The sequence below is a fragment of the Dipteris shenzhenensis genome, chromosome 11 (assembly GCF_047967505.1).
Source record: "Dipteris shenzhenensis isolate YYH24624 ecotype China chromosome 11, Dip_SZ_1.0, whole genome shotgun sequence".
NCBI classification, from domain to species: domain Eukaryota; kingdom Viridiplantae; phylum Streptophyta; class Polypodiopsida; order Gleicheniales; family Dipteridaceae; genus Dipteris; species Dipteris shenzhenensis.
In genome coordinates, this window is record NC_141606.1 from 39,521,930 (window position 1) to 39,594,018 (window position 72,089).

Sequence of the window (72,089 nt, forward strand, 5' to 3'; positions counted from 1 at the left end):
GGAGGGAGAGAGAGAGAGAGAGAGAGAGAGAGAGAGAGATTATTTCGAATTGCTATGTTGTTTTCTATTTGAGGGGATGAGTGAGGGAGAGACAGACATAAAATAGTCATGTTTTTCTTCAATAGTATAGGAGGGATAGATATAGGAAGGGAAAGATAGATAGATAGATAGATAGATAGATAGAGAGAGAGAGAGAGAGAGAGAGAGAGAGAGAGAGAGAGAGAGAGAGAGAGAGAGAGAGAGAGAGAGAGAGAGAGAGAGAGAGATTATATTTGAAACTGCTATGTTTTTTTATCTGTTTGAGGGGATGAGTGAGGGAGAGAGATAGAAAATAGTCGTTTTTTTCTTTGCTAGTATAGGAGGGGTAGATAGAGGAAGGAAAGAGAGAGAGAGAGAGAGAGAGAGAGAGAGAGAGAGAGAGAGAGAGAGAGAGAGAGAGAGAGAGAGAGAGAGATTATATTTCAATCTGCTATGTTTTCTTCTATTGAGGGGATGATTGAGGGAGAGAGACAAAGACTGTATTTCAAACTGCTAGGTTTTAGAAGTATTTGAGAAAGAAGGAAGAAAAAGAGATCCTAATCAAAGAGTTTTGGGAGGGAAAGAGAAAGTGATATGATATTGATAATCCTTTCTTTGTTTGTGGAGAAACAGAGTAGGAAGAGAGCATATCGTAAACTAAGTATTTCAAAAAAAATTGATGTTTGTTTGTGTGAGTACCTTGGAAGACAGATTGAGAGAGAGAGAAGTATTCTATGTTTTTTGTAATAATATTTTGTTTGTTTTTATGAGAGGTTTAGTTAAAGGAGAGAGAGAGAGAGAGAGAGAGAGAGAGAGAGAGAGAGAGAGAGAGAGAGAGAGAGAGACTTAGAAAGAAAGAGAAAGAGAGGGATAGAGAAAGAGAGAATAGAAGACATAAATTTGGAGGATCTTTGGAAGTAGAAAGAGCTAATTTTAATCATATGGTACAAGGGCAGAAACTATGGAAGTAGAAAATGATAGATATAGAAGTAGTTTTTAGTTTGTTGTATTGAAGAATGTTAAGGATGAGCATGGGGAATGGATTCCTAAGCTCTATAGGAAATATTCTTGGATCACAATGCAACCCACTAATCATGGATGCTACAAAGTGGGTCGGAAGGATGCAATGGACATCTCCAAACATTGGAAGGGAAGGATCTTAGATTTTGAAATTTATCCTGGCAGTAACACAATGACATAGGTATACATTCAGCATGTCTTTACCCATGCAAACATATATCTGTATCTATATGTAGGACTTCCATATCGTAGGCCCAATTGTAAGTTTTTCAAAGTGTATTAGTACTTCATTTGCTTTTTAGAGTATTTGCATTTATTTGGGGACTTTGACACAACTGTTTTATGCCTTGTATTTGTTTTACAGACTTATATCCATCTACTTACAAAGAGTGGGCTGCCTGTAGCATGTGTAACTGGGGTGTTGCATGTCCTCCATGTTGAGATCGGGAGTCTTTAGTATGAAGGTCGCACACCATCAGAATTAAAAAAGGATGGGATCTTCTTCTATGACTCAATGTTCATTGTGTCAAATGAAGAAGGACAGTATGGTAGATTAGAATCTCTTCCCTTGCCCTCTTTTGATAGTCTAGAATGGTCGCTTCCAAGCATGGAGATAAGTGAATCATATAGAAATAGAATGTTTAATGATGTGAGAAATGCTATGAAGCCAACTACTGGTGGAAGAAATGCTAGATGAGCTGGTTTCTTCCATTTCCATGCTTTGTTGATGCAAGTTGTAGGCAATTAAGGAAGACAAAGATTACTTACACTTGCAAGAGCTTAGAAATGGACTGGCTGTTTGAGCTATTTAAAAATGGATGGACAACAAGAACATGTCATGCTGAAGATCTAGTACAATGTCGATTGAACACTTCAGATGTGACATTTCGATGAACAAATCTTACAATTCTTGTTTGTATAAAAAATGATCAGGATACTATGTATTAACAGATCCCAAATTTTGCAGGTATTTCATTGGAAGGCAAAATCTCTGCATGACTTTCACATATAGAAGGTTTAGATGGAAGAACCTTCAATGGGAAGCAAGGGATGATGATCTGCACGATGGGACTCACAGTCCTGTTGTCGAGGTATCAATTTATCGGCAAGGACATCCTGATCTAATGTTGGAATTGGAAGAGGAGTGGACCATGCGATTTATAATGGAGGTGGGGGTGGGGGTGGGGGTGGAGGTGGGGGTGGAGGTGGGATATAGAGGTAGAGCTGGAGGTGGATCAGTGGTGGCAGCGTGAGCTCGAGCTCTAGAGGCTCTCTTGTGCTCACGAGCCTTCCGCTTGCGCTCCTCGTCAATGAGATTTGGGGGGGGGTTCCTACATCTTTCACGTCTACTAGCTCTATGGCTTTGAGAACCCATTCTCAATGAAAGTAGGATGGAAGGTGTGACAAAGTGATGAGGAGGCAAGAATGGCTAAGAATGGGTGAAATGAACCAAAACGTGGTGTCTTATAGAGAGCCTCAACTCATCCACTAGATTGCTCTTAGATTGCTCTTCATTATTATTGGTGGAGAGGTGCTAAGATTGAAACTAATTGGCTAAGTTTTGGTGCTAAGATTGAAACTAATTGGCTAAGTTTTGTACCTTCAAATACCTCGATCGAGGTATGCTATGCCCAGATCATATACCTCGATCAGACTATATACCTCGATCGAGGTATTCAATGCATTACGCATGTATAAACCTCGATCGAGGTATCCCTCGGTCATATACCTCGATCAAGGTATTGTATGCCTCACGCAGGTCATATACCTCGATCGAGGTATTCTATGCCTCGCACATCGTCATGTGTATACATCTGGCTGATGTGGCACCATGCATGGTCATGATGTGATAATATAGTCTCTTCCATGACATTGAAAGGTGATGTGGCATGATGAGTTGGCATTCATGAGGTGGTAGATTGACATGGCAAATTGAGGTGGAGGGATTGGTGATGTGGCAAGGTTGAGGAGGTATGCCAAGGTGGCAAGGTGTGATGACATGGCTCATGATGTGGAATGATGAGGTGGCACATGTGGCAGCACGTGTGGCAATGTAAGGTGACATGGCAAGGAGTGATGTCACATCTCCTTGATGACATGGCACCATGTGGTCTAACAACGTGGCATGGCTTTGATGACTCAGCCTTCCGCATGGGCAACATGCACACTCCAAAGGATTGCCACTAGGGTTGGTGATGCTCCTAGCCTACCTCACCAAGCCTAATACCAAGCCTACCTTGTCTTGGTATTAGGCTTGGGTGGCCCTTTTTCCCCCACAAAAGGGAGATTTCACTGTTGGAGGCCATATCGTACATTTCCCTTACTCAAATTTAACCAAAATTTTTTCCTCTCATTCATCATGCAGAGGACTAAAAATATTGACATTTTTGAAATGTTTGGTCATGTTTGAGAATTATTAGATTTATTTTTATTATTCTTTGTTGATCCTCTAAGGAGTAAAAGTAAAAATTAAACTTCAATCTTCCTAAATCTAACCGTTGGATTTGGGATTTGATGATTCAACCACACACCCTTATGTGCCTACTAACCTTCCACCGAATTGGATTTGCTTAATTATTCAAAATACTAAAAAAATGTGGTGTGCTACTAAAATGCATGTATTTTATGACTTTATTTATTATAAATAATTATTTATAATTAGATAAATCATTCAAAAAATTACCAATAAATCAAGTTAAGCTCTACATAATGAAAAGAGACCACTTACAAAGTTTCAATAACATTTAATCTAAAATGAGTGAGAAATTTAGAATTTAATATGACACTCTCTGTTCGTGACAAACGTGTGACCACCCTGGAACCATGCGGTGTGACACAAAGAAATTTTTTGTGTGTGCATCGAATTTTCGATCAGACTATACGATTGTGTGCACAATAGCAAGTGTGATGTTGTGTCAAAAGACTTCAAAGACTAGATCCATAGGGAAGTAGGTGAGATTTGCATTTTTGTGTGCTAAAAAGCTTATTTTTCCACCTCCTAAGGATTGGGGAGTGAACAAAAAGTGGACACCCTTAGCTTGCTACTTCCCCTAGGTATCCTATGGATAGGCTGAAATATGATGGATTTACAGCCATTCACTATGCCTATATGGTCAAAGTGATACAGGAACCAGAACCCACTTCTTTTGAGCAAGCCATGGGAAAAGAAAAATGGGAGAAGCCATGGATGAAGAAATGGATGCCTTGGAAGCAAATGCTACATGGGAATTGGTGCCTTTGCCTAAAGACAAGAATGCAATTGGCTATAAGTGGGTTTATAAGGTGAAGCACAATGCAGATGGTTCTGTGAACAGATACAAGGCAAGATTAGTTGTAAAGGGGTATGCACAGACATATGGCATTGATTATGAAGAAACATTCAATCCGGTTGCAAGGATGGCAACCGTAAGAGCAGTCATTGCTATGGCTGCATCAAAGGGATGGTCTTTACATTAGATGGATGTAAAGAATGCCTTCTTGCATGGTGATTTGCAAGAAGAGGTCTTTATGGAGCAGCCACCAGGTTATGTTCATGCTATTCATCCTGAGTTTGTTTGCAGGTTGAAGAAAGCCTTGTGCTCGAATGCCAAAACAAGATGAGATGGCTATAGAGGAAGTCGCTCAATTGACTCATGGAAGAAAAAACATCCTTCGAGGAGGTGCAGAGGAATAAATATAAGGAAACCAAGTGTCTTCGTACCTCGTCCACTAATCTAGATACTGCAAAGCTAGAGCTACATGCTCTCAAGCATCTACATACACTGGGACCTTATGTAAGGATAAGTTTTGTAGATGCAGACTCAATCAAAGAGTTTATCCTAACAGAAGATCAATCACAGACAGAGCAAGACAAGTCATCGATACAGTTATCCTTGCAGGACTCAGGTATGTTTTTCTTTTTAGATATCAATTTAGACAACCACTTATTTTGAACACTATTCCTCTGTTGATTTGCAGCTTACTCAAAAAAAAGTTACATGAGGAGATTCAAGGTATGGTTCATATTGTGGACCCACTTATCTCCTTCAAAATGAGGGATCCCAGGGAGCCAGTGGACCAGCTTGCAAAGTGGTTCACATATTGCAATTTTGAATTTGTGACCCTAATTATCATCCCTTACCATTCAGAGTAAGTGATTAGTAAGTACATTGCATAAGGAGCTAGATTGTTATTTTCCATCCACAAATGCTAATCTTTACTGCATTTGTCAAATGAAGTCGACATTGGAGCTTAGCTTGTATCCATCTACCATCAAAAGGATGCTTCTACTTTAATTCAGTTACAAATACTCCAGAGATCGATTTGTAAGTGAATTTTTGAATGTATAAAATAAGTATCATAATTTTTTTTAAAAACAAATTACTTATTTTGTAGAAAGTTGTTCACACTCACATATGCAACTTGCAGTGGTCTGAAGAGACTATCTTTTGCAATCGATTTTTGTGAAAAAAATTCATTTAAAGTTGGGAGCAATTGAACCGCTACATTTGGACATAAGACATAAAATCCTTTTCCCTCTCAGTACTTTTTAAAAATTATTTAGAATAATTTTATGCTTACAAGTGACTGGATGGTTCACAGACACCACAGCAGTATGATGCCCACTCTTGTGGATCAAGGGTCCTTATAAATAGCAAGTACATTTTGGAGGCTTTTTTGTCAGGAGATATAGTGGAGGCAAGTACATTATTGATGCATTTAAAATTTATACATAACATAATATAACACATAACTTGAAACTAAAGTTTTGTTTGCGTTTCTGCAGATGAAAGAACAAAGCTATGATGATCAATTTGTGTTAAACTTCAGAGCTCAGATGATCATAGATCTCCTTAAATATGCGTCCTCGTTACCACAAGAGAAAAGCATCGAGGAGGAAAGCTCTAAGAAATTAGATGAGGGATAGAGCTCAAAAGTGATGGAGGACCTCACTCCAGAGTAGGATGAGGCTCCTTTGATAGGTCTAAAGGACCATGAGGCCCAACCTCAGATGCCTCCACAATCCACTTAACTTGGACATGAGGCCCCTCATCCAGCCCCTCAAACTATTGAGCCTGGACCTAAGGATCGTGAGCCCCTTCCCCATCCATTTATTGATGTTGGACCTGAGAATCCTTTACAAACTTCAAAGCCTCCTAGTTGAGTTGAGGCAAATTGTACTCTTGCAAGTTTGTAATGCATAATGACGTTTAATGAAATTAATCTATATTCGAGACTCTAGTTTGTAATCCATAGAGCAAGAGCAAGAGCAAGAGCGCGAGAGAGAGATAGATAGAGAGAGAGAGACTTGACTCATGAATATGGATGTATGTATTACAAACTTTGAATGAAAAATTGTTACAAGAGCAAAGAAACTGATTCTCCATTGTTTTTTGTAAATAATAAAAATTATAGTTACAATGCTAATTATGGCTGTAACTTGAGAGCCAAAACTATACTAGAACTTCTCTGATTCCAACAATATGAGCCTAGAAAGGCTCAACTACTAGAGCAAAGGCGAGATCAGAACATGGAAGAGAAGGTGGTGTACAAGGAAAAGGCACAACAGAAGCTCCTTGGTCAACCTTCTTCATAGAATCATCCACTATCGCCTAAACGGCACTGATTGTCTTCGAGTCATTGCATGCACCATCACCTCAACGGCATTGATTCATCAGTTTGTTTGACAATATAATGTATAATGTTTATCCGTCGCCTCACAATTGTATACTATGAAAATAATAAATTTGTACCTGTAATCATGAATTTTGAATTATCTCAATAATTCCATCTGGGATATCTCTACACAGAATTCTCTATTCCCTTTGCTCCAATACCTATCAACATGTAGTGTAAATCAATGATTCGTTCAATAATAAATAAAAACATTGAGTCACATCAACTCTTTGTTTACCTTCTTGTTATTCAGAATGAATGAGAATCTTTCTACAACACTACCCTCTGTCTCCACCTGAATGTCTTGGCATAATTGAGCGAGTGTGTAGCATTGTCTGAGTGATATAATTCCCAATAAATTGTCATTCTCGTTAATGGTGATATCCAATGCTTCATTATCAGGACCAAAAGAGTTCAAATCTTGATCCATTGGAACCAATTGGTTCCCAATCATTCTACTGAGTTTATAGTAAAATGTTAATGAAATTTTGAGTGGCAATCATGTACTTCAGTATAATGGAGTTGGGCACAACCTCACAATATACTTGGTTGGATGTTATCATGTCCCAACCATAATCCAAGAAGTTAAGAACTCTTTCAGCACCATTTGCAGAGAAAGAGAGCATCGTCTTGCAAATCTTGATAGAAAAGTTATTGAATAGATCTACAAAGACTATTATTGGCATGCAAATAGTTATTTTATTGATTCTACTAGCAATCCCTAGTCGTAAGTATCGTTGTACTTTTGAAAACAACTTGGCTCTATATGACTCTGTTACAACACCATGAGGAATTGACCAATCAACGGCATTCGATGCTGGAAGAGCTAGTTTCTTCAATACACCATGGGTGTTGGCTTCCAATAGTTGGTAAAAATGATCATAGAAAAAACTCCTGACTGAGCTAACTATGTTGCCGATCTACCTTGATATTGCAACTCTCATATGGACCCATGTAACACATTCATGAATCCTAAAATGCATTTGGTAGGCTGCCACTGCTCATAAGATGAAGGATATATATATCTGAAAATAAAAATAAAGACATTGAGGTACAGGAAATTCTTTGATTATGAAATTAAAAATTTCAATGAAGTCACTTACAATTTGGCTTGTATTGTGGAAGATAAGTTGGATAATTCTCTCACAACACAAGCTTTCTATGCATGTACACATGTTGAACCAAGATTTTCTTTATTGATTTCATCCCCTCCTTGTTTCTAAAACCTTTCACCCTACCCTTCCAAGATGCCAATAAGATATTACTTGAACATGGCTTCTTCCTTCTCTTTGGTTGCATGAGCACCCAACTTCCTTTTGATATAGTCAGTCTTTGCCAAGAGCCATCTAGTGTAACCTTGTTGGCAACATTGATGGAAGATATAGAGGAAAGAGGTCGATGAGTGAGGGAGCTAACGTCTATAGCTTTGTCCTCAATAGTCTGATCAACATGACGTTTGGCATAAGAAGGGTTCTGATTATCGATGCATGCCATTGAGACTAGTATCCAAACTTTTACTTGAACACTTGAAACTCAATGGACATATCAAAGAGCATGCATTAGACTCTAGTCTTGAATAAGCATGATCTTCTTATTCAAAACTTAAGAATATTATCAACGAGAGAGATTGACAAAGCAATGATATCGTTCTTGTACCTTGCGCTTCAATATTATGATAAACAATGCTTCCAGAAAAACTAAGACCATGGAAAACTTTCAAAAGTTACATTCCATTATGCAACATCTTTATAAATACACTCTTGTTCACCAAAAACTGAAAGAATATTATCCAACTTAACACTTTCACAACTTAAATCTCAAAAAAGAGAGATTGAAAAAACAAAGAGCTCACTGTTGTACCTTGCTCCTCGATATTTTGATAAACAAGGCTTCTCAAAGAGTGAGGTCCTGTCAATGGTTTGTTGTACCCATGTAAAACTTGCAAAAGTTATATTCTAGTCTGCATCATTTTGATAAACACACGATTTTGCGTAGGCATAGATTAGATTCAAAGAGAGAGATTGACAAAGAAACAGGCTCGCTTTTGTACCTTGGTCCTAGAGGTACTTTGAGTTCTAGTTTGCCGTCACCACCCAAAACTCGTGGAAACAAACCCAATCCACAGGTTGAAGGAATGTATAGGGAGGGAGAGAGATAGAGGGAGGGAGAGGGAGAGAGAGAGAGAGAGAGAGAGAGAGAGAGAGAGAGAGAGAGAGAGAGAGAGAGAGAGAGAGAGAGAGAGAGAGAGAGGGAAGAGCAATTTGGGAGGGGAGAGAAGTTTGGGGGGAAAGCACAGTTCAGATAATGATGTATTTTGAATGAGACATTGTCAGGTAGTAGAATCGTGTCAGTAGCTCAACCAAAATTTTTAATTGTTTTTTATTGTTGTACATTAATAAAATATTATTTCTTGCTCTGACAATCCAGATACAACTCAAATTTTTTATAATTTTCCCACATTACATTGGCTTTATGGCCATTGGTTGAGAGCTATTTTTCATTTTGGCCAGAGGGCCCCAAAATGAGCTCCCTTTTTTCCTAATGCAACTGCATACATCCCAACCTAATCTTTGGAGCACTTGTCATTCCAGCAATGCCATCTTCCTTTTTTTTTTGGAATTCTGGGATCATATAAAACAAGTTTTTCACTGGTGTTGTGGAAATGATAGGTTTTACATTGGGTGAAGGGAACACACCATGTAAAGATCTCGTATTCTCTTCCCACCTCTTGCACTTTGCACCTAGATGCCATTGGGCCTCAGCATGTTCCATTGCACTCTTTGCAAAGGGAGCCCACGCAATAGTGAAAGGTTGCATGTCCTCAGCTCTTTGCATTGACTTGCAGTACTCCAAGGTAAAGGACTTTGCAAAAAATAGCCCAATTTTGTAATTGGGCGGCCCCTCTTGATAGACTTCATAGTGATGCCGCACAAGCTTCTCGGCAAACTCATCACGTACATGATATGACTTTATTTTCTTCTACCCAAAAGCCAATTTGGGACATGAAATAATAGACTCACAGTTTGAAGGGCTGATGTCTTTCGACCCTGTTCGTATCTCCCTTGGATCTATTCCAACCATACTGAGCCCATACTCCTTATTAAACTCCCATGTGTACGGGCAAAATTTCTTTTGTACTGGGACTTGCACTTGTGATTTCTTCTTAGATGCCTTGCGAGCTGCAATAGTAGCTGCCGTGATCTCTGCAAAGACAAAAAGACTAACAGTCAATATGATTCATTATGATTCACTGCATGATCAATAGCCAATAATATATTTAGAACGACATCTTCTATGTTCCTTCCATATACAAAACCATATTGTCTGGCATGAACCACCCTACTCAAAATATGCTTGATTCTATTGGCCAAATCCTTGGCCATAACTTTGCACACACAATTGAGCATCGATAAAGGACTGCAACGACATGGTAACCATCTATTCTGCTCCTTAGGAATGAGCTTTATCATACCCATATTAAGACTCTAAGGCATCACACCTCTTTGAAAGAACTAGTTAATTACTTCCATCATATCCTCTACAAGTTATGTTGATAGAACTCAATAGGTGTACTGCCAGGTCCAAGTGACTTACCTCTAGCCATAGAGAACACAACATATTTGATCTCAGCCGTTGATCTCAGTCAAAGAACATATTTGATCTCAGCCAAGATCTCAGTCAAAGAAGGGCCTTTGCAACAGCAAAGCCTCATAAGGCATCACCACCTATCATGCAAATGGCTTGGGAATGCATCCAGCTTTACCTTATATTTATGCTTTCAATTAGCCTAGTACCCACAATGCTAGATAAACGCTACATGAAAATATCAGCCGCATTTGGACTCCTCATACACTAGATTTCCCTCAACATACTTTTCTCTCTAACTGCTCTAAAGAAGAATGCCGACAGTGTGTCACCTTCTTGAAGCCACTTTGAACCTTAGCTGCACCTAGCCTAGCAAGCTCTATAGCTCTCAATAAAAGCTCAACTAAGGAAAGTAATGAAGGAAAAATAGGATTCAATGGATTCTCAACAATAGTCAACAATAATTACAAACTCACGCAAACCGTCGCCTTCCCTTGTCTCCTCATTCTTCCTGCTCTCTCTCTCCCAAAATCTTTAGCAATCTTAGTAACCATTTCAATAAAAGCACTCCATCTACTAAAAGGTTTTGAATGGCATACTTCCTCCTCCTTGCAAGCACGATGAGCTGCTATATCAATGCTATCAATTCAAGAAACGACGTGTTAAACTTGAATGAAATCGGGCCTTTAGTCTATGCCAACATTTGCAAGTCAAACTTCATAAGCAGTAGAAAGTGATAAGCGCTCAAACAAAGAAACAATGAAGTCACAAGGTAAAGGAAGCACGAAAAGATAGGAAAATGGGTGATATATCGAGATGGGCAAGCATTGATTCAAAGACTCTTAGTCTTAAACTGATGTTATAAAGGCCACTTTATGATAGTGTTAGAATGTAGCTATGATCCTATAATAACTCGGGAGGAGTTGGCCTTGTGCACTCCCTCGATTCTCTGGCTATCCCGATGTAGTAAGTCACTTTTTGGTGCTGGTACTTTTTTTCTGTCATGGACCCGTGAGGTCTTCTGTAGACGTTAATAGATCTCTCTCTCTCTCTCTCTCTCTCTCTCTCTCTCTCTGAGCACCTCCCAGTCTAGTTGAGCTCATGTTTCACTCTAGAATCTTCAGTGATACCTAGATTTCTTTCATGGTGGAATGCTATAGTCAATTCTTGCAAACCCTTGAAGAACTATGCTCCACCAAATACGATCACATAATTTGTTTGAATTATGTTTTCTTTGCATCGATGTAGCGTTTTGTGAGGAGATTTTCTTGTACAATCTCCTTGTAGCATGATGTAAGAAGCTATGCATTTTTAGCAATCTCCCACCCACTGAGAAAGGGCAAATAATGGTGACGCTATTCCTAAGAAAGTGAACCCAAAAGGCTACCCTCAAGTTTTTTAAGAAGATGAGGTTAAAAACTTGTGGTTTTGGTACCATGTCTAAGGGCATCTTGGAAGATGAATCAAATGTGGCACTTACGAAGTCCAACTATATGCAACAACTGAGGAAAATCAATACTTGCTTCCCATGATTGAATGCTCCAACAAAGTCCCTTTCTCTACAAACTAGCATTTATTGAGGACAACTAGTCATTTCTAGCAAGCGCAATTGTCAAAATGTGGGCTTTGACTATATTGGGTACATAACATGTGACAAACACTATGCCTTTTTCATGGAAATATGAAGAACTTGGTGCAGCCATAGCGAATTATTTGTTGTTAACAAACATGTTTATTGCCAAGGATTTGCATGAGTAAGCCTCGCAATCAATAGATTCTCTTCCTTATGCTTCTTCTCATTGTCAAACACACGTCATGTGAAGTGACTTCCATCATGCTCTCCTCAATCAATGCAACTTTCTCACGCTTCTTGGCTTTGTCAAGTAGAGTTTAGGTGAGGTGGGTTGCCATATGCATCTACTAAATTGACACAATTGGGATCTTGATGATGGCCTTTCATCACTGCCATTCAATCCATTAAAAAAGCAATTCAAATACCATTGGCTCATCTTTGGCATACCTCAGAGACTTGCATATAAATCTTACAAACAAAGGGCACTCCAAACATTAGACATTGTTTTGACATAGTTATAGAATCTCAAATTCATAAATGCAAGCTCCTCTATTTCCACTTTATGTATGCCAAAGAGATCTATGTGATGTCATGTGACCACAATCTTGCACTCTGCCTTGGTCTAGAACTTGTGAGATGACATCTAAAATTGACCCATAGCAATCCATACCATGTGAAAAAGGGCGAATCCATAGGTATTCTGCTATCTATTTAATCCATCCTTGCTTCAAAGGAGAAAATGCTCATGTAGAAGAGCACTTGGTGGAATGTGACTATGGTGGCGATGCCCATTTCAACTAAACGTATAACTACCATAGGCCATCTCTAAGTGATAGAAACCTAGTGGGCAAGCAAGAGTGGGAGGGTGTGGGCAAGGAGACATAGAAAGAGGGAGAGGAAGAGGCAAAGGGAGAGTGGAAGAGGGGAATAGATAAACAATACATATGCAAAGAAGGGTCCATATTTCAGTTTTATGAAAGCGAAGTAGCTTGAAAAGCATAACTGAATATGTGCAAAGCAGCTTTAAAGAGGGCCGGGGAGACTTGAACGCATGCATAGTTGAAATTTTATTGCAATGGAAAATCCATGGAGCAAAAATTGAACCTTAAATCGTTTTTACATCTACATTGGCCTCATTCATGAGCTCAATGCACATAACATCATAATAAAAATAGCAAGGGTAGTGTGCTTATTTTTTGCCTAAGGATTTGGAGGTCAAATGCTGGCAATTGTTGTATAACTAGACCCAAGAAATAAATTATTAAAATGTTGGAAATTGTTGTAATCCCATACCTCAAAATAAATTAAATGCAATATCGACGTTTGAATTAATACATGAATATTATCCATGGGTTGAAGGCAGTAACTGTAAATTTCATTCTATCATGAATAGTGAAGTACACGAATACCAAATGAGAGAGACGGAGACAGAGACAAAACACAATGCATGGAAAATCAAAATCACGTAAGTATATATAACACACAATACATAGTATAACCATGGGCTTCCTCCCTGTAATTTATAATGATCAAGTTTGGTCACTCCCATTGTGGTTTTTTTTAAAACATCAATTGTCACAGCTTTCATTTTACAGTTTCCATGTACCCAAGAAAGCAGGAGGGTAACAGGTTTGTGGAGAATGGTATCAGATAATTGAATGAAACAGGATGTGAACAGAGATGTATCAGACTTTCTTGAATGTGTAAGCCATAGCAGTGCTACAACTCTAGATATGACAAGGAAACCAAGGGAGGAAATCAAGGGGCAGATGAAAATTTGGGTTTTCTGTTGGGGAGGGGATTTTTTGAGTACACAGGCTCAGAATAATGACCACATGGCTGGCAAGGTTGTAAGATTGGAGGAGCACGATGGCACTCGGGAGATCTGTTGGTGGAAGGGGAGACTGTGTTCTTGCCGAATTCAATGTCTTGGACTGCTCGCAGTTCTAGCAGAATTTCGAACATCGTTGGCCTATGCACCGAGTTGGGTTCCACGCATGCCATGGCCAACTCTGCCACCCTCCACATTGCTTCCTTCTTGTAATCCCTCCCCAAAGCTTGATCAACAATGGCCTCAATCCTGCCCTCTTGCAGAATCTCCCTTGCCTGCATCCATTCAGCCAATTAAATCATCTGTCAGCAACACTGCTGCAAGATGGCTCCGTTTTACGTAGTTGAATTTGAACCTTACTAACCCAATCGCAGAGCGTCACATGCTTGCGAGTGGAATCACTCATTAACGGTTCTCTGCCTGAGATGATCTCAAGCAGCACCACTCCGAAACTATATACATCGCTCTTTTGAGTCAACAGCTGTGTTTCGTAATACCTGCAAACATGATCACAAATTCCATATGAGCTTTACAGTGTTGGAAATGATTGGGTCTGAAAGCTATATTATTGTGTTTGCTAACATCAATGAATGGTATTTGCACAAGGCTTACTCAGGATCAAGGTAACCAGAAGTGCCCTTTACAGCAGTTACCACATGTGTGTCCCCATCACCAGGTCCATGTCTTGAAAGACCAAAATCTGCTACTTTAGCTACCATCTTGTCATTAAGCAAGATGTTGCAGCTCTTTACATCGCGGTGAATAATTGAAGGGTAGCAATCTTGATGCAAATACACCAGTCCTAGCGAATTTTCAAGGAAAATCAATTTGGCAGTGGTGGACATCCTTTCATGTATCAGAAACAGTAAAAAAACTTGTCATTTGGTTGCGCACCTCTTGCTGCATCCGCAGCTATGCTTAGCCTCTTCTTCCAAGACAGAGTTGGCAACTCAGAAGAGTCAGAAGCTGCACATTAATTGTAAGCAGCTATGTGAGCATGTAACAACATAATGTGTGCATCTGACAATGCATTAGTATCTGTTATGCTGGACTATAACGTACCAAAAATATGCTCTTCCAGATTCCCGCCTCGCATGTACTCATAAATTAAGATTCGCTCCTCAGAAGAGTGATAGTATCCTATCAGTGCAACCACATTCCTATGGTGCACTCTTGAGAGGAACTCTATCTAAATTACACAGTTTAAGGATTCAACCATTGTAAATAAGAAACTATCATCAACTGACACCATCGGTAACAAAGGACCTGGGTTGGAAAAAACCTCACCTCATTGAAAAATTCTCGCTCTCCTTGCAAAGAGGTTCCTGCATGAACCTTGACTGCCACTTCTTGGCCATCTACTAGCCTCCCGTAGTACACGGACCCAAATGCTCCTTGCCCTACCTTTGTTGAGAAGTTACCAGTAGCAGCTATAATTTCTTCAAGCTCAAATGGGCGGACCAATTTCAAAAGACATGTAGTATCTTTGACTATGGTCAGAGCTGACATACTTTTGTCTGTTGAGAAAAGTGTTACATCATGTTAGTAACTCAAAGGGGACAAAAACATTTTTCTGGCACAGGATGCATGAAACAGCATGATCAAATTCACCGACATAATACATTTGTTTCTTTAAAGCTTTACACATTTGAGACCCACACTTTTTGCATTAGCAACAGGTGAAAATGGCATCATTATGGACCCTTTTTCCAAAAGTTTCCCATAGTTTACAAAACCTGGTGATTTTATTACTTTTATAGGAAGCCCTGATCACAGTGGCAATTGGAGCTGGAAGAGTTAAAATCATCTACTTTAAATTATGGGGTCTGCGGGCATACTACAAGCATTAGCAATAGTGATATCCAAATGTAGTTATTCAAAGCCATTCACGACCTGTGCCTGGAAGCCAGCACTAGTTGAATCCACCAAGGGGACGATGTACGCACTGTAGGCCAGCCAGTGTTAGGAAAACCTAAGGATTGGAGGGTGATCAAGAACAGGGGAGGTAGGCCAAGAGGATTGGAGGTAGCAGCATAGAGGACGTGCATTCGGAAACAAAAGCATGTCTGCTAAAATGGTTCAAAAAGAACACTCATTGCTGTGTCTGAACAAGATTGCATTTGGCTTACAATTTCTTCTAGGAATGACGTTGGTTTGCCTTACTGCTGCCCATACTTACAGCACATGATGATATGAGTTTTGCCAATATAAGACCAGTATTCTATCAAGTGCATTAATATGCAGGCTGGAAAAAGAAAGAACCTGATTTAAGAGGATGAAGAGTATTACCACAGATCATCAATGTTCTTCTTTTCCTCCTCCTCCACAGGATAAGGAAGATGCACACAGCAACCAGCCCTGACAAGATTGCAATTCCGGCAGCACCAATACCAGCTGAGACCCAGAAAATTTTTCCCTTCAGATCCTCAGGTAAATGTGATGGATTCTCTGAAGGCACTGGCGCAAAACATGTGTTTGATGAAGTGCACCATAAAAGATTCCCATAAAGCCTGCAAAATTTTGAAGGACTCAGTATGGGGCAACATAGGCCATCAGGCAAAGGAACAACTCTAGGAAACCAAGAAATATTGAGACCTACTATTACCTTACATCCAAATTGGTTCTATTTTCCAAACCAGGTGGAACAATACCATCCAACTGATTATTTTCCAAAAACCTGCCCAATCAAACAAACAGGGGATAATATTTTGATGCCTTCCAATTTGAATGATTGACCATGTCTCCTATGCAAATAAGCAACTGAGACCGACATAGACACGATATGCTGACAAGCGTGTGCAATTTTTTTCTCAGGTCCACTATTGCACACAAGACAGAAGGTTCAAGGGACTGCCTATGAGAGTACTCACAATTGCCGAAGGTTTGGTAGAGTAGCAAGAGATTGAGGTATGTGTCCAATGAGCTGGTTGTCTTGTAAGTATCTGCCAAAATGGCTTTTTGGTAAGAGGTTAACATAGTACTTTTCACAACCTGTTCTGTACTTTTTCACAATCTGTTTAACATAGTACTTTTCACAACACATTACAGATTGACAATGAGACAACAAAATGATTTGACACAAGCATGGACATTTTGAAGCCTCAACTGACACATAGACTAAAACAAAAATGGAAACTGTGCAAACGAAACTTAAGGTACTACACATTAATTAATATAGCTTTAAAAAAAAAGGAGGCACATGTACAACTTGTTATCAACATGGTAAACCGACATTAGGTTATAGTACCAGTTTGTTCTGGTTTTCATTACACTTGAGATTGTATGCTTAGATAACTAGGAGACAATGCATAATTGGGTGTGGCCATTTTTTGTGAAGTTCAGAGTGATGATGGAGAGCCAATATTCAGTTGCTAGTATGCTGGGCGTGTTGGTTTGCAGAGGAAGATTATCTACTGAATCCATGAGGCTACAGCTTGTTGGGGATGCTTGCAAGCGAGAGAGGGAGCTTCTTGTTGGGGAGGGGAGAAATAGCTGTAGAAGCAAAAGGGACCAATGACTATAGCCACTATGCTAGTCTGCTACTATTATGCTGGTTAATTTTCATTTGCATTTTATGAAAATTAGGGGGTGAGGGGTGGCTGATATTCAACCATTGTGCTGGTTATTAATCACTGTGTTGGTTGAGAACTGTAAGAGAAAATTGGCTTAATTAGAGGACGTGGATGCTTATAATAATGTTGGTGGAAATCAACCACTATGCTGGCACTACCATTTTCTACCAGTTAGTAAGCACATGCATGAATTTAGTTATGGCGCATGATCACAAACACCACGTGGTCTAATGTTTGCAACACATGTCAGCAAACACATACGCACACATCCACACACACACACACACACACAGACAAACAAAGGAACAGCGCATGCGTGCGTGCACGCGTGTGCAAGAGAGAGAGAGAGAGAGAGAGAGAGAGATTACAAAGCTTGAAGCTGCCCAAGTTGGCTGAAATCGGGGATTAAACCTGTCAGCTGATTGTGATCCAGCGACCTGCCATGACGAAATTGAGATACTTTACAGACTCGGTATCTAGTTCACATTGCCAATCTTCACACCATTCATTTGGTAAAAACAAAATATACTAACACAGTGATTTCACAGTAATCTCATTTATCACTTAGGGTGGAAATTCTGCACATGCTTCCTGAAATCTCTGTACTTCCTGAAATAGTATCTGAAAATGGAGACTGCCATTTTCTTTCTCTTCATAGCAGCTTGGGAAGGTAGATCATGATGGGATTCATTTCGAGCATAAAACACAGATAAAAGCAACCACTAATTGCTTACAAGTATAACAGTGCTGAAAGGTTTGCTATTGAAGGATCTATTGCGCCTCTCAAAACCATAGATGAAAGATTCCTGTTGAAATCATTAAAAACCAGTGTCCCATGCCATCAGCAAATAAAGCACAAAACCTCATATGCATGACCAGAGAAACGAAATCAAATCTTGTTTGAAAGACACAAAGCGAGTCTTGAATGAGTGCAGAAAGTAGCTTTACACTTCCATGATTCTGTATGGTATGCTTGAGCTGCACATGAGCCAGTCCCATGGGTAAGGGCGGCAAGGATCCCCTGTCCATTGCACTAGCTTAAGTGCGTTCTTGAATGATGTAATAGCATTCACTGCATATACAGTCACATCAGTTCATATCACAAAGAACACAAAACCAGCATATTCTAGTAAGAAGCATTCCATTGTCCCATGCTCATTACGCACTTAGATACTTTCAAAAGGATGTCAGGTCAAGGAGCACAAAATTTTAGATGAAATAACTGAAGAATGCATTTGCAAGCACCAGAGATGGAACAAACTTAAGATATCTATCACAATACTGCATAATGTTAATTTTTAGTTTGATAAAATGAACAATAGAACGTTCAAAAAAAAGAGAATCATGGACTGCTTAGACACCAAAGACCCCCATTAATAACTAGGAGGAAAACAGCACTGGCTTACTGATACGAATTAAGTACTTACGCAAGGAAATACCTAGCTATGGAAGGCATGTTGTATAACATTAAAATGCTACAACAGAAAATAAAAGCCACCACCTCACCATCTTGCTCAAAGGTTGTTGGTGCAACTGATGAAAAGCTGTAGAGCTCCAGTGCATTCACTATCGGGCCAAGATCTGATGATGGTGTACGTATTAAAGTGATATTTATGGCTTTTGAAACTGAATTCAACACCCCTGAATACTCAAAGGTGTTTAGAAAGCCAAATTGAGACTTCAGATTCAAGTTGGCTTTGATCACATTGTTGTTGAGGAAGACATTGAAACTCCGGGTTTTCAATGAAAAATCCTCAATTTCAGCGAAGTAAATATAAATGGTGTAATTTTGAAGCGGATCATTTAGGAACAACAACAGCTGCAAGGTGTCATTCATATTGGTAATCGCAGTTTCCATCACTGCTGTGGGTGGACTTTCTGAAACTGCCATGCTTACAGAAGAATTCGTTTGCAATTTTTGCCCAGTTTCATTCTTTTCCCAAATTTTGAAGTCTGCATCCCAAATGCGGTCATATTTGTCAAAGGGAAACCTGCCAAACAAGGTGGCTACAAACGTGATTAGCATAGACCAAATTGAATAATAATTTAATCTCAAAACCCCTCCAAAATCTTGTATTGAGATTCAAGAGTCTGATGAGACTAATATCTAGTATTACTACTTTTTAGCACATTTCCATAAAGTGAAAAACATCTTTTAGAACACGGGACTGGAGGGATGTATGTATATATATAGAGATACCGAAAGATGTAGACTGCCAATTGCTAAACTATTGATGTGCATATGGTGTGAGATTACCACTTCCATTGGTAGATCAGTACAAAGTGGAGTTTGTTAGAAGTACAGTCGAACCAAACAAAAACTTGGAGATTTTTATGCACCCAATTGTGTCTACTGTGCACCATGCTATGCTAATGCCCTTCAAACGTTGTTTAAGTGCACAGTGTGATGTGAGAATATGACACAGAATCTTACCGAATAGAGGACAGATTTAAAGCCCCAAAGTTGATCCGGTAGACCTTGCTCAAATAGTTATCTGATGTGGCAACTGTGTACATGGTGCCAGCTAAAGCCCGAAGTTCAAGAGATGACATGAAAGGCGTGTCTGTTGGGTTGGAACGAGCAACACAAACGCTCAAAGTGTCTATTACTGCAAAGACAATGATCTCATATTCGACAGGCACTGTCGTGTTGACATTGTTTATCACATTTGCCTCAACCATATATTGAAAAGTTGGAGGATTATTTTTTCCATCATAGTTTCCATAGGCAAAAGTTGTCCTCAGCAAATATCTGTTTCCTGCTTCTACATCTAATGTATAGCAGCTCTTCTTTTGGTTAGGAAAATATCTGACAGTCTGTAAACTGCGGGAGACATTTGTCAAAGTAGTACTTGCATTGTACCCTGTACGGATGTAGCTTAGGTCAGATGTCCATCTGATCCCTGTTCCAGATGCTGTATAATTTGCAGAACCACCACAATCTATGCTCATGAAACCTGCTTTGTTTGTACATGTTAAAAACATTGGATTTAGCGAAACCATAGACTTTTAACCGTTCATTTGGTTTATACAAATTACGCTGTACATGTGGCACAAAAAGAAGTTTGATTATGTTGTGTTTCAATAAAAGAACATATCATCCATATGGCCTTTATCCGGTTTTTTGAGACCATGGTTTGACTCAACCTTTCTTAATTTTACGTGAAAGCTTCTTGGAATCTCTCTATGGCAGTACTTCTTGAACGTAGTTTGGCACTGGTGGTGATACTGTGGGTGGAGAAAAATCAAGCTACTGTTCGCTTTTTCACGAAATGAAAGGAGAGTTCTGCCAGGAAGGCAATGCTAAAAATGAAAACTACAGAACAGAAGCATGCAACACTATTCAAATCCACGTCATCACCCCTCTTTATAGCATAACCTACCCTTTTTTCCAACCTCTACAACGTAAGTCTCTAAGACAATGGGCTTAATTTGAATATAAGAGCGAGGATCGGAAGCTGTAACGAGGAGAGGATTTTTCAACTTTCAAGGTGGAAAAATGGATCTTTGGAAGCCTTGAACAAATAAAAGGGGAAGTTCTGTATCATATTTATGAATCTTGCATTTCCTTTATCTAGAGAAAATACTTTCCTTGATCTTGGGAAAGAAAAGGCCACTCTTACTTTCATCATGGAGAGCGCTGAGGCACAAGAGAAATGCGATAGATCGTAGTGCACAGACAAAGAGAAAAGGAAAGTAAAAGGTGATGGAGGAGGAAAAGGAAAGTAAAAGGTGGTGGAGGAGGAAAATATCGACACACTAATGGATGTGTCACCAAATGAGGAAGGGGGAATTTCATGCTAGATCATGTAGATTATAGAATTCCATATTTTGAATTCACTAAGGTTAGGGGTTGAGCATGGTTAAAATGGCCCTAAACTTAAAATCAGCTAAGGACTGTTTTAACCACGCTCCAAAATCTAATCAGTAGCATAAAGGGTCATATATGTACAACCCAAAAGAGTATAAGGTGACTTTTTGGCCCTTTAAAAATTCTAACAAACACATGAAATAATAAAAGTGTGTTGAGATTGCTATCCTCAACATCTTCCCTCGAGATTGACATCATGAATCAGGCCTTCTCTCAAGATAATGAACCATAGAGTGAAATGGAATGAGCATTACTATATCATTACTCCCCCTTAACGTGAAGATCCTTCCTCTCTATCATATTTATGAATCTTGCATTTCCTTTATCTAGAGAAAATACTTTCCTTGTTCTTGGAAAAGAAAAGGCCACTCTTACTTTCATCATGGAGAGCGCTGAGGCACAAGAGAAATGCGGTAGATCATAGTGCACAGACAGAAAGAAAAGGAAAGGAAAAGGTGATGGAGGAGGAAAAGGAAAGTAAAAGGTGGTGGAGGAGGAAAATATCGACACACTAATGGATGTGTCACCAAATGAGGAAGGGGGAATTTCATGCTAGATCATGTAGATTATAGAATTCCATATTTTGAATTCACTAAGGTTAGGGGTTGAGCATGGTTAAAATGGCCCTAAACTTAAAATCAGCTAAGGACTGTTTTAACCACGCTCCAAAATCTAATCAATAGCATAAAGGGTCATATATGTACAACCCAAAAGAGTATAAGGTGACTTTTTGGCCCTTTAAAAATTCTAACAAACACATGAAATAATAAAAGTGTGTTGAGATTGCTATCCTCAACATCTTCCCTCGAGATTGACATCATGAATCAGGCCTTCTCTCAAGATAATGAACCATAGAGTGAAAATGGAATGAGCATTACTATATCATTATTCCCCCTTAACATGAATATCCTTCCTCTCTATCAAACCAAGAGTTTATCCATGCTTTTCAAAATGCTCTTTTTTTTTTTGGTAAGGGGGGCGGGTTTGCTTTTTGCCAAGTGGCTTTGTGAAAATATATGCAACCTTATCTTTGTGCATTTTTCGACACTAGTAAGATTCAAAATTAGTTAACAATTTTGTTGTCATGCTCGGTCTACAAAGCCAACACGTCATGGGAAAATTATTGGTATGAAAAAAGTATCATACATCGTGTCTACACCACCTTAAGTAGAGGGAAATATAAGAAGGAGAAAGAAAGAAAGAAAGAAAGTTTATTAATGTCTTGGAAAGATCGAAGGGTCTATGAGATTAAAGAAGAACGAAATATAATAAAAGGTGAGGGGTGGGGCCAGTAAAGCAGGCTTCTACACCCAAATTTGATGTTTGACACGAGAAAATTCATATAGAAATACACCACACTATCTCTGTGGGAGAGTACACAAATGCCGGTCGATCCTTATTCAGCCACCTCAAATGTTTCTATGACATCTTTTCTCCCACATACCAAGGATACCTCTCGTTCAAGAGAAACCTCCAATGCTATTGGAAAGAGGTGAAACCACCAATGTTTAATGGTGAAGAGTGAGAAAGGAATAAATATATTATCAATACATTTTTTAAAAAATGGTAGGACCTACATAGATTGAAAAATAACCCAACCCAAGGATCAAGTACTTGACGCTTGAAAGTACAGCTTGAAAGGGTTTGTGAGGCAGAAGCCAAGGCTACATGGCAGTATGATAGAAGGATGGCTAATGCAAGAGTAGATGTTTATGTTGTTGAGTTTCAATTGAATCCGTCCATTGACCTTGGGATGACACAGATGACTCCAAGGATAGAGGCAAAGGTTGCACTACAAAAAAGAACGCAAAGAAAGATGAGTATATTCTTGGATTTGAATCTCAAACTCTTTTATTTGTAGAATTATGGAGAAGTGGAAAAATGAATTGAAAGATACGAAGAGGCACAAAGACAGGCAAGAGAGCTTTTAGAACAAGCAATAAAGGAAGGTGCTCTCATGGATGCCAATAAGAGGGGGGAGATATATGATAAATACTCGATGAGTAACTCGATAGTTAGGGAAAGAGAATCTACAAGGGATTGTGATCTCAAGGTATACTAGCATACTGCCTTTGTCTGCCATTTTTCGCACCTTAATTTTTTAGCTTACTAATGTATGCCAATTGTTAATGAAGTGCTAATTTGGTTTACTCTTTAGCACCATGCATTCAGTGCAATGTGAGCACATCACAAGCACTTCTCCATAGAAAAGGTTCATGTAAAGTGCTTGATTGTGGAGCTCAGGAAAAACTTTGCACAAGAGAGATGAGATAGTGAACTTATATTCTTTTACATCTTCATTTTTTAGATTACTAATATATGTCTACCATTAATGAAGTGCCAATTTACTTTAGTCTTTAGCACTATTCATTCAATGCAATGTGATTGCATCGTTATCACTTCTACGTAGAGAAGGTTGATATAAAGTGCAACATATTTGATCATGGAGTCACAACAAACTTTCACAAGGTAGACGAGCTAGTGCGAGGGATACAAATGTCATTCCAACTGAGATGGATTATGTTGGAACCATGTGGTTATAATCTCAAGGTATACAAGCATGCCACTTTTCTTGCATTTTTTTGTATAGATCTTCAATTTTTAGATTACTCATATATGTCCATCATTAATGAAGTGCTAATTCACTTTACTCTTTAGCACCATTTACTCAATGCAATGTGATCACACTGTAGTTACTTCTACGTAGAGGAGGTTGATGCAAAGCGCAACATATTTGATCATGGAGGCATGATAAACTTTTCACAAGATGGATGAGCAAGTGTCATGGTTACAAATATCATTGCAAGTGAGATGGACTATGTTGGAACCATATAAGACATTATCCAAGTGAATTATAGAGAATTCCAAGTATTTATCTTTGTTGTCACATGGTACAAGGTGGTGTCTAGAGGTCCTTAGGCTACTTTAAGGGAGGATTAGAATTAGGGAGGATTACGGGGTGCTTAGACTACACTAAGGTGCTGTCTAAAGGTGCTTAGGCTATACTAAGAATGGTAGTTTTACCAATGTCTCATGGAAAATTTTGAAATGTTTCTAGAAGAAACACCCGAAGCATGTTTCTTCTTGAAACACCCAAATGTGTCTTATGACCATAATATATTTAAGAGGAAGAGTTCTAATGTTATCTCAATTGTAATACAAGAACCCATGATTACGCATTATGGCCATGGTTACTACAAAATGTGTTTGGAGGCATATTCAAATGTTTGGTACATATGCCAACTTTTTGGGTCGTAGGGTAGGGTTTTGTGGTGATTAGATAGCAGTCAAAAACTTTGGATTGAGGACTCTAGAGCATGAATTCTAGAGTAGTTAAAAAACTCTAGGTTTATGAAAAGCAATTATTTCTTGATGCTCAAATTTTAATAGCTATAGTCTATGTGCCTCGATCTGGAGCATGATGAAAGTTGCCATGCAGTGTTTGCTTTGTTGAATTTCTAGCTTCTAAGATTGTGGACCCTGGTTGATTACAAAAGTTTGAATTCTAAGCTTCAATATGATAAATTATGTGTATTTTAGGTAAAGCGGGGGACCTGCGAACTTAACATTGGGGGGATTGGGATACCTAGAGTGTACAACATTGATGGTCTCATCAGCCAACCTTTTTGGATGCTCTTTGTATGGAATAAAGCAATCTCTGTAGTTGTTAGCAACTACAGAGCGCATGAAGGCCATGATGTCTTTCCCCCATGCATCCATCAAGATGCCTCCTCTTTGAGTGATGTCATAGAAGATCGTACCAAGGAAGGAGCTAAATATTTGGTCCACATTTAGATGGCACCAATGCCGCCTCCAAATGTTTGCAAGCACCAAGGCTTGATTATGGTAAGGCTCGAAATCACCAAGGCTTGACAGTGTTCACAAGAGTGGCAGGTTAATAGATAGGGCTAAAATAGTGTATAGGTAATCTTAGGCCAAAGTGGACCCCAAGCTGGCTTAATTGGTCAAAGGTTTAGTATGGAGACACTTGACTTCGAGGGATTCACAAGGTTCCAACGACGTGGAGCAGCGATGGCTTAGGTGGTATAGGGCATTGCCCCTCTAAGCGACTGCCCGCATTCAAATCCTACTCGGGGATGTGTACACCCAATGTTGTTTGTGGGGCTATGCCCACACCCTTGTTGTGTGAGTATGGTGTGTGTTAGAGTTCCATTTATTGTAAATTTTTTGTAAAATGGCTCAAAGGTTTGTCCCATTAACAAAGGTTGGAGAGGCGACATGGGAGCATAGTTTAGAAACCCAAGAGTTAAATTATGCGCTTTGCGCTACACTTTGGTCTCCGTGGAGTCGTAAGACCCCAGCATCCAAGGTTTTACTTGCTAAGATCAGCAAAACTCTGGAATTTTGATGTGAAAAATCTGAAAACCTGTGTCCTGTTGTTGACACAGATACATCATCATCTTAGGCTTCCTTAGAGCACTGACCTCAATTATACCAGGCAATCTACTGACTGATCTGTTGTATACTTGTGCCTGTGAGCCTATAGCATCCGCTGAATTATACAGGACAATGCATCGATATCTGAGCCTGCATGTCCCCAAGAGTGGGCAAGGGGTGCAATAGCTGTTCCGAATGCGTACTTATGCCACTAGCAGGTGGATGTGTGTGGCAAGCACTTCCTCAAGCGGAGCAGCATTTCATTATGATGATCGCTTACAAGCTGTCCCCAGAGAAGGGAATGCGTACTTATGTCACTAGCAGGTGCAAATGTGTGCTCAAAGTAGACGCAGGATTGGAAGGCAAAATGAGTCGGGGATTGACCCACTCCCTTGGCAAGAGCGGCTTGTAATTAGCTTCCCTCCATACCCCAAATTCCGGTAGTGTACTCACCCCCGCGAATTTTAGCTCAATTTCCCCTCTAGTATACACACTCACATGCAACCTAACTTTACTTTGCAACCCATATCGATGCAGACTCAGCCGGAACACAGCTGAGATATCGAGTTTCTGGAGATTGGAAATTTGCAACTCTATAGAATCCTATGCTAAAACGGCTACAATCTAGTCAGGCGCGGTACCCCCATATTTTTTCAGGTGTAAGCTGCGCTATTGAAACGCCTGGTTCAAAATGCATTGGATTTGCTTAGGTTAAGTCATCAAAATATATATTCAGTTTCTCTTCTGTAAGTACCTTCAAACGATTCAGACTACTGTTAGTTAGTCGATTCGGAGATCACACGTTCGAAAACTTAAGGCCAAGTAGCACTGCGGAACGCTTACCTGGTTGTGAGGAGACTGTCAATGCACAGACACTGAACGACACCAGCATTAACGCATATCGCCAGGCAACAAGATCCGACATATGAAACAGTGTAACTGCCATGCATTACCACTGAGACGCTGTTTCTCTTTTCTTTTGCGCTGACAACGAAATTGCATTTGCGTAAACAGTATGGCCCTCGATTGCTTGCTGAGGAAAATGAAGTTTGTTCCCCGGCCACCATGCCTCATCGCCCAACGTCCACGAAGGTCGTCATCGCCCAGCGTACATTGGGTCAAGGAACTCCATTGTACAAGCCACCATTGCAAGGAAATCTTGACTATCGAGATGGTAACCTGGCCTCCGCAGACAGCAAGCACAGCTGGGGAGCATGGCGAAGCAGGTTTGGGCAGACGATATGGGAAGATAGAGACTCAGGAATAAAAGAAGAGGGACAAAGGGCCGGCAGTGCAGGCCCGTAAGAAGAGGAAACAGGAAGAGCTCGAGCGCCATCGCTCCAAGCTGCTACGCGAGAGTGTCACGTTCTGCTTGTCTTCATCACAAAATTGTGCGCATGCATGGGAAATGACGTACGCATGCGTATATCTTTACAGTCTTTTGGGCTCTACATTCATAAGATCAAGACCTTCATTGACTCCTTGTGTTGTGCCAAAGAACATAAGACATATCTAGAGATAAAGCTCTATCTTAGTCATTTAACCTTTTGCTTACATCATGCAAGCTCCCAAAAACACCTCCCTCTTGGAGGGCTCATTGCTCACTTCGAGGTGAGCACTTGATCAGAAAGAGCACCTTTGGTGGGTCACTCACTATATTATGAGAAAGGGCAAGGGAGTCCGTTTCCTGATGCATGGTCATACCCGAGAGCATACAACCAATTTTCTTTACTAGGGAGTTTCATAGGGTCGACTTACAGCAATTAAAAGATCCCCTGCCTGTTTCGCACACTCAATTTCCAAACCTCTCCATAGGGACAACCTTATCATAAATATAATCATTGTGCCTAAGCAGCTTCAACATGGATTTCACTTGATGAACAACATTCAAAGCATGCTTCCCGATAGCAACCTAAGTTCCTCCTACCTCACATTCACTTGAGGCTCATGTAATTAGACCTTATATGTTCTACATGGGAGCCTACTTTGTCATGACAAGAGAAATGATTATTTTGTTGGTTACTTTATTCATTAGAATATTACTACATTAGGCGCCAATTTGATTATTTGGCATATGTTTGTCTTTGTGATGAATCAAGTGTTAGGTCAAGCAGAAACAAGTACTCTCATGAGGGCATGCTTCCCCTATTTGAGGGCCCAATCATCGTTAAAATTTTGCATGCATTGCACCCATTTGCATTCTTGAAATTTTGATTCTTTACATTTGGTGTCAGAGCAGAATCAATTCATTCAAGGGATGAAAAGAGAAGATTCATCTCTCACACAAGAGACACAAAGGTGACAATAGCTTGCACAACCAGTGCCGACCAAGCAAGATGTACGGGGGGCCAGAGAGCAATGCCCGACCCTTCTAAGAGCATTTTCCCCCCAAAAAAGGGTTGGGGACATTTATCTAACTATTGAAAGGAAGGTGTGTTTCATTGAAGTCCCTCGTGTTAAATGTTTAAAACATCATCAATTAAAGGGCTAAGAACGAAATAGCCCTTTAAATTTTAATTGTCAATTCAAGCCTTAATTATACTTATAACTCTAATACAAATAAGTAATAGCTTTTTTAATGGCTGTATGTGACCTTGGAACTTAAAAAAGTTCATTATGGTCCATGAATGCTAAGTGGCTACCAACCTAGTAGCACTTGGATTCCTTAAAAATTGGTCCATGCATGCCCAATTACCTACCAAGCTAGTGCCAAAAAATGATGAAGGTCTTGAGCCATCACTAAATTGTACATAAACTATATCAAAAATATCCAATGACACAAGATTTGAATTGGAATGTGAAGAGGGCCTTCCAAACGGTAGTTGCCAACTATGGAACCTTAAATTTCCCTCCATGATTAGTGCAACTACCTCACCCTTTGGATTAGACTCTCTACTATCTAATCTGACTCTCAAGTTTGTAGCTTGCACTCTCCAATCTAGCCACATAAATCTAGTCTCACCTACACTCATCAAGCTTGTCTCATGATTCTAGCCTCTATGTGAAGAAAATTTAGTTGTTGCTTGCATCCAACAAGCCTCTATCCTCCAAGCTCTTACTGTTTAATTTCCCTAAGATTTGCTAATGAACAAGTTCCAAATATGAATTTGTAAATGGTCAAGATTTGAACTTCTCTCATGACTGAATTGTGGTGCTGAAGGAGTGCTGAATTCTCAACACTCTAGGCTCTAGATAATTATAGACTCAAGAATCAAGATGGTGAACATCCGTGCGGCTTCATTAGCTTGCAATGTTGCCTAGTGCCCAATGTCCCTTCCTCAAGATTCAATGCTCCCTAGTACCTCATTCCGTTTATTTTCTAAGATTCATATGTTGACAAGACCTGTATGCTTAAGCACTCTAGAAATCAAATGAATCAGCCTCAAAAGTTGATAATTCTCATTCACAGACTATAGGCCTCATTGATATTGATTTTGTGTTCATAAGATAGTATTTCCACTTCTATCTAATGGTGAACCTCAAGGCTCATGGTATTATAAATCTATTGCAAAGATTTATAAGTAAGTTCATAAAAGAAATATAGTACCCAATGATGTGTGTTTGCATTCACTCCCAATGGTTTTGAAACCCATGCTGGGAAGTTGGAACTACTTCATACCGGAATGGTGGTCCATGTCTTCCATCATGCTGGTTGATCCTCCTCCAAGGTATACTATTGGTTTCCCATCTTGGGGTCCATCTTGAAAGATCTATCATATTCCAATCTAACTAATTGTACATGGCTGCAGTTCAATTCATCATCAGGTTCATGCGAGTTTGTAATTACAATAGTATGGTGGTCCACATCCTCCATCGAATTGGTTGGTCCTCCAACATGGTAGACCAGGTCCTCCATCGTGATGGCCGAACACAACCATGATGGTGTCCCACTGTGATAATTATCTCACATATCTCACATATCTCCCATATTCTAAGCTGATTAATTATACCTGGATGCTATTCAATTCATAATCACATTTGTGCAAGTGTGTAATTAAAATGAACATATGAAAGCCCAAGCTAGGCATCATGGTGGTTAGAATTTCATTTCATCGATTGGCTAATCAATTGAAATTTCATTCATCACCACATTCATGAGTGGATGTAATTAAAACTAGCATGATGTTGCAATTAAGCATCGCAATGGCTGGAATTTTATTCTAGCCTAATCTCCCATGCTAAGCTAAATGATTGGAGTTTGGTTATCATGACTTTTAAACTAGCATGGTTTTCATGTCCTCCACTTCATACACCATGGTTTCTAAACTTTGGAGGGTCTAATCTTAATCATAACATGTCCACATCATCCCATCGTGATGGCCCAATTCATACACCATGGTGTCAAAAACTAGATGGTCTACTCCTGATCCTCCATTGTGCTAGGGTTTCATCATCCAAATCCTCCATTACATGGTGGTGAGTCATCCACCACTACAACGGCCCACCTCAAAAATTGGATGTTCTAGCCTTGATCCTAATTGCATTTGATTTCTCACATGCAAGTAGATCATGGATGCTCAACAAGTGATGGAAATTTCCATTCTAGATTCCTGACATTCTAAGAGGGTCAATATATCCCAACTATCAAAAATTTTACCATTGGATCATCCACATCATGAAATGGATATACAAATTTTTAATCGAACTAATGAAAGATGCCATGCTTAGATCTAGGCTACCTAGAAGAGCTTTTAGTAGAAACATGAAGCCAACAAAACCTATTTCCTATATATTGGAGTATTAGAAGGATTTTAAGATTGAGAATAGCCTAATCCCATGGATGTTGCCTATAGGGGCACATCTTAAGTAATACTAACATGTAGATGTGGTGAATGTATAGCATGGTTTGTGGCCACAATAGGATAAGAATAGTAGCAATGTTACATTTGTAGCATCCCCATGTGCCTTCATAACTAAAAATCTTAAAATAGAAATAAAGAATTCAAGAAAATTGGATCCCCACAAGCTATGGTGCTTCCTTTAGGGACACATTCATAGTATAAAGATGACTTTCCAATCCCGATACTCATAACTAGCACAACATGCTACATTTTCAACTTGTATTTAGTATATATATAACTTGGTACAATGATTGTCCAAGGATACCTCATATAGGGTGTGGATGAAGTCATCTTGTATGATTAGGAGACCTTGTAAGGTATTATCTCCCCACAATGTGCAAGTTTTTTTTTTAACATGGATGTTTCTCACATGAAAATATTATCAGACTAACTAGAGAAAATATTCATGAGAGTGGATAGTTTTATTGCTCCATCAATTGGATCATAAGTGGAGGATGGATACACACAATATGAATGAGTTGATAGGATGAATTGTCTCTCAGTATGCATTTCATGTAGGTTGAACTAGTGAATCATGTTAGGTTCCACATCTAGGTTGATCTCATCTGCTCCACCATTTGTGGATGCAGAGTCTACATGGACCCTTAGTCTCTTGTTCGACATCCTCCTCAAACTTGCTTGTCATAAGGAGAATGGAAAGGACTATATCTATCTCTATCAAATGAATGGGGGAAGAGAAAGTTTCCCTAAGGTGAATAGAGTACTCATGGAGAGAGACAGTGACATTATCCATGGTTATCCATGGCCCTACCTAGAATCTTCTTGAAGTTTTTGCTCTCATCAAGAGAGCTCAAAATGGCCATTGGTAAGGGGAGCTGGCAATCATGATATATTTCCCATGGATAAGTATATCAAAAAACTGAAGAGAAGGATCATCAGCAAGAAGGAAAGATCTCAAGATCAATCAGAGATAAAATGGCTTTTCTCTTGGGGAAGCGATGAATTATGGGAGCATGCTAGGGAAAATGAAGGAGAAGGTTGTCGAAAGTAGGGATATCTACAAATGTGAACATTACAATGTGAAAATGGCCCAATAATCAATGCCCTAAAAATATTTTAATTAAAATTTATATTTTGTAAGAAATAAAACTACCATAGTTCTCTCTTTTTTTCTCTTTACCTCTGTCAAAAGTAGGGATACCCATGAGTGTGAACATTACAATGTGAAAATGCCCAATAATCAACGCCCTAAAAATATTTTAATTAAAATTTATATTTTGTAAGAAATCAAATTACCATGGTTCTCTCTTTTTTTCTCTTTACCTCTCCCCTTTTGCCTCTCCCTTGCTCATTGGTTCACTTTTTCTCACTACAATATCTCTCTCTCTCTATGTGTGTGTGTGTGTGTGCATGTGCTAACTCTGTGTCAACATGGACTTAAATATCATAGAATGTGTGTGTAGAGTAGTGCAAAGTTCCGCTTGTACTTACATAAGGCTAGGAATAAAATCTTATTTAGGAATCCAACGTGCATGTTCTAACATGCATTTTCTACATACAACTCTTACATGCATGTTCTACATGAAAGTCCTACATGTAGTTCCTACATGCAATTCCTACATGCATGTTCAACATGCAAGTCCTACATGGTGTTCCTACATGCAACTCCTGCATGAAACTTGTATATGTGCATCCTAGATGCAAGTTCTACATGTAGAGAGAGAAATTCTTATAATTCCTACATGCAGAGAGAGAAGTTCTCCAACTTGTATAAATACCCCATAATGGAATGAAGCCCACACTCTTTGGGGCATTGTGTTGAGTTCTACTTTGTTGTTCCATGTAATTGTCTCCAAGTGTCCATGCTCCCTTGCACTCCACGTCCAAAAGCATATCCTAACCTTGTCATTACCTTGACCATGAAGAAGAATGTTCCTTTCGCACAAACATGTGCAATGTTTGCTTCCCACATTTAAGCCTACATCTCTCACCCGAAATGCAACCTGAGGTCCTAAGCTACACTTATACTACAAAGGACGACACCGATATATCTATAGGTGACAAAAAGCCTCAAAACCCTATGCAAGACCCTCCTCCCTCTCCATCAACCACCATCCTCTAAGCCGAAACCCCTCCCACCTCCATTCCTATAAAAACCCACTCTACCCTGTCATTCTTCTTCTTCTACATCTAGCCTCTATACTCTTCTCGATTCTGAGCACTATGCAAGACCCTCCTCCCTCTCCATTGACCATCACCCTACTCCCATCCTCATCGTCGAGTTGCTTCGTGCCCTTTTTGTAGTAATAACCCACCCACTGTCCATTCACCCTCAACAATCCCATTACATCGACAAAGATTTGGGAGAGTGTTGTAGGTGACCATTTCCTCCTCCTTTTCAAATTCTGTCAAGTTTTTCGTCCGTAAAGTTTCCCCCCCCTCCACCCCCCCTCTCCCCGCTCCACCACAACCTCCCACAACTGCCCTTTGCCCCAACCTCCACCCACCACAACAACCCCCCTCCACCCTCCCACCCCCTCTCCAACCCCCCCTTCTTCCCCCTCCACCACAACTCCACCATCCCCCCCCCCCCCCCACACACACACACCACTCCACCACCGCCTCCCCCCCCTCTACCACGCCCCTCCACACCCCCCCCTCTCACCTCCTCTCTCTTTCTCTCTTCCCCCCCCCTCTATCTCTCTCTCTCTCTTCCCCCCCCTCAACTCTCTCACCCCCTCTCATAAACCCAGCCCCTCACAACCCCCCTCCATGCAGCTTGCGGTGGCTCCTTCTCGTCCCACTAGTACCCCTCCACCACATGGCACCCACCTCCTCCTCGCCCGGCGCCCCTCCACTATGCCCACCAATTGCCTCCTCCTCCTACCCTCACACTCCGCCCTCCTGCCCCCTCCACTCCCCATAGCACCCCTCCTCCCCCTCCACTCACCCCTTCCCTCATCGCCTCTCACCTATACCCCCCCTCCACCTCCCCCACTCGACTGCCCGCCCGGCCCCGCTGCCCCCCCATTCTTCAAAATAAAAAAGGGCCATGAACTAACTTAACCCTGAGCTAGGTTACCTAGGGTAGATTAGAGTTAGGTTAGGTTAGGTTGACTAGATTTAGGTTAGTTAGGAGTTAGGTTAAGCTAAAAACATAGTTAGCATAACTAGTTTAGTTAGGTTAGTTGCGTTAATCGATAGTTAGGTTACCTAGTTAGATTAACTAAATAGTTAGGTTAACCACATAGTTACACTAACTAGTTAGTTAGATTAACTAAATTTCCTTAGTTTCTTTAAGACAAAGCCCATTCGCACCTAGCCTTAAGCCCCAATACCCCACAAAAGGCCATTTTTCACCCTTACTTTAACGCACCATAAGTCACTCATTTGGCAACCAAATTGAGCCCTGTTTGAACCACGATTTCACCCACAAAAATACTGCACTACGGGGAATTTTTCCAACCTAATACAAACCATTTTGGCATCACTCATACTTGTTAATTTGTGCCCTTGTTTGGGCTACTTTTTGCACTAATTTGCTCATAACTTTGACCTGTGACCTTCGATTGGCGATCCATTCTCCATCGGCACATTCTCGTACTCAAGAGGGACAATCCTAGGCACAATTATAACACGAGGGTCCCTAATACACTAACCCATCTATAACCCCGTTAACATAAACATCTGAACTTGACGAGGAAGGACCCAATCAACTTCTTGACAATTCTGCATGCAACTACGCTCTAGCTAACGTTTCCAACAACCCTCTACCCCAAATTCCACCCTTGCAATTCATCCTATCCATTTGACTCCTCCCAGTGACAACATGGTAGATTGCCATCGTGATGATGGTGACCTTGACCTAGAAGTGGATGGGGACAATTTCTTTCACCATTGCAATAGTTATGGCTGACACAATAACAATCAAGGAAGGCAACCCGTGGGCAAAGTAGAACTTACAAAATATAATGGCCAAGGTGATCCAGCAAGATTCCTCTGGCATTTTGATGCCACATGCCAAGCTGGAGGGGATCAATCAAATGAAACCAAGGTTGCATGGTACCCCATGGCCTTAACTAATGAAGCCTCTGAATGGTATCTCGACCTCCTAGCTTGGGCAGAATGAAGCACCTAATTGCAAAGTGTGACCACATCCTAATGATAAGTACTTAACAACTTAGTTCATTTGCTGGAGAGGTTTGGCATGAAGGACTACAAACCAATGGATATCCCCTTGGATCAAAACTTAAAGATGATGGTTGATTCTGGAGCTAAGATTGATGACATTACCATGTATAGGCAAATGGTTGGAAGCTTGATTTCTCTGACTATTACCAGGCCTAATTTGGCATATGCTATGGGACTCATTAGTCAATTTATGCAGAAGCCACAGAAGCCTCACTTGGATGTAGTGAGGAGGATTATGCGCTATGTCAAGGAAACATATTAGTATGGACTCTTTTATGAGCATGGAAAGGATATAGAACTGGTTGGATACACAGATGCAGATTGGGCAGGATTTGCCTATGACAGGAGATCCACCAGTGGTTATGCATTCAGCCTTGGTAGTGCAGTGGTGAGTTGGAGTAGTCCACAGTGGCATTGTCTAGTATAGAAGCAGAGTACAAAGGTGTAGCATTGGTTGCATGTCAGTTTGCTTGGCTTCAGAAGCTTTTGCAGGATTTGGGATTGCATGTGGAAAAACTAGTCAGATTTTATTGTGATAACATGAGTAGTGTGTAGTTGGCAAGTAATCTGGTTATCATGCTAGAACTTAGCATATTAAGGTACACTACCATTTCATCAGAGAGATGGTGTTATCAAAGAAGATTGATCTCATACATGTGAAGACTGAAGATCAGGTTGTAGATATCTTTACCAAGTCATTGGGTAGAGATAAGTTTACATGCTTTAGAGAGCTACTTGGTGTTATGCTCCCTACTTGAGCTTGAGGTGGAGTGTTGGGAATCAAGCTCATGGTTATTGTTCCTGTTGTGTGAGTAGGTGAATAAGGTGAGTCACACTGACTCAACCATAGTTAGTTCTTATCTACTATGTATGGGTGTTGACCTTAGTAGTGTTCAATTGTATTGTGTGGGGTGAATATGAGCTAATTGTGGAGGAGACTGTTGCTCCCTCCTGGTTTCTTCCTATATCTCTCTTCTTGTTTTTCTTAATACACGCCAACTAGAAGGTGCCGCACTCTCTAGCATTCTATGTTACCCTATGTCAATTCCCATTGGAATCCTCTTACGGAATTATCCCAATATCTGAGAGAGTTTCAAAGGAGGGATTGAATTAGCAAATCCCCCTCCACCTTTGATCCATAAAGCATATGATGAGATCCAAGACATCGTGGATGGTGGAGCAGGTATGAATGTCCTATCCAAAGATCTCTATGATGAATGGGGCCTCCCAATAATGCAAAAGGCTCATTTCAACATACGTCTTGTAGATGATTCACATGTAAATCCCTTGGGTATAGTGGATGGAGTATCCACAAAAGTAGCAGGTGTCCACTTTTCTCTTTAGTTCACAATCTTGGTCGATGAATCCTCTTCAACCACGATCTCAAGCAAATCAGCCCTCCCACACAACATGCCTTTAGATCAACAATTGGATCCAAGCATTGGTGACCATTGACAACTGCCATACACTAGATCCAATCTTCTCAAAATCAATGCTAAGGTCATGCATGTAAAACCTCCACTCACACATCAAGAGCCAATAGGTCCGAAAGTGCCATTCTTTATGGTTGACCTTGAATGGAATAGTGATCCTGAAGAAGCTATCAATGACAATTATGACTCATAGTTTCCTTGGGACATTGAAATAGAGGCTAAAAGTGTTCAACTAGAAGACCATATCTTTGACAATGATTTAGCCAATCTCGATGCCCTAATGGCTATCAAACTTCCCAAAGTTGAAACTCCAAAGCTAAATAATAGTAGAAGATCCCGCAAGAAAACCGGAGGACATCGCCACAAAGCCAAGGTCAATTACTTCAATGAGTTCAAACAAGTCTAAACTAGGATCATAGAGTTGTATCTTACCAAGCCAGCTCTCCCAAAATTTGAGCCACCTCCTCTTGAATGGTCCCCCGATGGACTTGAAGGAGTATGAACAACAGATGAATACTTTGCTAGTGGAAAATTTATCCCATAGCTCCCAATGTAAAAAGTTTCAAAAGTTTAAGCCACATGTGTGGATGAAGCTTTATAATGAGAATCAAGAAAAAGAAATTCTCTCTCTCTCTCTCTCTCTCTCTCTCTCTCTCTCTCTCTTGTTGGGAATTCTTCCATTGGGTCTTTCCTTGGTTTAAGGTCCTAACATGTTGGGATTTTTCATTGGGCATGGAATTACATGGGAGGTTGATAAGCACATTGTTCACGTGTTTAGCTTGTTTTACTGGATGACCAACACATGGCTACCACTTGGCATTTGTGTCATGAGGAGGAGAGAATGTTTCTAGTGGTGTGCATTGACAAAACATGTGTGCCTCAGGATCTATGGAGCACTCTAAGGTGGATGGAACCTGTGTGGAAACATGATGAAGAGAGTGCTCATGACATGTACCTCAAGTCAATTAGGTTTCAGGACAGATTAGCTTGGACTCATAAAGAGAATCTTGAGATAGTGCAAAGTGCTTGATTTATATTACTTCAAATGAGCCTCCCTTTTATAGGTGAGGGTACTTACATGCATATGCTTGCTCACATGTGGGATATCTCCTCCATGCCATGTGGCAACTTTCCCTTTACTCATACCTTTGCTCTACAAGTGCTCATGGCACCACAACTCTCAACACCTCCCCTTGGTGCCATGATCCTTTGGCTACTGCAAGGTGGTCAGACGTGAGTTACAAATCCATCACCTCCCCTTAGTGCATGCATTGCTACTTAAGGTGGTCAAGTGTGGTTTTTACATGTCAATACCTCCCCTGGGTGCTTTCATAGCTACTCTCAGGTGGTCAGGTTTGATTTACAAAATATAGGCAAGGTTGGCAAGGTTTTTGCTTCTCAATACATGTTGTCGATGTCGTCGTCTTCTTTGCTTGACGTAGCTTGATGCATGATGCTTTGTTCTTCCATGTGCCTTGATGCTTTATGTGTGGATGCCATGCTTCATGCTATGGTCATCTCATACACTTGCGCTTTTGGCATGCTTATGACAATGATGTGTGCATTCATGCTTTGATTTGTCATTTGTTGCAAAGGTCTTACCAATTGATTTCTTTCAATATTGGCAGTGTCTAATTGCTAACAATGATTTTGATCTGACAAGCTCGTAGAGCTTAAAAAGATGATCACTTTTCCTTTTTGGAGCATGTTCAAATTCTTCCGGGATTGGAAGTTACGACTTATCAAAGTTTATGTGAAGAAGAGGGCCTTTGATGATGTGGCACAAGGATTCACATGCTGAATTCCATACTGTGCTTAGCAAGGGACTCTATGCTTAGAAGGCACTTAACTAATCCTACCCTAACCATGGTTGGTTAGTTTAACTTTACCATGGTTTCTTTTGGGTTGCTTAACCATTGACCAAGGTTGAGCTAACCCCAGTGACTACAAACTCAACCAAGGGTATTCTGACTAACCCTGGTTAGTTATCATCTGAAACATGTCTTTTTGTGCTAAGACCTTATGAACCTTTGTGCTGGAGATTGTTTCTGTGCGGCGGTGCACGCTGGAGCTCTAGCTATGGTGACTGGATTTGCTATCTACGTTAGCTGTTGGAGAGGCATGCATAGGGAGATCGCTACTGTGGAGTGGCAGATGGAGTCTTGAGGCTTAGAGCCTTAGAAGGGTTGGGGGCTCACTGGAGAGCCAGTGGGAGCTACAACTCGTGGCTGTAGAAGATTCCGTCGGCCTGCTGATGGCTAGAAGCGGCCATTGAAGGGAGCCTTGCATTGAATGGAGTTGCCAGTCCACTGTGGTCGAAGGTGAAGGCTTGTGAGCGGGCTATCGTATTCTTTGGTCATCGGAGCTTTAGAAGTTTCTGAAGGTGCCCGTTTGGAGGGCGGCACTGGAGCACGGTGAGCAATTGAGGCTCTTGGTGGAAGCTTATTTAGTCGCTCGTGTAGTGGGAGTCTTCAATGGAGTTGTTGCAAGTGCTATAGCTCGTGGCTGTAGGTGAAGAAGCGATTGGTAGTCGGCTAGTTGGAGCTAGCCCATGTGCATGGAGTAGGCACTGGAGTTGGCAAGGGAGCTGTTGAGCCTGTGCGGTATAATGTTCCATCATCACTGGTTCCTTGTCTCTGGAGGAAGGCCCTTTGCTCTATAGACTGTCCGCTGTTGGGGCACCGTATGTTGAAGAGCTCCACTTGGAGTGGTTGCTGCTGTAGTAGTTGCTTAGAGTCATAGTTGGAGTAGATGAAGTAACAACCTCTATCTCCCCTTTTCTCAAACATTCTCAGGCTCTGTTTCTCAACAATCGGAGAAGAAGGAATTCTCGGAATTCTCTCGGAATAACTCTCAAACTCTTCCTATATTTCTTCTCAAAGCATCACTCACAATCTCTCAATGGAATGAATAGAAATCCTCACAAAGAACTCAAGCGATGAATGAAAATATGGACAGAAATTTTCTCAAAGTGGACGGAAATTTCTCTCTCAAGGGACGAAAATTTGTACTCAATCTACAACTAAAACTAACCTAGGAGAAAAACATGAGTTCCTAAGGTGTACCTACAACTAATCTAGGAATGGTGGGAGCAATCCTAGTGAACTACTAATGAGCTAAACTAGGAAAGCTAAACCTATGCTCTAATACCATGACAAAACATGTGTGCCTCAGGATCTATGGAGCACTCTAAGATGGATGGAACCTATGTGGAAACATGGTGAAGAGAGTGCTCATGACATGTACCTCATGTCAATTAGGTTCCAAGATAGATTAGCTTGGACTCATAAAGAGAATCTTGAGATAGTGCAAAGTGCTTGATTTATATTACTTCAAATGAACCTCCCTTTTATAACTTACATGCATATGCTTGCTCACATGTGGGATATCTCCTCCATGCCATGTGGTAGCTTTCCCTTTACTCATACCTTTGCTCTATAAGTGCTCATGGCACCACAACTCTCAACATGCATCACGTTGGCTTCTACATGTTTGGGAGGTCAGTTGAATCTTTCTTTTTTATTGTGCTTCAGCTCTACATTTTTTGAGAGACCTTGATTAGAGTTGGATATGGAGATAGATCATTGTGACACTTTTCTTCCAAGGCTTGCAATTAGAATGTAATAGAGTCAGTTCGGGTTTTAGCTGAGTTCCGAATTCTTTATTTCCTTTGTGTCCATTTTGTAGAGTAGAAATAAACACAAAGGATACCAAGACTTTGTGTCCTTTGTATCCATTTTGGTAGAGCAAAAATCCACAGTAGTGGTGAGCTCTTAAGTCAAAGTCAATTGTCCTTGAGTTAGTTTATAAACAAGTCATTTTTTAGTCATCTCTTCAAGACGTCATGATTTAAGAGAGGTTTCATTGGTTTTGTGTTTTTGAATTAAGATTTTATGTGCAAATATTTGGGTCGTTTCATAATATTACATCAAGAATAAAAGTCTACATTTGGTCTCAAAGTCAGGCATTTTGAGGATCTGTGAGATTTTGAAAGAGATTGTTGAGTTGTCATCATGAGGACTAAGTTTAATATCAGAGCTATGGTGCTTCTGTTGATGGGAATATTTAATATATCTTTTTGTGAGGGCTTTTCGGCTAGTTGGTCAGATCATACGATAGTGCCTTTGCTCAAAAGTGGTGATCCCAGGTCTCCTAGTAATTATCACATGATTATGATTGTCCATCTTTTGGCCCAAAATGTATGGACCTATATTGGAGCATGAGCTGAGTGATTGGGCAAAGAAGAGAGGCTTGAGAGCAACTGGACATGCCGGATTTAGACGAGGCTTCATTACCATGGATCACATCTTCACAATTAGAGACATCATTGAGGAGGACAAGCATGTGGATGGGAAGGATTAAAGGGAGGATCTACCACTTCTTTGTGGATTTCCATAAGGCTTTTGAAACAGTACCACCCTAAGCTCGTTTGATGCAAAGATTATATCAAAAGATTTGTTTTGCTATATAGGGGGTGTAAAAAGATAAAGAAAGGTACAAATTTTATATTATTGGATGTTTAAAGACGACATTGGAGCTAAGATAGGTTTAAGGGCAAGTGCAAACTAGATAGGTGGAAAGATTTCTTGGCTAACTTTGCTAGAAGGGAAATGGTTCAATCATTACAGATCCCCTATTTTGGTGGGGTTTGAAGTTAGCCTAGGGATCAATCGGATTGGTGCCTCAACAAGTTCAAGAGAAAATAACATAGGTGCATATTGTTTCCAAGCTAACCTTGATAGAAGGAATTTATGGTTCTCAACCATTGCATATCCCCTACTTCCATTTTTAATTTGACTTTTGGTCTTTCTTCCAAAAAGTCTTAAACTCATAGATCTTTTCTTTGAGAGAGGATAGAAACAAAAAGAATAGACATTAGACTAGGTTGTTGAATTTGTTTACTGTTTTAGTTACATGAGAATCTTGAAAGGATTTAATCTTATAGCCATTGTAGTAAGAGCAATGGTTATAGTGGGGAATGCAGAGTGTTGATCCAATACAAAAGTTTTGGTGGGTGGTAGTTTCAATCAAGAGCAAGAGAAACCATTGATATTGTACCAATGGTTGGATGTGACTTAAAATGTGCTATGATGTGTATATGGGGAAGATTATTAATGCAACATGAGAATAATATATTGTGAAATGACACACATATGGGAATATTTTTAAAAATTCAATATTTAAATACTTATTTTGATTTCAATCTCATGCATACATATCTTCATTTTTCTATTTGAAGGGGATAAGCAACTTAAGGCAGCATCAGAAACATATCTGAGAATGATGGAGTACTAGAAATTATATGTATATTCTTGTATTACTTTTAATCTCATGGACCCCTACTCATCTTTTTATTAGAAGGGGATGAATATTTATGCTACATGAGAATATATGAAAAAAATTTATGCACCATCAAAATTTTACACGTATGGATATTTGAAAAGAGAGTTGGATATGTAAAAAATAAGAAATACATCGTGTATCAAGATATATGTAGCAATTCTTGTATTGTCAAATGTTAACTATTTCTGAAAAAGCAAGAATTTCTACATGTTTTCAAATATTCTTATCCATTGCTTCATAGATTCAAGAGTCTTCATTGAGATTGTGTGTTTTGCCTTCATTAGGGCTTGTATGCACTCTAGCTTCACATACTTTTACCTTTCAATGGGGGATTACATGTGAAGCAGTCCCTATCTCTTGCTTCTATCTTATAGATGGCATTTTCCATTCATTCATGTTGTAGAACCCCTCCATTCATTCATTCATTCATTGCCCATGCTTTCATGTTTTAGAATCCCTCGATTTCAACTTGTGGATTGGATGATATTGTATTAGAAGGTTGTAATGATCTTGTGAGCTTATGAAGGAGAAAGAAACTTATGAGAGAGTTGAATAATTATGTGAGGATTGAATCACAATATTTTTGGTCTCGTGACCTTTGCCTTGATGGTGGAAACAACATGTTCTACTAGGAATGTGATTAGCCAATTCAAATAGGTGCAAAGTTGAACACAATTCAAGGAAAACAAGAGATATATTTGCATCATCTTTAGGCCAAATTCATCATTTTTAAAATTTCATTACAATGTGCAATCATTACACTTATTTCGAGTATCTTTTTTGAATAAATTTAATTAAATTTCACTCAAATCTTATAAAAAATTGACTACAATCTTCACCACATCAAAACCAACATTTTCAAGGAAGAGTTTGTTTCATATTTTGACACTATCATTCAAAGTCGTCAATTTCATTTCTTTGGTCCAAGACAGAGAGCAATCAAGACTTCAATCATGTCAATATCAAGCACTGTCAATAAAGCTTGACAACAACAATCATGGTATTGTGGGTATTACAAAGTAAGATAGAAGGATGCAATGGGACCTCTCCAATCATTAGACGTGGAGAATCATGGATTTCAAAATTTATCCTAGTAGCAAGACAGTAACTTGTGTATATATTCAAAATTTTTTCATTAATGTAGATATATATGTGCATCGGGATGAAGCCCTTCTATATTATAGGACCAATTGTAAGTACTTCATTGGTCCATGTTTACATGTTTTTACATCTAGTTGGGGACACTGACACAAGTTTCTATCCCTTTCATGTATTTGATACATTGAAATCCCTCTAATTATGTGGAGTGGGATCTTATATCATCCATAACTAGGGTGTTGCATGTCCTCCATGCTGAGATCGGTGGTAGTCTTCTAGTAGAGTTGAAGAAAGATTGGACCTTCTTTTATGGCTCAATGTTCACCGTGCTTGATCATGAAGGCCAGTATGGATATCTTCCCTTGCCGTTTTTTGATAGTCTAGAGTGGCCACTTACAAGAATTGTGAATACAATGTTAAATTATGTGAGAAATGCTATGAAGCCAACTACTAGTGGGAGAAATGCTAGATGAGATGGTTTCTTCCATTTCCATTCTTTGTTGATTTCTTTGCTAATTCTAGGCAATTGAGAAAAACAAAGATAACGTATAGTTGCAAGAGCATAGAATCATAGTGGCTATGCAAATTATTTGACAATGGATGGACACGACTTGGCACAACAAGATTTGGTCATAGAATTGGAATGGCTATGAGAATTATTTGAGAATGGATAGACAACAAGGACATGTCATAGTGAAGATTTGGTACAATGTCGATTGAATATTTTAGATGCCAAATTTTGATGAGTTCTCTTTATGGTTCTTTTTTGTATAAAAATTGGTAATGCTACATGATAGTATGTATTGAAAGATTCCAAATTTTGTAGGTATTTCATTGGAAGTCAAAATATTTGCATGTCTTTCACATAAAGAGAGCATATAGAAGATTTAGATGGAAAAGCCTACAATGGGAAGTGATGGATGATGATTTTCATGATGGTGGGACTCACACGCCCATTGTCAATGTAATTATCTTTTAACAAGGACATCCTAATCTATTGTTGGAACTACAAGAGGAGTGGACCATATGTTCATCAAATACAAAATACAATTGGCAACAGTAAGCCTGCCCCAAGATTGTTATTTTACACTTGTGGTAATCACAAAGTTAGATATAGGGAGGATCCAAATGTCCTTTTGTAAGAATTGTTGTCCCCCACATACTCAAGAGGTAATAGAGACATGATTGAAAGTGTACATATATATTTTTGTAATAGAGACATGATGGTAGGGGTACATCTTTTTGTAAAAAGATTGGAGATTAATAATATCGAGTTGCTTGGTTTCTCAATTCTTCAATAATGCAATTATCCATGAGGCATTGTTAGATGTATGAATAGAAATCACAAATAACACAAAGAAATTCTTCATTAATTTTTAAGATTCTATTTAATCATTTGCACCTCTAGTTTGATTCCTCTCTATGATCTATGAATGAGATATTATTAAATCTTTATAACTTAAAATTTGTTTAGAGCTGTGTGTATGTGTAATGCATGAGAGAGATGTAGACTTTTAACCTTAATGCAATATTCTCAAACCACCCCAATGTCTCCATGTAAAATATTGATTCAAATACATAGAACCAATGAAACGTCTCTCAGATCATGAGCATTTGATGAGATGACTTGATAATAACTTGTTTATTAAATTGACTCAAGGACATCCAACTTCAACTTAGGAGCTCACCACTCTTATGGAATTTTGCTCTACAAAATGGGCACAAAGGACATGAAGACTTAGGAATCTAGCTTGACTGATGATCTAAGAGATGTTTGATTGGTTTTGTGTATTGGTGTGTGTGTGTGTGTGTGTGTGTGTGTGTGTGTGTGTGACATGCATATGTATACATATATTTATATATATACACATACAGACATACAAACAAAATTCTCAAGGCATAGTACACACACAAACCCTAAGTGTCCTATCACAACAATGAACTTGCCTCTATGGATGTCATCCATGAGGTCTACCAAATATGCTACAACGTGATTGGGGCATCTTCTATTGCTATATGCCAAGGGTCCTCGATGGCCCTTTGCTTGAGCCACCTAGACCATGCACTATTGTCTTGCATGACTTTTCAGCATATGAATTCTGCAAATCTCACCTTTGGGATAAAGAAATTTATAGAATGTTAAAACTTTTGAATCTTCTAAAGTGCCATAGTTCTTGGTTGGAGCCTCCTCTATCTCACTAGAGGAGGATCTCCAAGGGGACCTCTTTGAGGTGCACCTAGGCATGGACATGTTGGTGACTACTACATCTCCCTTGGCATCGAGGTGTGTATGGATGGCATGTAGGTGAGGGTTTTTGTTGGGGATCTTGTCTCCACCAGTAGGTGGATTGCATACAGGCGAGGGTTTGCCAGTGGGGATCTTATCTCTCATTTGCCTCTGCCTTTTATTGTTGGAGTTGCCCATTCAACTGATGATTCTTCCTTCTCTTCTCTTTTTGTTGCATTTCTTTTTCTCGGTCCTCTTCTTCTTGGGTCTTCTCTTTTATTTGGAAGAGAATATTCTCTTGCTTACTGCCTCCTTCTTTGGGGAGGGGAGATTGCTCAAAGTCTCATTGTTAAAGTAACTAGGTTCTTTGGTCCCTAACTTTCTTACCTTTTTCTTGACTCTAGCCATTGGCTCTAGCCATGGGGGATGAAATGAGAAGAGGGAGAGGGTTCAAGAGAAAGGGTGGGGTGGGGGATGAAATGAAAAGAGGGAGAGGGTTCAAGAGCAAGGGTGGGGTGGGGGATCATGGGTAGGTGGGAGCGGGTATGGGAGTGGAGAGTTATTAAAGCAATGAAGTGAAAATGAGACCCAATTCCCTTACATAGGGACCAAAACCCTAATTTTAAAAAACACATGTTTAAAAACAAACTAAAAACGTAATATTGAAAACCTTGAGCTGAAAACTGGTAATTAAGATGCATGAAATCAAAATTTCCCTTTTGTGTTACAATTTCTATCCTCTATATGCTGACTTTAGTACTGCTAATCACATAAACTAAAAATACAAATAAATTCTAAAACTTATGCATGGGAATCCACATTGGAAGAGTCCACACATATGTGCCTTTCTCTATGATGGTTGCATGTCAACTTGCATGATTTTATCTTTCATTTGACAAATTGTATATATTCTTCTTCTACATTCAGTGTTGACATCTCACACTGCATAATGCACCAACAACTTTTTCAATGCTAGTGTTGGTTTCACTCTTATTTTGATGTGCCTATAGCACCACTCAATACATATATCTCAATATTCAAACTAGAGATTACCCTGTGTTGTGTGAAACTGTTGTTTCCCCAAGTGATCTCGATGTTCCAACTAAAGTTACAACATTGATGAAACTCTTTGCATCACTTCTTTGAACATTTTATTTTTTAGAAAATGTACCAAGCCCTCAAGAGCTAACCAAACTCAAGCCTTTCTCCCTTCTCCCCTTTCGTGATAGCCATTGTGTAGCTTTTTTCATAATCAAACTCATTAGTAAGTTTGAGCTTGTCATTCTTTTCCTTTACAAAATGAAATTTTAAACTTAGGACACAAGTGCTTATGATCTGAGAGATGTTTCATTGGTTTTGTGTCTTTTGATATGTGTGTGTGTGTGTGTGTACGTATATGGAGAGTGTGGACTTCCCTGATTATATGCAAGCATAGTTGCCAGTGGTTGCTTCAGCATTGGGCCAGGTCATTTGTCCTCCTCGTCCTGCAGGAAATCGCAACAGGTTCTGTATCCTGTGGGATACTAACAAGGAGACCCCATCCTCCATTGCTATGGAGATTGGTGGCATTGCATTAGGTGAGAAGTATTTCAAATTGAAATGGGGGGTCTTTGCGGGGGCTTGCTTCACATGCCATAAATTTGGTCATCTGGTATCTGAATGCCCTACCTTATTGCACCAACCCCCTCCCACTACTCTGAATCACGATATTATGCCTCTTAAGAAGTAAGGTGCAGGGCCAAATGCAGTTGGGAAGTCTCAGGATAAGAATGCTAAGACTCAAGTGCATGCAGGGAATCAGGCAACGGCTTCTAACAAGCCTAAAGACAAAGGTAAAGCAAAAATTATTGAAAATGTTCATTAGGAATGGCAGATAGCGAAAAAGATAGTAAATTTGCATTCTAGACCTTTGCAATCTCGACATTGGGATGTCTCTTCCCCAATGCCTAGATAGCCATCGACATCCTCTGAGGGACTAGTAATGAAGGAAGGGTTGCAAGTGGTGGTCAAGAAACACATACTAGTACGTGAAGATGAGAATGCATTTGCAGCCTTGGGGTCTTTTGATAACATGCAGGCTGATGCTTAGTCCCTGCCTTTTCAGACACTTGCACTTATGGATTTCTTTTCTGTACATATTTCTTCATGTCTACAACAATCAAATGTGTGACCTACAACATTCAGGGCCTCTGCAACATAAATAAATGGAGGCTATTTTGGAGTTATTTGATGAAACACTAGCCTGATGTGGTATGTCTTCAAGAACATAATCAACACTCCATGGTAGGAGATGTGATGTTTATTGGGGGATACGATATTTATTATGTAGGGAATTCTGATTTTTTGGGCATTTGCATGTTGATCTGACATGATTTGCAGCCTGTGCTTGCTTTCAATGATCCTCTTGGTAGATGGATGGTTGTGCAGACATGTATCCAAGGTGAAATCTATGAATTTGCAGGTGTATATGCCGCTCAGTCTTCTGCCATAAGGGCTGCCATGTGGGACTCTATTGCCTCTTATCCATGGAGGGCTGTTGCCTTTCTTGGAGGAGATTTTAATAATGCACCCTTGTCTAGGGATAATACCACAGGCAGATCACATATGCTTCAGATAGAAAAGAGACAATGGACTCACCTTATGGCAAAGACTCAAGCAGAGGATTTATGGTTGACTTTGGAGCATGCTATGCCTGGCTACACTTATCATCATAATGCATTGCACAACTATTGGGCTAGGTTGGATAGATGGTATGCATTTAATGCCCAACAGTTTGCTGATTTTACTATCAAACTCACTCTCGATCATTCATTTGCCACTCTCAGATCATGCTCCATTGTGGATGACTCTAAACTTTGGCATGCCCACAAATGATCTGCCTGCAAAGACCATCCGTCTCAAGCATATTAATGCAGCATACTTTCAGCATAGTCTATTTAAGAATATGATCCACCATGCCATCGCTCCACTACAAGCACATGCTTTTCATGATATGTCTTATGCCTGGGAAGGCTTTGTGTACAGTGTTCAGCATGCTATTCATGATTATGGTAGAAGTTTCATGGCTGATTGGAGAAGACAAGTGCACTATGCTAAACAACAGATGCAATACCTTATAGAGCTTTCTCATGTTCAACCTCTGACTGACAATGAAGCCTAAATTTATTAGACAAAGGATGTTCCTCCAAATCCTTTTTTCAAGGTTTGCATGCACACAAGTGGAATAGTTCCTGTCTCAGAGTAAGGAGACTTGATGGCATTTGGACACAAACTCTCTCTGAACTTGATCAATAGTGCTATGATCATTTTCAAAGAATGTTTGCACCACCTACTTCACCCACTCAACCAATCATTGATGCCAGGGAAGTTCTATTGATTCAGGTACAGCCAATACTAACAATGGACCATGCACTTCCTCTGGAGCAGACTTTTTCTATTGAGGAACTTCATGATGCATTGCTTCATCTTGGCAAAGGGAAATCTCCTGGTTGGGGATGGGTTCGCATGCCATGACAACCATAGAGTGCCTTTGTTGCATTGGACTTCTCATGATATTTTAGCATACATGTCACAGGAAATAGAAATGCTGTGGAAAGCAAAGTCATCTAGGAGGACTCTCCGATTACTAAAAATGGAATATGTTTGTTCTCCTCGGAAGAGTGGTGGATTGAATGTGCTTAATTTGCATCTACATGCCCTGTCTCGTAAGATGTCACTGCTGTTCACCTTCTCACATCAGGAACAGCCATGGACCCACATGCTTGCATACATGTCTAGGACTATGAAGACACTTGCTTATCGTAAATGGGATGTGGACATAAGGGAGGTACTACTTGGCAAATTTATGGGAAAGATTCCAGGGTGTCCTTTTGCCATTGCTTTGATCCTTGATTGGAAGCAGGTTCTTTCCCGCATCAAATGGGCTCCACTTAATCCAAGGACCAACTCTCTTCATCAGAAAAGCTTATATTGGAGTGCTATATTTGACAATCCACTTGCATGTCAGGAGTCTGTTAAGGCCTACAATTTGAGCAAAAGGGATATCAAACACATAGATGATGTGGTGGATGATTAGGGGCACCTACTTACTTTTCCTCAAACTATGGCCATATATGGATTACGCATGCATCACAGGCCTATTGGTGAGAGCGCGTAGGGGAGTGGAGTTTTGCTCTACAAAATGGTTAGGAACTTAGATGATGAGAACCTAACCCAACACTATTACATGCTAATTGCAAGATTTAGAAGACCAATGTCCCAATGATCTAGCTCCATAGCCAACTCTCATCCTCCTCTCTCACAAATGTAGAGTTGAATTATGATTAAAAAAAGGTATTCTGCAGACTCCCAAACACATAGGAACCAAGGTGATATGCACTGTTAGAAACATCATCTCCTCCTCCTGATGCAAATGCTGACTCCCAAAAATATAAAACATATAGGAACCAAGGTGATACACACTGTTAGAAACATCATCTCCTCCTCCCAATGAAAATGCCAAGTGGTATCCATGAAATGGTCACCCTTAGCCAATTAGAATAAGGTAAGTACTTGAACAACGTGTTTATCAACCACCCATGTAACTCCATGTCTAATTACACCTTAGGACCTTAGACCATGGTGGTGGAAACCCCCCACGTAAGTCCACGTCTAATGACCAATCCTAACACCTTGCAAACTTAGACCATGGAAAGCCCCCCATGCAAGATTTCCAGCATTCCCCCCAAATTTGAAAAGGAGGGAAATACTCAAATGCCAAAGGAAAGAAAGTAAACCAAACTAGAAGATTATGAGCAATGAACAACATTTTTTTTTTTGGGGGGAGTAATGAACAACTTAAACACAAACAATGACCTATCCACCACTAAGGGCCACACCAAAATGATTGCACACTTATGAAAATCAAAGCAATCCTAAAGCCATGTTCGATTTCTAAAAGGCCCATCATTCAACAATTACATTTACGGTGCTAAAGCTGCAATTCTTCTTTGAGAGATCTTCAATTTCTTTTTGAACACCTTCAACTATTCATCTTTCTAGATTTTATGGCAAAACCTTTTGATATGGCCAACTCTTCCACAATAATGACATGTATAGGTGTCTTCTCTCTTTTCCTTTGTAATAGTTCTTGTTTTATCTTCAATGGAATATGTTGTTTCTCCCCATGCTAAAAGTTTCATGTCTATGTTCTTCGCTTTGTAGATTGATACAACATCTAGAAAATCCAAATCATCATCCAACCATAGAATTATCATAGTTTTGATATACCTAGGGGATAGACTCGCAACCAAGATCATCTTCTTGTCTTCTTCTTCAACCCTAGACCCAAGTACATGAAGTTGTTTGAATAGTGCCTACATCTAATTAAGGTACCCAAGATCTCAATGTTTTTGCATTGAGAGACTAAACAACTCTTGTTTTAGTGTGGCTCTGGTTTAATTCATTCTGACTCCAAATAGTGTGACTTTGGAATGCTTTGTTCTCATGTTTGAAAGTGTTTCTAACATTGTCCAATCTCAGATGCAATCTATGCAACATTAAGATGGTGGAAATAATCGGTCCCAAGTTCTTGACCCATCAATCCAATTTACCAATTTGTATCATCACTCTCATGTTACAACTTTATAAACTCTATGATCATTCTTAGGCTTCTTATGAGTTCTAGTGACTAGACCCCACAGACCCTTTTACATGAAATGTAAACACATTACCAATTGCCAGGAAGAAAAGTTCAATCCGTTGAACTTTAAGATAATCCCCTCCACCCCTGAATAGTCTTCAACTAAAGATTTTTCCAAGACCTACAACACAGTAGACCCTTACAACCCTAAAAAAGTCTCAGCCAAAAAAGTCGACCAAACCTCATAGGTATCCCCATTTCGCACTTGCATCCTCTAGAGAGTTGGCAGAGAAAGGGGCTGATGAGTGTTGGTTCTCCCACATGAGCATATGGTTGAGCCTACATAGCATGCAAGTTGATAGACTCCCCCCTTTTGACTATAGCTTGGATTGCCCCACCTTGGGTCTCATCCAAACCGGGTGATGAGGATGGACATATTGGGACTGGATACTTAGAAGACATGGGTCAATCCTCCATTCCTGCCGGGACAAAGATGCTGCAATATCAAATTCATTTCTTATACCCTCATCATACGACCGAGCTACATGGATACCCCTCTTTCACATGGCATACAAGTGGACATCGAATAGCTATGTACCTCATCATACCAACTATAGGTAGAGACTGGCAGATGGGTACACATGGACATAAAGCAGCGGATATACCAGCATTGTGGGAGAGAGCCTCACACAGAGGAGAATTACATATGCAAATGCATTGGTTACTACAGTATCCGAGGGAGCTATCATTACTTGTTTAGAGAGGGTTTTGGACCTTATGGAGTTTGAGGACCAAAGATGTATGGATCTATGCTTGCTAGAGATTCAGCATCATCGATCGGCCATCTTCAGGGAGTGGACCTCAATCAGACCCGCTCCACCCAGCATTTCTCTCACAAGAAGTAGCTTGGAGCGGAGGCTCTGATGGTATTCCTTCAAGATCCCCACACCACATGAGTTACTGTTGAGACTACACATCTTTGGCGATGCTACCGGGGAGTTCAAGGTATGCTTTTGCATTGCACTTGCTTTCTCTCATCATCTACCCATTGCTCATTGTTTCAAGCTTAACTTGGAGCTTTGATAGTGGAGTTGTAGGAGAGGAATGAGTGAAGAACTGTGTGTTTGGATGGAAAAAAGATGAAAACTGTCTTTTTCTATTTGGAAAGCATTTTGGATCATTTGAAGCTTGTTTTTTATGTTTTTTAGTGTTTTGAGTTGGTAGGAAGATATTCTGGAAGATTGCTAAGAGTGTATGGTGTCAAATTTCACCAAAAACAACCAAGAATGATGAATCATGTTGAAAATCAAAGTTGTTTTGAGTGTTGACAGTTACCTCTTTAAGAAATCTCTATTTTGCATTCAAATGTTGCTTTTCTTTCTTGTTTTTTTCATTGAGTAGGTAGACTAGGTAGTTTAGCATCACCCCATCACAAAAAACCTTGAAAGAAACTCCAAAATTGTCAAGAATCATCAAAAACCAATCGGCAACACTACATGTTCCTATTCCCACGGGTCGTTGCCTTAGCGCTATTCCCATGACCCGTCGTCTTAGCGCTATCCCACCAATCAAACTTCCTAGAACCGTTAGCTTGGCCCTATCCCCATGACCTAACACATGTCAATACCCTCCACCCTAATTAATTACTATCAGTCATCTATTTCACCGATCAAACAAGTGTTAGCCTAGTGCCTTAGCTCTATCTCGCTGACTTGCTATCCCCATGGGTCATTGCCATAGCTGTATCCCCACGAGTCATTGCTTTAACGCTATCCCCATGGGTCGTTGCCATAGCCCTATCACCACGGGTCGTCGCCATAGCCCTATCCCCATGAGTTATTGCTTTAACGCTATCCCCACAGGTCGTCGCCATAGCCCTATCCACATAGGTCATCACCTTAGACCTATCCCCACGGCCTTGGGGATAGCTTTGGGAACACAAAAATTAGGAAAAATCACATGAAATTTGGGACCCTGAGCATTAAGAAATGATGAAATTTGCATGTTGCCGCCCCTGGACCCCACGTTGAGGTGGACTCAACCTAGAATCGGGGCCTCTGCTGTGCCAATGAACACATGATCTTGAGATCAGGAAGAGTCCTACAAGCTCACCCTGAGCCTAAAGACAATGCCTCAAATACCATCTTGTTGAGCTCCATACCTAGCTTGGCATCCTCAGGGTCAGCAAGCTCTAAAGTCAGTTCTCACTCATTGCAAGAACCACCACCAGGTGAATTATCTGCGGAAGAGTCCTTGAGTCAGGACGGAGACATGGGTCAACCCACTAATGTTAGCACCTTAGTAGCTCTAAACTCCATCCCCGATGATCTCCACTCTCCTACCACATCTAGAACAATAGCTAGATTAAGGGAAACCTTTTCCAACATCATGGGAAGGTTTGGATCGTCAGACCCAGTTGATCTACTGAACCCATTTGCTCGGCATACCAGAGTACCAAAAGAGCCTCAAGTGCTGGCCCAACCACCGGTGTCAGCAGCAATACTCAACGAACCAAGTCCCATGATACCTAATGGCAATCAACCCCCATCGTACCAATTCTTTGATGATAGACAATCCTATGGGGATGGATTTGGATGCACATTCTCACAAGGGTCCCAAATGCTAGAGGAAAGGGGGCAGAGGAGTAACCTTGAAGGCCCATAGTTAAGACCCTCCACCTTAGAAGCCCCTATGATGCCTCCTTGGCAATAAAATAGGGGAGATATTCCCTACCCAATAGTTGCCCCTTATAGGCCTATACCTGCAGGGAACATACCGCTCCCTAGAGGACCTCCAATCCAACCTGTTAGGCCCAACACGACCCAAGTCACAATGCAAATGCCCATCCCAACCTCGTGCCATCAAATCCATGGAGCCCTTCATCAAGACCACCAATGTACGGGACATGGCCCACCATTCCACAACCTCCTCTTGTATCACAAACAATCCTTATGGGACAAAGCTATGAGAATCCTAGTGCAAGCACTAGGAAGGGGGGCCACCACTCCACCACTAATGTTTCTAAGAAGGGATACCAACCCCTCAAGGAGCAAGCCTATCACAATCTCCAAGCTAATCACCAAGTTTGTAGGAGGAGACCCAGTCTCCCACGTTGAGAGATTTGAACAAATCTGTGAGACCTTTGGTGATATCGGGGATCTAAACAAGGTCAATGCTAAATTTAGCTTGAGTCTTGATGGCAAGGCCGAATAATGGTTTAGAGCATTGAACCCTGAAAACATGGTCGCCAAGCAGAGCTTATGATATTATCGAAGTCACTACATCTATTAGGAGAGACTCAACAGTGTGGCTCCTTTATGAGCCAACAATGCGTGAGAGAGGTGAAATAAGAAAGCAGTAGGAAAGCAAGTGAGCACCAACTTTCTAAGTGGAGAAAATACATTGGAACACATTGTGTAAATCTTTCACTGTGGGGTTTTCCCCCCGTGGTCCTAAGTGGAGCCCAATTAACCAACTTTATGAGGTGAAGTAGAAGGACAAGGAGTCCTTAAGAGACTATATCACCAGAATTAAACATCTGAACTCACAATGTGAATCCCACGAGAGGATGAGTGATGTGCAACTTCTGCCACGCTTCCTCATAGGGCTACGAGGTGCTAAGTTGCATGATCATTTGTTTGCTATGAATCCCACATCGTTTGATCTATGGAACAAGATAGCGATACGCTTAGGGGATAACATGAGGGAGATGCCCCAAAAGAATAGATCCTTAGGTTCCTCTGATATGTCTCAAATAGCATAGGCTTCAACCTCAGAAGCAACTAGGAATGAAAGCATGATGCCCAAGGTGCTCAACAGAGAAGAGTTGGCCACGGATCTATTAAACAAGAGATAGAAGCATATGGTGTGGATTATGCAATGGAAATCATCCCACTAATGAGTGCCCTTGTTTTAGAGAGAGGCCAGCACTCGACTGTGCCCATTGTGTTCGTTGGGGAAATCATGACACATCCCAATGTCATTATCCTAGGGTGATTCCTCAACGCATTTATCAACAAAGGCTGCATCTACCATTGCATACACTGCCCAATCCGTCCAATCAGGCACAATTGGAAATACAAGGAGCCACATTAGCCAATCAAGGGAAATTTAGGGCTCAAAATATTCCATTACCCCTGCTAGTACTGGGACCTCAACTACCACCACCACGAATTACTCCCTTGAATCAAGTATTGGTAGAAGAGATACCTAGCGATTGGGGAGACCCCAAACCTACCTTTAGTGGAAACAACTATGCCCAAAATGGTGACAATGCAAATCGGTTCAACATTATAAGTCACTACATTATACAAGATGACAAATACATTCCGGTCTACCAAACGGCACCAATTCCTGAAAAACCAGGATATATGAACAACCTGGACAAGACACCACCTGTGTAATGCCATACTTGTCAAGTGCCACACCCAGGCAATGAGTGTCCATGTAAGGGGCAATCTAATCAGCCAATCACATGTGCACCAGAGTCTAATACACCACCGCCATTGTGCATTGGCTGTGGTGTGGACCATCTTTTAAAGGATTGCTTGATGAGAAGTCCATCTAATACCACAAGCCTTAACTTGTTAAGCATTGCGAGAGGCCAACTGTCATCAAGATCCTTGAATGTAATCACGAGGTTGCAAGCTAAATCGCTTAATAAAGAGCTACACAAACAAGCCAAAGGGGATAAAGCTAGCACGTTAAAGCATGGAGAGGCAACTGAATCAGCACAAGTAAGCACCAAGGGTGCAACAAAAATTGGGAAGGGACAAAATAAGGTCATCATCCAAGATGGGTCCGATGAAGACACAGTCTCCCTAGCAACCTCCTCCTCCTCTAGTGGTACCTTATCAAACGGAACCATCAACAAGCACCTGCATGAGGCAAATGAGGCAACGATAACTGCTTCAACACATGACCAAGCCACAACACCTAAGGGTCAGGATGAAAATCCCAACCCATGGGTGGGGAAACAAGGTCACACTAAGGCGCATAAATTTGTATGCACATGCCAAGAGGAAAGTGAGTAGAGGCTCAAGGCAAGCAAGAGTGCTGATACAATTCATGCATTGAACCCCAAAAGCCTTGCAAATACCTAAAAGCGTAGATGAAGAAGATGAATCACGCCCTTCAATCGAGGGATCCACCCTAATGCAACGGATGTTTGAAGAAGACCCCACCTTGCAACAATGAATGGAGGATGACAACATGTCCTTATATGGCTTAGAAGAGTCGAAATCAATAGGCAGGGAACCTATCACTGGTCCTCAGGATTAGCCTCATTCCTATCACTAAGATCAAGATGCCCATCGTGACACTATTACGAGATAATCCTATTCTATGGAGAGACCTCTCAGATTGGATGAATGGGAAAGTAGTGACACCTCAATACACAAATCCTGAGAATGTTGAATCTCCTTATCAAAACTCAAGAGCTTCCAAGGGTGCCAGTCAACAAACTGGGCCAATACTTTGAGAGTGATGACATGAATGCAGTGTTGCCCATCTCCTTTCATGATCACAAAGCTATGAAAATCTTAGATAGAGGAGCAGGTGTTAGCATCATCACAAAACAATGCTGGGAAAAGTGGTAAAGTACCGACCAAGAGAGTACTTACTTGGTATTAAATTAGCTTATGGAGGCACGGCTCATCCCACAGGGAGCCCATAGGAGTACTCAAGGACATTAAAATCATAACCTTTGGTCTCACATATCAGGTGTGCCTTGTTGTAATGGATTTCCAAAACTACCCTGGGTATGAGGCTATACTAGGGAGACCTTTCTTGCATATGGCAGGATTGATCCATGATTGGCACTTCAACAACATTTATCTAAGGAAGGATCAGACAACAAGTCGCGAGGGTTGATCTCCAAACATGGAAGGCTCACACTAGGTCTGAAAATCTATTTGTAGTTGAATTGGATACCACCAATAGGTCTATGTCGGTAAAGCTAGTTTAAAAAGATGAGAAAGAGGACAATGAGAAGAGTCTTGATTAACCTTGGTGTGATCCTTTACCAAAACTAGAAGACTCACTTAGTTGGATGCATACACTGGCGGCAATAGATCTACCAACTGTTGAGGGCACTCAGACGCTACACCTTGATGAGGAACAACTTAACTCCATTACACCTTTTTACACCATAAGAGTGGTACTACCTAATCAAATTGAATTAGGAATTGACAATGCCATTGATCCTAACGAGATAGATATGACTCCATCTCAACTTTGGGTAGAGCTAACATCAGCAGGTGCAACATGTCGAATACAAGCCATGGCAGATTGGCAAGCAAGAAAAAACCTCATCTCTAGGGAGACATTAAAGCATCTTGGCCAGGTACACCTTGAAGTATGTGATTCTGAAATTCAATCCATGGAGGGTACCTCTATTAAGGCTATTGGTTCTTTAATGTTTTATGTTTCCTTGGACATTTACATTGTCGAACCTGCAGGTACCTTAACGGAAGCCTCCATTCTTGGTAAATGTTGGATCCAAGACACTTACAAAGGATTATTTGGTGATGAGTCAACCCAACAAGACGTGCTAAGAACTACCAATCGGCCCAACATTTAAGCACCAACATCAACATCCACTTTCGCTTCAGGCATCTATTGAGATGTGCTGATCTTTTTGTCCTACATAGCATCATGATGGATATATTGGGATGAGCGGAAGAGAGCATTATTTCAAATAGTTTATATCTAAAGAGTTTTTATCTTCATTCCATTTCTACCGCTACTTGGAATAGAGTTGATTCCAGTATTGTCTTTTTCTCTTTCATTGATGAGACTCCATAAGTTACAAATGTATTGGGCCTTCCTCCCTTCCTCCCTCCCCCCCCCCCTTCTCTCTCTCTCTCTCTCTCTCTCTCTCTCTCTCTCTCTCTCTCTCTCTCTCTCTCTCTCTCTCTCTCTCTCTCTATCTATCTATCTGTGTGTGTGTGTGTGCATGCGTGCATGTAAGCACCTGCATCTGCACACGCGCGCATGCACACACACACACACACACATGCACACATGTACATGTGAGCACGTGCACACACGCGCATGCACACACACACACACACACACACACACACACACACACACACACACACACACACACACACACTTATCCTCTTAGCTTAGCTTACATGTGCGAATATGAAGTAGATGTATATCCCTCCAAATTATAGCATCTCCAAACTATATGGTCTCTATACCACCATGGATTGGATCGACTATCCCATGGTGCACCTTCTCCAAGGAGTTGACTCTTGGCTTTAATGAGATGTCCTTGACACTCTTTTTTTTCTTGTTCCATAAGTGATATGCTAATCATCATAGAATAATTACCCTTCTCCCCAAGACAAATGATTATGCTAATGTGGTCCCTCTTCGAAAATCAATTCACAATGAAGGGACTAGGGGTCAAGAGTAATTTTGGCCAGTCAATCAAGGAAGGTGCCAAAGGCAGCCTCACATGAGAGCCATATCAATGATGCATGATGATTTTATAATTTCGATAGAAAATGGAGCACCAGAAGATGCCATTACAGGCACGAACTAGAGGATGGGGAGGAGGGAGAGGGCCAGGAGTGTGGGAGGCCAATATTATTCACAGCTAGTTGCCTAAAGTAGTAGCAGTGAAAATGGGCAAGGCGAGGGGTAAGAAAGGCATGGGAGGAGAGGAAGAGAAGGGGGGAGAATGGAGAGTGTTACAATGGATGGGGAGAGAGAGAGAAAGAGAGAGAGGGGGGGGGGGGGGGGGGGAGGGATGGAGGGAGGGAGGGAGGGAGAGAGAGAGAGAGAGAGAGAGAGAGAGAGAGGAAAAAGGAAATGCATTGGTCATCTTAAATATGATGGACACACAAAGGTGAATTTTGGCTTCTCTTAGTGGGACCTTGTTTTTTGTTGATTAAATCTAATGTTTTGGATGATTCTAAGTGGGAGTTCGCTAGCCATGTTGTATATGCTTCTTAAGATATCGTAAATAAAGTACAATTTTGAATAATAGAAAACGCACTAGGTTTCAATGGTACAGTGTCTATTGTTGCTTTGGGTACTTTCTTGTCACCTTTGTAAAAGTACTTTCCTCTTATCCAAAATGGTAGAAGATATGGAAATGTTAAATTATTAATTGCAAAATTTTTCCCATCAATACCTATTTTAACTATCCAATTTCATGCTTACAAGGGGAGAGAGAGAGAGAGAGAGAGAGAGAGAGAGATGTTTTTCTTGATGTTGCTTCGCTTCAGGCATATCTTTACCATGCTTCCAAACGGTGTGAAGTGAAGACCTCCAAACATATCAAAATGGCATGCATCACCAAAGAGATTCTCAAGACATGGAGATTGTGAAGGATTTGACAAGTATAGAGTTATAAATGGAGGAGTTGGTTATAAAATGAATGTTTATAAATGACACTATGGATGGGTTGCTTGGAACATCTTTGGGTGCACACCAAAAGAGGTGGACTGTTCTCTCCAACATATTCTGAGTGGAAGCCTTTGGAATTGTGTGGTTCCTCCACGTGCATCATGTCTATAGTTTGCTTCCTTAAGTATTATACGCATTTACAAAATGTCATGCTTCCTTTTCTTTGGAAAGGCAATGTGCATTTTATATTATGAGCTTCTACACTATGACATATGTATAAATGACGTTGATGGTAAAAGATATTTCTTAGTGTTGGTAAAAATTGTTGATTTGTTTCGTTTCTACCAGTATTAACCAACAAAAATGAACATTGCTTTGGTTGGCCTTTATTTGAAAAAATAAACCAACAACTTGCATATTTGAAGAATAAACCAACAACTTGCATATTCGGATGGCCTTCATTTAAAAGAATAAACCAACACCTTGCATATTTGAAGCTCTAAACATTGACTTGGTTGAGGGTTTCGGTGTTGAGGATGTCAGGAGCAAGTTAGTAAATGAATTATAGTCATAGTCACAAGTATATGATAGGAAAAGGGGGGGTGGAGGATGTGGCATCGTGTGGGTAAGGCTAGTGAGTTGATGAAGAGAGGTATGATTGCTCTTGAAATGTGGGGGTAAGGAGAGAGAAGGGTTCATGTCTTTTAACAATGTGGGAGGATGTGAAGATGTGAAAGTGGTGTGGGATGTGGAGGTAGAATTGGAGAGAAAGTGATGGTGGGGTGCTAGTAGTGGTTGAGGAAGATGCTCAATGAGCAAGTTGTAGGGAGGTGTGCTATCTGTTAGTGTCAAGCTTGTGGGTGTACATGTGTGTGTTTGTGTGTACCAAAAAAACTCATGTCACTACACCAACCAAGTCTCTCCCTCTCTCTCTCTCTCTCTCATTCATCATTCATCTTGTTTTTTGTGTGTTTGTTTGATGTGTTCTTTCTTGAGAGTTGGAGCGGGTCCCAAAAAGATGCGCCTCACTCGGATGTCCCTGTTGCTTGATACCGACTCATGTCTTAAATCCCTCGCCTATTATTGTTGATATCACCACCCAGCCGACTAATTAAATGTTTGGAGTTGTTGATGATGATGAGATGAGATCAAAACAACGCCCAACAGACATAGAACAAGTCCAAGATGCCATGAACTCCCAAGTACTGGTGGCGAGCAGCCCTGGCATCCGACAATTCTCGTGTGTGTGAGCTGATGAAGAGGATGATGACGATGATGATGAGGACTGCAGAGGTGAGGCGCAGAGGAGGGAGGGAAGGAGGGAGGGATGGAGGCAGGGGAAGAAGGGAATAAGGAAGAGAACAAAATCCAAAACGAGTGAGACAAGATGAAAGAGTAAAGTGGGGGAGAAATCCAAGGGGAACCGGCGCGCACAATGTCCGGTGCTGCGGGCCGAAGATTCGGTGGGGGAACCTGCTATAGCAGTGGAATCGATCCAACTATGTAGCCTCCCAGATGCTGTGAGTGGAGCGAGCGATCGATCGATCGAGAGAGAGAGAGAGAGAGAGAGCTGGGAGAGGGAGAGAAATTGCTTCGTTTCTCTACTTCCAGTCTTTGATTCGCTGTGGGCGTGTTTGCGAGTCTGTGAGAGTTCAGCGAGCGAGCCAGCAATCGAGAGCGAGAGAGATTTCTTCTCATCCCTTTGCCCTTCTCCACTTCTCACCTAATCGGTGCTCCTCGCCCAATTGCTTCTTCCCACGAGAGTATTTGCGTTTGTCTGTGGTGTCCGTGTCTGAGCATGCGTGCAGCGTGTGTCTGTGTGAGCGCGAGAGAGACGGAGACAGAGAGAGAGAGAGAGAGATTTGCGTGGATGCTCTACTTCATTGCCCATTTTTTATGATCCTTCCTGCACAATTGGAGCTTGCTTTGATCAATCATTATTTGCGACTGGCGTGTGTGTGTTTGTGAGAGACAAACAGGGGACAGGGCGGCAGAACGAGAGAGAGAGAGAGAGAGAGAGAGAGAGATCCACGGAAAGTCCTTTTGATTGATCCCTGCTCATAAATCTCGCCTCCAATTCGATCGTTTTCCATTCCGACACTACCCAGGGCTCAATCGTCCATCGACTTCGATTTACAAAAACCCATCTTCTGCTGCCACGGCGTGGTTTAAATGCTTCCTCGCTTTCCTACTCCTCGTCTCGTCTCTTCGATCTTCGTCCAAGAATTGCGTCTACTTCCCACGATTCATTTTCCAGCAAAGATTTTTATGCTCTTTGTTTGAAAGCGTCAGCGATAGCTCCTCATGCTGCGCGTCCAAACATTGATCCTGCTCTTAAACCAACTTGCATGACCAGGCCTTTCAATCATTTGAAACGGCTGATCCGATTCATTCTAAAGTCTAATGCGGTTGTCTATCCTTATTCCAATACCCGGAGCTCATCATAGCTGAAAGGGCAGTCAATCGAACGTAACAATCATCCGGTCAGTGCTCATGCGATTTAATGTCCATGCGCATTTCTGCGATCATCCAAAGTGCAGTCCAAGTAGAGTGACCCTTTTTGGTGTTTGGATATAGATGATGTTCGGGCTCGATATGTATGGATCAGACAAGTCGTTGACGTATTTGCCTCAAAACGGCTCCAAGGATTCAGAAGGCCCTGCAGGTATGGCAAATTCGATGTCAAGAGGAGGCGCATCATCCAAACAGCGGCTACGTTGGACTACAGAACTGCATGAGCAGTTTGTAAATGCTGTCACACAGCTTGGCGGTGCAGATAGTGAGTCATTCCGCTTCACCTGGTTAAACGCTTAATGACGTTACATCGGTTTGTTTAGGAATCCTATAATAACAACATGGTGAGCATGGAGGATGGCCGAAAATACTCTTTCATAGGCTTCGAATACGGGATTATGCTCTGGAAATGTCACCTTCCTGACCAGTGCCGATCGCTTTATTTATTTTTTGGTTCAAGAGAATGGGTGAATGGAGAATAGGATTCTTCACCTTCCGTATGAATGTTTGTTTGTGGAGGTTAGTCTTCTTACGTTGCTCGTATGTGAACGCGTTCTTACTTTCGGTCTCTCTCTCTCTCGTATGTGGAGGTTAGTCTTCTTACGTTGCTCGTATGTGAACACGTTCTTACTTTCGGTCTCTCTCTCTCTCGTTGCAGGAGCCACACCTAAAGGAGTCCTGAAAATGATGAATGTGCAAGGCTTGACCATCTACCATATAAAAAGTCATTTACAGGTAGCTTACTGCTCATTTCCAATGTTCCAAGAGGATGGGTACTGAGGATTTGAATAGCTGACAGACATGGTTTCCCTGCAGAAATATCGACTTGCAAAGTATATTCCAGATACTGCTACACAATCAGATGGTAAGCATGACCAAGTCAAGCGTATTCAAATGCTTGCTAAGGCTTTAGTGCGGACTGTGCCACTGCCTCTTGTCTTGAAATGTAAAAGCTTTTAAGAATTTTAAATGTGTGGACAGGTGGTGGGAATGCCAAAAAGAGTGCCTCCAATATGGCCCAGGATACGAACGGAACATCGTATGCCTTCTGAATTTTTGCCAGACCAATTATTTTAGTGGAAACGCTTATAGAAGGTTTACGAAATTTTGAGATAATTTCTGTCTTTATCTCACAGGGGGATTCATTTTACCGAAACTTTGCGTGTACATGTGGAAGTTCAAAAGCGGTTACAGGAACAACTTGAGGTTTGTTACCTGCCTAATCGGCTTTCCTATTCAAGCTAGTACCGGGTACTTTGAAGGCTTAAAGTCGTAGATGTGTGTAAGCATTTCTTTTATTATCTCATGCCCTATCAAAATGATGCAAAAATTATGTTTGTATACATTCTGGCGTTTACAACCATCAAATTGATATGATAGTTTTAAAATGGAGAGCTCTCAAAAACAACATGGACAGGCAATCAAGCTTCTGCCCCATGTTGGTGGTTTCCAATCCTGGGATTAGACAAGCCGGCTGGAGTTCATACTGCCAGTGGAAACCTCAGAGTTTATGTGATGTCTCAAAGTGCTAGCTATATGTTCTTTTTGAAAGCTTGTTACATGTAGCTCACATAGGTGCTTTTCCAGGTGCAACGTCAATTGCAGTTACGGATTGAGGCACAGGGAAGATATTTGCAAAGCATTATTGAAGAACAAGAAAAGATGGGTAGGGCTGCAACTAATGTTGAGGGCGCATCCTCTGTGCCTGCCAGCATGTCGCCCAAAGAGCCACCAGAGGCCACTTCTAAACAGGATTCATCAGCTTCAGAATTGATCATGGAAGAGGGCTTTTCTGATTCTGGAGCCTCTTCACCAGCAAATTCTGGAGGAACTGGTGAGGTCGCTTTCACATTCATATAGTGAGCTTTTGTTGAGAGAGGATATTCAATGCATTCAACATTGCCAGAAACCTGTCAACAGCATGATGATTTTCTCCTCGTGCAAACTCTGAAAGCCTGCAAGGATTAGTTACAGGTCATCAGACATCCGAATGTATGCAACTTGATCATCAAATTTCAGGCCCCGTGTCATACGAGAACCAAACATCAGCAGTTTCTAACTTCCAGTACCAACCACAGTGGCCCCAAAATGTCAGTAATCAAGGACCAAATCCAAGATCACATATTACCAGCATTTATCAGGAGGATCAGAATATACTACCTTCTTCTGAGCAGCACAAATTCACTTTATTTTAGCCTTGGGAAGAAGGTTATTGGAATGAGCTCAGATCAAGTGTGAATCCTTAAATACAAAATGCCCTGCTTCTCCGGAAGGTTGAAGTTACTGGCCTAACTATCTGCACCACTTATCTTTCAGTCATCTTTCATCTTTCAAGTAATTGATAGATCGAGCAAGTAGTTTTTAATTGGCAATGATTTTACAACCCCATTTCATGTGTTTCACTTAGTTTGTGAAAGAAACCAATCGAAGGGTGTAAATCAGATTTGACAACGTTTGTTTTGACGTGGACGGTCAAATTTGAACACAAAAAGGCCTTAAACCACAGCACCATCCATCTTAAATGTCAGCCTCCTCATCCCATTCTGCTTCTGTGTGTGAACTTTTCATTATGCAGGTAGAAAAGCACTTCCAACCATGATTCCATGATTTAGTATCTATATTGTATTTTCCCATGCATGCTAAGCTCAAAACGCCAATGCACAACTAGTAGCTGTAATTGTATATTTTATTTATGCCGTTTGAACACAAGGCTAGGTAGTAAAGGTGGCAATCCATAAGCTTTGGTTCATATTGCATAATCCTTTCGTTTTGCAGCTGCATTTCGTGAGGTATATAATTTTCTTTACAAATTTGATCAGCTACCATTCCAAGTTCAGCGAACTTGAATATGCATGTTCCAGAGTAATTCCCAATTAATTGGGGGTGTGCATGGAAATTCTCCAAATATATGTGCGATGCTTCGAGGAGTATGCTCTCTGGGACTCTTTCCCAACACACATCAAATAGGTTGTACTAGGAACATGGTAAAGAAGTTGTCAAAAATACTAGGAGTAGAAGGGGGCATTGCCCAAGGCATTTAGGAGCTTTTGAACATAGGAGGTGATAAACAACAATGAGAATGCAAGAAGATGAGATAACAAAGGCCCTTGGGAAAGCAAGTCACTCTTAACCCAATTGGATCTCTTACATCGAAGCCTTGGGGAGTAGTTGACTAGGGTAAAGGGACCAATAATTGCACATTTGTGGATATGAAATGGGGATGCACACACCAGTCACTGTCATGTCCAAAGATTAAACACACAAGCTCTTAAAAAAACCTCCAATAGTTGTCCAATAGCCTTGCTTTCGTTCCTTTCTTCACCTCACATCGGTGCATCCTTCATTGGTCTTGCTTACAAACAAACCCACAAGGATATGTGCCTTTCCCAATACAATATAACATGTGCCTTTCACAAATATTCCTCAATGCCTCAACATGTGCCTTCTGACATGGTGTGCTCAATGCATGTGTGCCCACACATTACTTTTCTTATATGCGTGTTAGTACTGTTAAAGTGGACAAGGGGGGCTTGTGCACTTTCGGAAAGAAGCCATGCGGCTTAGGCCTAAAGTGCACTATGCTTCAATAAATGAGAGTATTCGGTGGAACCGGGCCAAGGATGTATGTGTTAGTAGGTGTCAAACACCTACTTTAAGCCCCCTTTTTTATGCATTAGGAAGTTTTACATCTATTAGGTCCAATAGATCTCTTTAGGCATGTTCGGAGCGCAGTAAGTGGGAGTAATCTCCCAAGTTTTGAGCTATCAGCGACGCCTAGTTTATTTTTGGGAGTCCCAAGACTCTCCAAAATAGACTAGATATCTCTAATAGCTCAACATTTTGAAAATATCTCCCAAGTGCCATGCTCAGAAATGTCTAGAGAGAGAATTTACATCCCTAATACATTTGGTAACACATAGTTTAAAAAAAGGCTCTGATAGAATTGGAGCAATGCAAAGAAGATTAGCATAGCTACTATGCCAAGATGACATGCATAAATCAAGAAATGGTCCAATTTTTCTAGTATCATAGACATTTTTGTTTGGACCCCATCTCATCCCGTAGAGTGTCCTAGAAGAAGTGCCAACAATGGATACTTGGAGGGATTATTGGAACAATAGATGAGCATGCTATGTCCATGATCATGTCAAAGACTCTAGGCTACAGGAAGTTGGCAAGTTAGACTGTGTTCTACCATTCCTAGAGGACAAATTAAGTCAATGTCAGGGCTTGAGAAAGGCCTACATGGTGGGTTATTTTTGGCTCATCAACCACAACTAGCACCTCATACGAATATAAAGTATGTTGCATACAAGTTACAAGAAAAGGAAAAAAATAATCTCTTTGAAATCTCATTACCTCACTCTCCTCCCATAATCTCTAAGGTGTTCATTAGCTTACAGTTGCGTTGTAAACCCCTACCCCAATACAATAGATGGAGCAATCGACCACTTTCACAACCACAATGAAGACTCTCTCCCTCACCCTCTTCCTCTCATGACTCAATTGTATTTCACATTACCACAACACACTAGGTGCAAGAGCAATCTCACCGAATGAATAGCACCGGCTGCTCTCCCAAACTTTTTATAGGCAGGAAACCAATAAATAGTACGATGGGTAAATGCCATACTACCATCGATATTCACAAAACAAAAGCAAGATATAGGCTATTACTGCCTTTGATAATACCTCAATGGCCCGTCATCATGGCTACTACAGTCGATTTTGCTAGTAATACTGCTAGCAAAGTTGATTTTAGCGGAGGTTACACAGTTCACTAGTTATTTTTCCAAGTTACCAACATGATTACATTACTCTCATGCTATTTTTGATTGAAATTGACGATCTTGAATGACACATTAATGCAAGTGGGAAAACTTTCACAAAATCTCTAGCATTGATGAAATATCTTGCCACATGAGAAGATGGATATGTGATGTCCATGCAAAACAATGCATGGATAATTGGTTGATTGTTTGCTATGTGGCTAGAATATTTCCATACCGTTGTGGCTATTCCGCCAGTCTAGCTTGTTGCATTAAAAATTTTTAGGGAGCCAAAGGAGGATACGATGGAGAGACCGAAGACCATGCACATTGCCAGGACTCAGATTATGGCCCCTCCAACAAGTTGAGAGTACTTTGCTCTAAAAATATTGAGGGCTTCATTGACATTTAGGGAAACCCATACAGCACAGCCATAAAGAGGCCCTGTGTGAGCATGCTATCCAAGGTGATGACATTCAGATGTGTGGGGAGTCGCCTATGGGAACGAAGGGTCTCCACTAGTGTGAGCATTTCTACTCCACGTGAGTGCAATGCAATCACCTTATATGAGAAGGCAGATATTATTGGGATCACAGAGCATCGAGGGGGGGACCAACTAGGCATGCTGAAGATGAGTGGGTGAGCAAAAGATAAGCAGGGGAGCAGATGTAGTGACGAGAGTTGGAGGAGGGAGCGTGGAGCAAAGTAGAGCAGGAGGGGTGTGGAGCAAAGTAGCAGAGCAATGTAGTAAAATGCCAAATGCCATGGATCTTATATATATTATAAAGTTCAAGCCATCGCGGTGGTTGGAACCCGAGATTCCATCCATATTAATTGCAGGCCACTGCGGTAGAATCCCTAGACAGGCTGGTAATCATGAAGAAGATGCCATGTGGTGCCACTCCGATGGCTAGTAATTAACTTAGCCATGACAGACGTGGCTGATGACACACACCACCACCGGGCAGTAATTCTCATTACCATGTCTAATCACTCATTACCATGCACTCTAATTCTCTACTGAGCATGCGAGCCCAGTGACTGGTAATTTTTAATGCACTCGTAGTGATCATGCATGCTAAAGCATGATGGTGGGTGAGCGGTGGCATGGTGGAATCATAGCCACGACAAACGTGGCTAATGACAGCCATCACAATCGGCGGGCGGTAATTCCCACAAAAGTAAATCATGAAGCCAATCACCTCTAATCCCTCGCTACCATAATTTACTGCACTCGTAGTAATCATGCATGCAAGCCCGATGGTGGTAACTAGAAGCTGAGTAATTGCGGGCCACTACGGTGGCTGGTAATTAACTGACAGCCTGGTGGATCTTAGCCGCCACCACAGATGTGGCTGGGAATATTAGATGCCACCACCTCTAATCATTCATTACCAAGTCAGTACTGCCGCCTTGAAGGTGGCTCTCACCTTTACAGTAGTCGGGCTACAACCACCGCGATGGCTCTCATCTTGATAGTGCAGTCGGCTATTCCATTCCCTTAACCGTTTCCTCTTATATCCTGTTGAAGGTTTCGTTCTCCCTTGTAATATGAAGCCTCCACTATTCCATTTCCTTCACTGCTTCATGTTCTATCCCTCTTGACCATTTCTTTCTTCCTTGCACTCTTCATGGAACTTCTATCCCCTCTCGTAATGGACGCTGCACAGTCCAAAAACTCCTCACACAATCTTTCCTCCCTCGTTGCAGCATAGTGCAAGAGCCCCTCCTCCCCTGATCTTGAATTCATGACATATGGGAGCTCCTCTCTCGCTATTCAAAAGCCCAATTTAGATGCTCTCCAAAACTTCACCAAGATGGTGCAGGAGGTGAACGTGAAGGAGGGGCAACTAGTCTGTCAAGGTCACAAGATTACCATCAATGAAAGCATGATTGAAAACGCTCTAGGAATTTTTGGAGGCAGTATGCAAGCACACTTTTTCGAGAAGCAGTGGAAGAGACAGGATATTCTAGACGTATACCCCAATGCTCAGATTAGTAAAGATGGTGGAGTCAAGATTTTGAGCTAGCCAACAGACCTCCAAGATGTACTAAAGAAGACCATTCACTTCTTTCCTGATATGAGAGGAACCTGAAGTTCTAGCAAGTTCAAGCAGCAGTAGAGCAACTAAAAGGACGTGATGTATCTTTCTCAAGGGCGATCGCCAAGACTGTGTTAACCAACCTGAAGGATTGCGTGGATGGCAAATCCCAATTGTCATCTCAGTCCATTGGAGTTGTAATGCACCTGATAGCATCTACTCTTGAGCAATACGAGAAGCAGATGTCTCAAAAGGTGACTTTTCTACAAGAGAAAGCCACCGATGCAACAAAGGTAGCACAACTTGAGAAAAGTCTCAGGGAAGGTGAAGAAGCCAAGGTAGAGGAGGCATAAGCGAGGGCCTTGCGGTAGGCACAAGAGCAAGCTAAGGCCGCAACAAAATTAGTCGACATGGAAAGGCATAGAAGAGAAGAAGCAGAGAAGCGCATGAAGGAGCTCCGAGATAGGCTCGAAGAAGTGAGAAATGATGGGGACATGGCAGACAAGGAGCTAGAAAAGATGCAAAAGGACCTTGAAGATCAGAGAGCCAAAAAGGAGGGTCTTTACCAATGGCTCTGCAACATGCAGAACTCATTGAACATTGAAAAAGACTAGATGATGGAGGAGTTGAAAAGGGAGAATGCAAAAACCAGAAAGGTGATGCAAGAACTGTGAGAGAGCTTCGAGGCCAGGAAGGATGGGACAGAGAGCAGCCGGGGTGGAGAAGACAACGAGGCAGCTCCCCAGGTTAGGAAGGATGCAGAGAGTAGCCATGGTGGAGCAAGCTCCAGCCACCGTGGTGGAGAAATTTGCAGCAGCCACAGTGAGGGTTGTTTTTTTGAAACACTGTTGGAAGTCCAAAGAGCCAGCTACAATACCTTGCAAGAAAATCACAATAGATGTTTGCACAAGCTTGCCGTGGCTTTCGACAGTTATGAAAAGCACTCCATCGCCCTGTGAGATTTCCAAACTAGGGTGGAAGTCTTGGAAACCACCTATGAAGAAGTTTTTCAGGAATTTACGAAAGTTCAATAGATGCTGAGGGATTCAGATGAAGCTATTGCATAGAGTGAGCAAAAAGTGGAGGAGATGAAGGAGAACATCTGCAGCCTTAGGATCAGGGAGAAAGGAATCAAGAAGCAACTTTGTCATATACAGAGCAAGACCGTGGTATTGACAGTTGCAATAGTCGAATCGGATGCCTAATCTACTATGCAGCAGGGTCTGAAATGCATGGTCTGCCATACCCCCATCATAGATGACTGCTGTATCCGATTGCATGCTACGACCCTAAGCATGTTTTTTGCTTTGGAGTGTGGGTGCATACAAAATCACTATGTAGAGAATGCCATTTGCCATTGCCCAGGTCATGGATAGATCAAATGTGCATGCCTGCTATAGCTATCTACGATGAGAAAGTAGATGTTGCAGCTCAATTTGTCATTTGGGCAAAAGATCTTACTCAAATTGAAGAAGGCCAAGACTGTGAAAACGAGCCTAAAGGGAGGAACCCGCCCCCTTCAAAAAAGGAGCAAGAAGGGCCGAGCTTGCAACCAAGAAGCTCAAATCAAGGAAAGAGGAAGCGGCATGAAGGGAAGGGTCGGCATGAAAGGAAGGAGTCTTTGAGACTGTAATCTACATAATCTGTGTGTAATCTATTGAATTGTTAATCTTCTCTAGAGTTTACTTGGGCAATGTTTTCTCAACTAAGTGACTAGATAGTATCCTTTGATCCATGCCAGCGCGGTGATAATAATGAGAGGAAAGATTTTGATTCAAGCAATGATGTTGGCATGGAGAGACCACCACGTTGGCATGAAGACCACCGTGGCAGACCACTGTGGCATGTCAATCTCTAACGGGACCCCTCAAGGTCCATATTGGCAATCACCACGCTGGATGTTGGAGCTACTTTAGTTCTAAACCAAGGAAAATAGTGTTATTTTAGAGATATTTTAGTCGTATTACCCCTTGTACAACAATTTCTCAACCACTGCACACGTTCTTGGAGCTATTTTAGTTCCAAGCTAAGGAAAATGTAGACATTTGCAATTTAGTATAGTTTCCTTGCAACCACTGCGTTGGTTATTGGAGTTATCATAGTTCTAAAGCACCACACTGGTTATTGATGTGCAAGCAAACATGGCAAGGCAAAGGCTATGTGATGTAGGCAGAGCAACAGTCTTTGTGCTCATGAGTAAATGCATATAGTTCCATGTGTCAAGCTCTGCATAATTGAGCATAATAAGATTGCATCTCATTATTACGCCAATGCACATTCATAACGTCGTGAAAATTTCCGACGAGAGTGCGGGTCCATGCAAAATTCAAATATTCACCTAGAAGCGCATCGCATCGCGTCACGGCCCCAAAATGGCCCCAAAAATAGTTTCGCAATTGGCTACACCCAAGAAAACATTGACCCATGGTCTATTGGTTGTGGCATGATTGCCCCCCCCCCCCCCTCTCAAGGCCATAGTGCTTTGTCACTCCTTCATAGCATGTACACTAGTCACTAGTCCTGAGTACAATATGTCCTTCCATAAAGATTAAATAAGTATCAACACGTGATCCTTACATATATTATTTCCTTCCAAATAAATTCATTCCATTGTGGAAAAATAAATATTTTCCAAGACATGATAACAATTTCTATATATATGTGGTCATCCATATATTGTCCAAGCAATATAGGTGTGGTCATCCCTCTCATTCACTCTAGATGATGTGGTCTTAAACTAATTTTACTTTTGATGTCAATACCAAAGAGGAGGCAAGAGCAAGACCAATTAGGTCTTATAAATAGTCCCCATACAAGGAAACTACAAAGGTTCCCAATCTATAGGCTCTACGCATATACCATTTACATCCAACCCATTTTGGTTCCGAGGCAAAATCCCTCTCCATCAATGCATAACTCATGGGCTCCCAATCAGTAGTAATTTCGAGGAAGATCAAGTCCTATATAACACAAATAATCATGGCCATGCCATAAAGTTATAGATTTCAATCAAGTCTATGAAAGTACAACAAGGTGTAGGACAGTAGTTAATAAACATTGCCACATTCTCTCCCCTAGTTTTCAAAGTAATCATGAGGAAAAGGTCCACGATTTTATGGACATTCAAATTGTTGACAACCCCAAGGAATGCGAGTATATTCAAAGGGATTTGTGTGTGTGTGTGTTTTCCACTTACCACAATCCCATAGGTTCGACACACAATCCAAGTGAGGGCAGCACTCTGCCCATCACAATGGATTGGGTAGGACTACTGCCTTAGTTTTAGTCACAATCATTACAAAAAATCATTACCATCATAACCACTCCAACCAATCGGTGGAGGGTGTGAGGGTTTCCATATTCATGGAAGAATCCTTCGACCAGTCGGTCAAAAAATACTATAGAGTGTAATAAGTGAACATCCTACGACCAGTAGTCGAGGTCATCAATAAAAGTGACAAAGAGAAAACGTATTCTTTCCACTTAATATTAAAACTTCCAGCATATAAAAGTGACAAAGAGAAAATGTATTATTTCCCACTTAATATTAAAACTTCGAGCATAGAAATAGATTCTCCGTAATAATTGGAGCCTCATACTTACAAATAAAAGAGAGGAGTAAACTTTTATACCATCAGTTGGTGTCGTGAGCATGATAACTTCACAACCAATAGAAGGGTGAACCAAATACCTTTGTGGCTCATACATACCAAGGGCAATGTTTTTAGCCATTAATTTGCTACCAATTCCAACATCCAAGTCTAACAACCAAGGGAGAGAGTTGTTCTCTAGTCCCAGTGCTTAAATTGGGACTGAAACCCAATCAAGTATACCCATTAGCTGTAAGATTTTTATTATCTTACAATGGATATACTAGTGTGTGTTTGTCCTATCAACTACTGTTCTGCATCAATTCTCAATGTACTAGTAAACCAAATACAAACATATACCATTGTCCTTAACATCGCATAAGTGAGAATAATCCATTACCATACCGTCCCTTCCGACAAAGTGTTAAAGTGGGAGTCAACTTACATACATTCATGTCAGTAAATTGCAAAAAGTACAACAATACTCTTGACTAGTCTCTAATAGAAAGTCCAATCTTATTTATCATTAGTTGGAGATAATCTGTCGTAGAGTACTCCTCGAAGTTACCAACA

At 40.8% G+C, this 72,089-nt stretch overlaps 2 protein-coding genes and 1 non-coding gene across 5 annotated transcripts; 2 read left to right on the forward strand and 1 right to left on the reverse strand.

Moving 5' to 3' along the window:
* Nucleotides 1–13,492: 13,492 nt before the first annotated feature.
* On the reverse strand, nt 13,493–26,469 carry LOC147897007 (putative LRR receptor-like serine/threonine-protein kinase At1g67720). Its single transcript, XM_087381195.1, has 15 exons — nt 26,367–26,469; nt 19,689–20,211; nt 18,761–19,245; nt 18,203–18,326; nt 17,989–18,060; nt 17,623–17,691; nt 16,553–16,624; nt 16,288–16,359; nt 15,975–16,192; nt 14,970–15,199; nt 14,745–14,871; nt 14,577–14,648; nt 14,295–14,484; nt 14,047–14,179; nt 13,493–13,957 (listed from the first exon to the last, which is right to left on the reverse strand). Exons 1-15 carry the CDS (start codon nt 26,467–26,469, stop codon nt 13,610–13,612), a joined length of 2,838 nt encoding a protein of 945 aa, XP_087237321.1. The 3' UTR covers nt 13,493–13,609.
* Nucleotides 26,470–60,105: 33,636 nt separating this feature from the next.
* On the forward strand, nt 60,106–63,833 carry LOC147897008 (myb family transcription factor PHL7-like). Of its 3 annotated transcripts, none has more exons than XM_087381630.1 (8): nt 60,106–61,084; nt 61,179–61,380; nt 61,774–61,850; nt 61,932–61,980; nt 62,097–62,154; nt 62,252–62,321; nt 62,703–62,949; nt 63,084–63,833. In XM_087381630.1, the coding sequence occupies exons 2-8, from the start codon at nt 61,179–61,181 to the stop codon at nt 63,308–63,310; spliced, it is 930 nt and encodes a 309-aa protein (XP_087237756.1). In that variant the 5' UTR covers nt 60,106–61,084; the 3' UTR covers nt 63,311–63,833. The 3 variants fall into 3 exon arrangements, with proteins under 3 accessions (XP_087237756.1, XP_087237757.1, XP_087237758.1); XM_087381631.1 differs by having other exon boundaries at nt 63,090–63,831; XM_087381632.1 differs by having other exon boundaries at nt 62,703–63,226.
* A 1,197-nt stretch (nt 63,834–65,030) lies between these two features.
* On the forward strand, nt 65,031–65,136 carry LOC147897009 (U6 spliceosomal RNA). The gene has a single exon (XR_015541836.1). It is a non-coding gene; the product is annotated as a U6 spliceosomal RNA (small nuclear RNA).
* The last annotated feature ends 6,953 nt before the right edge of the window (nt 65,137–72,089 follow it).

What these genes read in the sequence shown, in the direction of transcription:
- LOC147897007 (XM_087381195.1), bottom strand. Translation starts at nt 26,469, where the DNA reads ATGGCAGTTACACTGTTTCATATGTCGGATCTTGTTGCCTGGCGATAT. An exon ending in CCATACAGAATCATGGAAGT is followed by an intron (nt 18,061 to 18,202) that starts GTAAAGCTACTT and finishes TGATTTCAACAG; the next exon opens with GAATCTTTCATCTATGGTTT. An exon ending in AGCGAGAATTTTTCAATGAG is followed by an intron (nt 14,872 to 14,969) that starts GTGAGGTTTTTT and finishes TGTGTAATTTAG; the next exon opens with ATAGAGTTCCTCTCAAGAGT.
- LOC147897008 (XM_087381630.1), top strand. Translation starts at nt 61,179, where the DNA reads ATGATGTTCGGGCTCGATATGTATGGATCAGACAAGTCGTTGACGTAT. An exon ending in ACAGCTTGGCGGTGCAGATA is followed by an intron (nt 61,381 to 61,773) that starts GTGAGTCATTCC and finishes CTCTCGTTGCAG; the next exon opens with GAGCCACACCTAAAGGAGTC. An exon ending in TACTGCTACACAATCAGATG is followed by an intron (nt 61,981 to 62,096) that starts GTAAGCATGACC and finishes ATGTGTGGACAG; the next exon opens with GTGGTGGGAATGCCAAAAAG.